Source organism: Corvus moneduloides, chromosome 7, assembly GCF_009650955.1.
Source record: "Corvus moneduloides isolate bCorMon1 chromosome 7, bCorMon1.pri, whole genome shotgun sequence".
In the NCBI taxonomy this organism is placed as follows: Eukaryota; Metazoa; Chordata; class Aves; order Passeriformes; family Corvidae; genus Corvus; species Corvus moneduloides.
Window position 1 is genome coordinate 6904218 of NC_045482.1, and position 67738 is coordinate 6971955.

At 39.3% G+C, this 67738-nt stretch overlaps 1 protein-coding gene across 1 annotated transcript; it reads left to right on the top strand.

Moving 5' to 3' along the window:
* The first annotated feature begins 3638 nt into the window (after nt 1-3638).
* On the top strand, nt 3639-36058 carry FAM171B (family with sequence similarity 171 member B). Its single transcript, XM_032114224.1, has 8 exons — nt 3639-3904; nt 25047-25280; nt 25985-26077; nt 26372-26527; nt 28304-28471; nt 32032-32148; nt 32688-32811; nt 33082-36058. The coding sequence occupies exons 1-8, from the start codon at nt 3727-3729 to the stop codon at nt 34415-34417; spliced, it is 2406 nt and encodes an 801-aa protein (XP_031970115.1). The 5' UTR covers nt 3639-3726; the 3' UTR covers nt 34418-36058.
* The last annotated feature ends 31680 nt before the right edge of the window (nt 36059-67738 follow it).

Consider the following 67738-nt stretch of genomic DNA (forward strand, 5'->3'; position numbering starts at 1 on the left):
AGGAGAGTTCTGAAGGTGGTATAATTTTTTTTTCTTCTTTTAGGTCTGTTAATAAACTTCTTTATATTCTTTCAAGTTTGGTGCCTGCTTTGCATTTCTCCTAATTCTTATCTCACAGCAGATAAACAGTAATGAGTATTTTGGACCAAACCACTACACTAAATTGGTGTTTCTGCCCGGTTACAAACCGAACCCGCGACACCATCTTACGGTATAGCCACCCCAGATAAAATGATGGTCCTTGTCTTAAGGTAATTTGTATTTGCACAACTCCACTGGAGCTATGCTGCTGTACTTTGACTCCTTGCACACCTGAATGATACTTTATTGTGTGCTTTGATCATTAGTTCGTAAATGAATTGCTAATACATTAACACTTTATTACATATTAGTACTTTAATATTTTTAAATTGCCAGTTCAGGCATTCTCAAGAACATGGTGAACAATTGAAAATACTTTTTCAAAGAATTTATATGAACTTCTTGTCAATATATTGTCTGATATTCATAAAGAATTAGGGTTAGTGCTGTCAGCTGCCCATCTTCTCACAACGTATTTCACAATCACTCTGTTCTGCTGCATCTTTCTGATAAACCTTTTGAAAGTTTGGTGCTGAATTATCACCCCTCTTGACAAACATACAGGACATGCTAAGACTGAGTTTACAGGACACAAAAGCACAACACAGACCTCGAAAATGTGAGAAGCAAAAGAATATTGACAGTAAAATACCCCATTCCTAGTGTTGATAATTTCACATGCAGACCAGGCCTGTGTTGTACTGCTTTTGAGAGAGTTTTGCAGAATCCATATAGATTGACATTTCTGTGTCATTTGTGCACACATTTTCAGCCCTGCCACAACAGCAGATGCCATGTTCAGTGGTTAATGACAATGGTTGTAATTTGGTTTTAGTTTGAAGAGTGTGTAGCAACCTTTAGAGACTGCAGGAGGTACTGCTGGACACAATTCCTCAAGGAAGCACTCATGTAGACTCATGTAGTTGAAATTAGTTACTACCAGCTTCTATCTCTTCAAAGAAAATTTGTTTAAGAAGACATAATTCTGACTGTGATTATATTTTTGCTGAAATTAATGTTATTATGTACTCTAATTTTTCTTAGTAATTTCTCTAAATGTAGTACAGACAATTAATTTCCACATGTGTGATTCCCCTTTTGGAGGCATTTTCAAGAGAGCTTTTATCACACATTGAATCTTGGGGATTTTTTTCCCCCAGAACTTTATAAATAAATAATTGTGCATACTCACATCATCAGCATTAATTTAAAATGTTCCATCTGCCGAGTTGGTTCAACTATTCATCTCCAAATAATTTATATCCTGTTAAAAGCTCATGCCTACAAACATTTGGAAATGAATGTGTGATCCACCCTTTCTCAATGCTTTTCTCAAATTTGTCAGTCACCAGACAAATCCATGAACGAAGGAAGCTCACAGCAGTAGCAAGTTTTCTGTAGGCCCCTTTCTTCCACCTGAGACCACACACAGTTGCAGGGAATCCAGAATGAATTCAGCCCTAAGAGCGGCTGTGCAGGAACAGCCGCTTTTCCTTTGCAGTGCCCACATAAAAGGTTGAAATAGGAAGCTGGGTGAGAGGATGTTAATTAAGCAAATAGGCACTGAGCATGTCTGCTGAACTAAAAAGAGAATTTGTTTTCTTTATGAGCTGCTGGAGGAGTTTCACATCAAATAAATGATTGGTTTATTTGTATGGCTCTTGTGTTCCTTTGCTTTCTTTCAAGCAAGGTCCTGTCAAATGAAATCAGGTTTTCATGGCAAAGATTTTTTTGGTGCTGATGAAAAAAGAGATTGACAATAAAGGAAAGCTTTACTGTGGTTCTGTGAAAGGTTGAGAAGTACCTGCTGAGGAGGATGTGCATTTCCCACTGCAGCATTACCCTGCGAGGAGTGACTGTTCCAAAATGGTGCCAATGAACTATCAGCAACTGCAATAAAGGCAAATTGTATTTTCTGTGTCAATCCCAAATCTATTTCAAGTCATTGTTAATGGCAGTGAATTAATTACATTGTACTGTATAGAATGGCACTAAGGCATAAGGAAAAATATATTAGATTTTCTTCAGATTTTATAAGAGATATGTTGAAAATATGCACAGTAACCTCTCAGCTCTTTATTTCAGAATGGGGAAATTTACATCCCACTATAGTTTGTAACTCTATTCCTCTGTTTCTGCTTCAATGAAGAAATATTCTGTGATCTGAAAACTACAGGATTTGGCCTGGTATGTTACAGTGTCTAAAATAAATCTTTTATTTGGTTATCTTTGTTTTATTAAAAGGCAATTCAAGCAATTTTGTACTTTTCAAAGAAGTTTCTATTCACTATTTCAACATACACTGAAAATTTAATATTATCCTGTTCTGTAAGTTCTTACAGTGAATGGGATGTTGGCCTCACTCAAATCACAGCATGGGCACGCTCATGCACCCCAGTGTGAGATCCCTGTGAGGTGATCCCATTGTGTGCTCAGCTCTCAGCCATGCAGGTGGCTGCCTGCTCTGGGTCAGTTTGATTTGTCCAGATGTGCTGCTTTTCCTCAGGTTTTGGGTTTTTTTTCAGCCTTATCTGCTGTGAACAACTGCAGTGGTTTTTCCATTATCTCCGCCTGGGCTGTGTCTGAACATCCAGCTCCCTCAGCCCCTCCTCACCAGGCCTGTGCTCCAGTCACTGTGACAGTCTTCAAAACAGCATTAGTATCTCCTAAAGCTTCGATTCTACACACTGGCATCTCTCTGCCTTATGTACATGTTTACTCCTATTGGCAGTTCCTGATATCAAACAACTGATAAACAATATAGAGAATAAAAATTTTTAGCTGTCCTGAACGTATTTTTTAGACTTAAGGATGCACATAAGTAAAATTGGAATGCATGTACATGTGTGAACGTGAGTCCAGAGAAGGGCAACAGAGCTGGGGAAGGGGCTGGAGCACAAGTGAGGTGAGGAGCAGCTGAGGGACCTGGGCGTGTTTATTCTGGAGAAAAGGAGGCTCAGGGGAGACCTTACCGCTCTCTACAACCCCCTGACAGGAGGGTGCAGCCAGGAGCCCGGAGGGGGGAGGACTCTGCTCCCAAGGAATCGGTGACAGGACGAGAGGACACAGTCTTAAGCTGTGCCAGGGGAGGTTCAGGTTGGATCTTAGGCAAAGTTTCTCTCACAGAAAGGATGATTAGACATTGGAACGGGCTGCTCAGGGAGATCGTGGAGTCACCGTCCCTGCAGGTGTTTCAGGAAAGACGGGACGTGGCACTCAGTGTCATGGTCTAGTTGACAAGGTGGTGTTGGGTCCCAGGTCGGACCCGACGACCTCGGAGGTCTTTTCCAGCCCAATCGATTCTGTGGTTCTGTGAATGTGATTCGGTGATTCCGTGGCTGCCAGCGTCAGAGCGAGGGCGATGTTGGGGTTACGCCGGGCAGTGCGGCCCCGGAACGCGCCCCGGAACGCACTCCGGCACTGCCGGCGACAAGCGCCGGGCGCAACGCCAGCGCTGCCGCCTCGCAGGGACGACGTCCCCCGGCACCTCCGAGAGGTGGCCCCGCCCCGCCCCGCCCCAGCCCCGCCCCGGCACGTCCGTGGGCGGGCGGGCGCTGCCGCCGCAGAGCCGCCGCCGGGGCCGCGGGTGCGCAGCGCTGCGCCGGCCTCCCGCAATATGCCTCCGCTGCCCTCGGGCTGCTCGCCATGCCGGGCACCTGCGAGCGCCTCTCCGCGCTGCTCCCGGGGCTGGCGGCCGCGCTGCTGCCGCTGCTGGTGATGCTGATGCTGATGCTGGGGCGGCCGCCCCCCGCCGCCGCCGCCGCCACCCGCCCGCAGCAGCAGCGAGCGGCGCTGCCCGGGGGCGCCCCCGCCGCGGCACCAGGTACCGACCCCTCCCCTGCACCCACCTCCCCTGCGGGATGGCTCCGCTCTCCCCCGGGCTCTGCTCGCCCGGGGAACCCCGGCGTTTGCGCCGTGCGGGCAGCGGTCCCGGATTCGAAAATGAGCGGCTGTGGTTTGGCTGGAGCGGGATCCATGTTTGGAATCCGCGGGTGTGTGCGCGGCCGCGCCGGGATGTGGCCGGGATGGCCGGGAGCGCCCCGGGGAGCGGGCACTGACCTGCACGGAGGTGCGCCGTCGGGCGCCCGGAGCGCGGCCTTGGGTAGTGGGGCTCCAGGGATTCCTGTTGGCTGGCAGGAATCTCCACAGGGAGATAGCCGAGCGTCCATGGAATATAAATATATATGTCATAGACATGTATTTATTTCTGTGTATATTTGTATCACTTTAAAAATAAACCAGCTGATTTCGTGTGCGAGCATCTTGAGCCTGTCAAATGCGTGATGGGGCTGATGAGCTCGTTAGTTTTTGCATCCCCTCTGCAGAATGGATGATACATTGCTTATCCAAGACCACGAAAATAATGTGCTTATTTCAACTTCAGGCCTTAGTTTTGCAGTCAAATATTTGAGGCTACCTCTTTGCAGAACCAGAGAAAATGATAAGGTGTCTGTACTGTCATCTCGTTTAAAAAAAATATGTGTATAGTCTGAAGTTTAGTGGCTCAAACGACGATAAACCCAGCATCAGTATTTTTCTTGACATACTGCCTTTCACCAAAGAATTTCAAGATGGTTTCAAACATGAATTATTTAAGACCTTTTAACACCAAGGCTCCTTTTTGGCATATCACTGGAGCATATGTTTCATTTTTAGCATATAGGCATGCTTCTGTTTCCAGTTGACTTCAGGAAGGTATAAAATGTGCTTAGTTTTAGGCAGATGGTTAATATTTTCCTGAATTGAAGCCAATTTACAAAGCTGCTGAAGTATATTTGTTAATTAGGAAAGCAAAGATATTAAATTACAGTATTTGCTTGCAACTTCAAGGTATAGAACAAGTAACTAGATTTGGTAGAATACGAACAGAGTCTTAAATTTTTCCTTATACACTCTTAAAATGCCCCAGTTTGCTCTTTAGGTCTTCTTTGTGGGGGGTTGTGTTTGTGTTTTTCATTATTTTCCAAACATTAAAACTGTAGCTAGCGTTTTGAAGAAAGACATTTGATGAACATCTTGGTCCTTGTTTTTCATTTTCACTGATGATTTTTCATTAGTTTGTTTCTTATCATACTTTTAGTAGAATATACCATTAATCACCATCAAACACCACTTAAAAGGCATTGGCAGCATTTCTGACTTAGGCAGTGAACATTTTGCTCATTAAAAATTGAGTGGCAAAAAAAAAAAAGGACAGTTTTTCTAATTCAATGATCCTCTTTGGTTTCAGGTATTGATTTCTTTTCAAGAAGCTCTGTTACCTTATCTCCTTCAGCCCTGGCCAAGGTCTTTGTTGGTATCTAACATTTTGATGCCTGTTCTGTTGGCTCGCTGTTGTTGTTGCAGACTCACGTGCCCAGTTCTTGCTGCTTTCTTTTATTTGCGCATTTGGCATCATGGGTTCTGAGGTATGAGAGTCCGGAAAGTGTCTTCTAGTCCACAGCTTTCGTAATCAGTAGCAATTTCTGAATGTTAAAAATTATCATTTGAGTTGGTTGTCAGCATTTGTTTACGTTATGCTTAAATACAGTTAAAGATTTATTTCACTTGTTGGCTGGATTTCTAAATGATCTTGATTAATTTTTTCGTCTATAAAAACTGAAAAAAACCAATGGTGGACTTTGAAAAAGATAAGCTAATTACTGCTCTGAAACTTTACTTATTCTGAAGAAACTACTAAGCACCTTTGTTTTTCTGCATGGTATTTCAGTAAAGCATGTAAGTAATTTTTGCTTTATTGAAATTTTTGACATTTTTTAAAAGGAGAGTGTGACTCCAGATGTATATTTAATGGATACTAATGTCTTTTTATGTTAAATTATCATTTGATGGTTTACAGCTGACAGGTAGGCAGGATAAATGGCTGCTGCCTTTCCAGCAGAAGACTGGCAGCAGAGCAATCCCCCAGGGCAATGCTCTGGAGAGGCCGCTCCTGCAGCTGCAGGTCCTGCGCTGGGAACTGCCAGGCAAGCAGCGGCTTCTGCAAGTGAGGAGGAGTCTGGCTGAATTTAGGTTTGTGCAGTGTGTTTGTGATCCCAGTGCTACTACAGCAAAGGAGGCTTATCCTCCCTGGCGAGGGAGGGTGCAGAGCTGGGGCTGGAGTTCACAACCTGCTGTCACTTGACGTTTGTTCCTGTATCGATGGCCCTGTTCTGTCGAAGCTCATTATACCGTTTTACAGATCAATTCCCTCCTGGATTAACTGACTTCTGCCAGTGTAATTATTGTGCTGTCTGAGGAGAGATGCTGAAGTCAGCACAGCTGTGTGTAGTGTCTGGGGTGCACACTCTGTGGTGACATGGAAGTGCAGTGGTGAGAAGGTAGTGGCACATCGTGACTGAGAAGGGTTTTTTGTTCATCTCTTTCTTTTCCCCTAGGAACAACAGCAAACTTACCACTGGCAAGAGAAATAAGTGAATTCTTTAACAAGGCAGAGAACACATACAAGAGGCACCCAGTTCATGGAGTTATTCTGACTCATCTCATCTAACATATACAGGCATTCTTTGAAATTAAAAAAGAAAATTAAAAAATTGGAGAGAGAGAGAGACAGCCCTCTCTGGTTAGGGTGGTGATTGCTGGAGTGGAGAACCTGCCTTGGTTCTTCCTTATTCATAGTGATTTTTTGCATTTTCCATGTGGCAGAAATCTGGGCTCTGGTGTGCAGTAGCAATTGAAGAGAAGCCGCTGGGAGCTTCAGATATTCATCATTGAGGTCAGCGGGCTTGAGGCCAGAATTCAGTGAATTATTCAGTCCTGGCTCAGATCCATGCAAATCTGGTTTTCTTTTCCATTTTCCCTTTTCTTTATCTTTATTGAGGTGCGTTCTTTATGGGAGCTGAGGGTTATGTTCTTTAATTCTCATGAGACTTGGGATATCTTGATGTGGGGCATTGTTTTCTCTTTATAATGCAGATATTGTGCTATAAATAGAGCAGAGACCACTAATTGAATAAGTGATAGTTATTTGCATCAGCTCTGTGGCAGATCTGACATGTACTGAATGAACAACATGCTTTGCAGAAAAAGCAGCTGTGTCAGTGGAAGCTGTCACTTTACATGGGGTGACATACAGCATCTTCACGTTCGAGGTTTTTTACCATGTTGAGATGTTAAATTAGACTTGAAACATGTTTTAAAATAGGTGTTTTTTTCAAGTGTGGGTAGTCCCTGTACCTTTTGTAATCCCAGCATGAACAAGAAAAACCTTGCCATGTTTTTTTTGTAGACCATGACCAATCTGCCCCGCAATCCAGAATTCAAGGAAAAAGGAGTTTATTTTGCTTTGGTATATTTCCTTTTTTTAGGCAGATGGCTTTGCATGAGATGGGGAGATTAGCTTGGTTCTGTAGGGTGAAATTCAAAAGCTGTAGCAGCTAACAGTGGTGCTGAACAAAGGAGAGGGGGGAGTTGGAATTGCTGTGTGCATTTATTTGTTAATACACAAACCCCTGTTTGTAGAGACAGATGACATAAATATGTGATTGTTGACAAACCCAGAAGAAAATTAGAGATTACTTTTTTTACCTGCTGGAGACAAGTACACTGCCTGGATGCTGCTTGTGGAATTTGGTTCTGAGGCCATTTCTCAGTACTGTCTGCCTGCATGTGATGATGAGTGGCTGCCTAATGTGAAGCCGTGTTGTAGACAAGTCGTTTCCAGTTCAGACTTTTCTAAACTCTTTTGTATGTTGTCTTATTCTTCCTGACCATTCAAGAAGGAGAAAACTTTCTCATGCTTCCTTTTTATTTGAGGTACTGAAAGAGAAATATTTCTCCAAAACAACGATGTGTGGACTTACTGCTTTTTTAATTGTGGTGTTCCATGTTTTTTGCCGTAGAATATTTTTCCTGATGACTTGTAATTTTGTGCGTAGTTGATACTTAGGTATTTAGACTAGCATTTGGTTATCTCATTATGTTTATCTGGGTTTGAATTTGAGCAACAATACATAATAATGCACTTAAAAAAACCCAAGGTGTAGTGTGACTGGCTTTTTTGTCACTTGATGGAACAATCTTTATGGTTTACTGTCTCCAAAGTCACTGGATTGGGGATTAGTATGGCAGGATTAAATTCGGTTTTGTTTTGGAGCTTTTGTTGCAGTCAGATACCCCAAGAAAATGAGTGAGGAATTAAAAGCTGTGTGGGAGATTCTTTAGCATTCCAGTAAGGAAGGGAATTCAGTCATTTTCATGGCTCAGTGATTATGTAGGATACAGTTCCTGCTCAAGAAGCCAGGGCTGTCTGAGTAGAGACTTCTGATCAGAACTGGCATTATTTATTTTGTACAAGCAGCAGCACAACCCTCTTTTCCTGTAGATGCTGGAATGTAACTGGTGTCAGGGAAAAAGTTTCTTTTCAAGTTAGAAGTGTTACATGCACACCCCAGACAAAAAGTTTAGTGCAAGCAGCTAACTCCACCTATAGAAATAAGCTCAGAAAATGGCTTTTGATTTGCTGTTCATTTTTGCCAGGATTCCCAGCCTTTGGTATTTATAATAATGGCTTCTCAGCTAGGTGAGAAAGAATGCAAGACTTAGACTTGTCCTGATTTATTGGAGATGATGTTCTTAAGAGTCTGAGCTGTTCTAAGACTTAGTAATGCAACAAAATATCAGCAAGGGCATTAGGACACTGAGAGGGGATAAAGCATCTGCAGTTTGAAATGGGAATGAATAAGGAAAAAAGAAATATTCATAGATGCACCTGCTCCAGGATATAGGTCACTCAGTTACTAATACAGGAAAAAGTGGAGTTTGGGGTTTGTCGTGGTAAAGCACACATGAAAAAAATATGTGCTGTGTTTTTTATTTCAGGAAGAGAATCTGCATAAACGTACTGAGGAGTTCTGAAGAGTACGAGATCTCTCCTGAGCTGAAAGCTTGCTTTTATTGAAGCCTGTAATACTTTATACAGCATCATGCTCTATACTTCAGAAAGCTAGATTTCAAGAAACTTGTCTTGATGGTAGCTTTCATTATAAAGAACTGAGAGAGACAATGTGTTTTAGCATCCATGGAATCAGGGCCCATGGTTACATGGTCAGAAGTGGCAGGAAACAAGGGATAAATGATGGCAGGAACTGACACCTATTCCAAGGTGGTAGTTTTTGCAGTTCTTATTTGTTTTGCTAAAGTTTGCTTCTTGTCAGTCTGTTGGCAGAAAGTACACCATCAAAGGCCAATTGCTATGCAAAAACATTCACAGAATTACTATCAGGCTGAGAAAAAGGCAGGTTGAGAATTTGGAATGCAGCTGCTATCTGGGTCACTGGGGATCTGTAGCATGCTTTCTCTGTGAACTAGCTCAGTAGATGAAGTCTTTGAAGACACAGGCAAAGATCTGAGAGGAAAGTTTATTCAAAATAAACTTAATTCTTGGTGTGTCAGACTTAGCAAAACAGCACAGGTTACTTTGTTGTCTTGAAAGTTGCATATTTTTATATCACTGTATCCTTCTGTAATGAATAGGGATTTGAGGCACAATGTGACAGAGTAAATGTGTCCTCTTTATTACTCCTGATGCTGTGTCTCATTCCTAATTCATAGATTTTTGCATCTGGGGTGCTGTAGGAGCACCCAGGTTCTGTGATCAACAATTTCCCTTGAACCATCAGAGCTAGTGTACTCTCAAGTAACTCTTCTGTGCTTAGTAGGTTGAAACCAGCAGGTCTAGTTCCTCCTGCCTAATCCTGGCTTGCCAGGGGTGTCCCAGCACAGCTCCTGCGTACTCCTAGCCTCCACCTTCCACACATGGCCTCAGGAAGTTGTATTCAACAGGCTGCAAAGCAGCTGTTACATTTCTTGCTTTGCTTCTCTGGCACTAGTTGTAGCAGAAAGCACGAGGTTTGAGAACACTTTCCCTGCTAGCACACGTTTGAGGGGAGGATGTGAGTGTTCTCAGCTTCACAATCAGCAGTAGGGAAGTATATTTGCTGAGAGAACCTGTGCTAGGGAATTCGGGGTTAGAAAGTTGAAGAGAATGAATTCGTCTTGCAGAGGTCCTTAAGCCCAGTGTTCAGTAGGGCAGATTTTACTCAAGATATACTCAGTTGGAATAGGCATTCCAGATCCATTCAGGAGCAGAGCTGGGTTCCTGGGAAGGGGCAGTCTTTCCAAACTCTGAGCCTGCAGCACAGAGCACGTGCTGGTGCATCCCCACCACATCTCCCTTTCACAGCTACCACAGACACACGCTGTACGGAGGGCAATCTTTGTGCAGTTTGCTGCCCTGTCATTTTGGGGGGATTTGGGTCAGGAAGGGATGACTCTTAGATCTTCCATATGAGAGAGCACACATGGACTGTAGTGTGAACAGGTTCTTGTGACTAGAGCAGCATCAACAAGGATGGTCCTGTGTGTGGAGGACCCTCCAAAGCACCACGTACCTTAACACAGCTTCTCAGGCAGAATGCAGGGCAAATGTGTGGCACCAGCAGTTCTGTCCAGTAAAAAATCATATGCTGTGAACTTCACAAGCAGCTGTCAGTAGTTTGTAGAGGATGTGGAAAAAGCCTCCTCGTGTCTCAGGTTGAGCAGCTGCCCTAAATTTGGAAATTACTCTGCGTGCCCTCTGACTGTAAGCACATTGTGTGCATTCTTGTAAACACCATAGTGACAGGTCTGCAGCTCATGACACTTGCATGGCATCATCCTGGTGATGTGTGGCGTTGTCTGGTGTAGCTCCTGGAAGCCACCCTGTGTGCCCTGCTGGGGTGGGCAGGCCTGGGAGTGATGTTCTTGCCTGTCTGTGTGTGCATAAGCCCCCGAAGTCTCACCAAGGGCAGACATGAACCCTTATTCTTTCCCCTCAGTTTCTTGTCCTTCTTTATCTTCCCTGATTATGCTTCATCACATGGACTCATAGAGAGTCTCTGCTGTCTGAAAGAAATCAGACTTCAGGGCACAATTGTCACAATGTGGAAATGAGACTATTGAAGGAGATGGGTTACAGGGTCAGTTCCTCCTGCTGGACTTCCCACATGACCCTTTCTCTGGCATTCCACATTTAGTGTTGATAGTGCCAGGTACCTGAGAAACTGCAGTTCTACCGAGGGAAGAGGCAAGAGGTAGCCTCTCATTGAGATCACATGAAATAAATTATGGCTTGTGGTGGGTTAAAGAGCAAAAAAAGATTTTGTCCCTCTACCTTCTGATATTCCCTGTCCCATTTTGAAAAATCTTGTGGTTTTGGTGTGGGTCTTACCTGAACCACTGGCAGCTATAGCAAGTTAAGCTGCATGACAGCTGTGGTGGGGAATGTTGGGGGTTTTTGTGTGTGTTGAACATGATGCAGTGCTTGTAGGTGTGAGTGTGAGGCACATATTGATCTGTGTGCATTAGGAGGTCATGAAGCAGAAGAACAGAGAGAATCTCAGAGCCACTTCAGCATGTCCCCTGCACACTGTGGTTGAAAGCCATTATTGATGTGACCACTGCACCCCAAAAGTGCTCTCAGGTGTGTGGAGTTTCATTCGATTAATGAGGGCTTCAGCCTGTGCCTCTGAGTGTTGGCTTGGATGCTTTTACTAAACACAGTGTGGTTATAGGCAGATTAACTGGAGCACTAACTCATTATGATGCAGCTTATTTTGGAGGAAAGAGCTGAATTTAGGTGGGTTTTGTTTGTTTGGGTGTTTTTGTTCATGTGTTTCAGTGTGGTTCCTAATAGTTCATCTGCTTCTTCTGAAATGTTTTCTTGTATTTCACTTACTTTTATTTTTTTTATTTCTCATGAATCTTTTACCTGTATTCAATGCTTGAACTTTCCCACTGGAGTGTGCATGTAGCTTTCAGGGTTTGTGTTGTAGGTTATTTTAGTTTCAGATCTGAGCAACCCTTTCATTACTCAAACTGATTTTAGTTTCAGAATCATTGGTATTACTGTTTTCATTTACTGCAAGTGTTATTGAGTAAGGCCATGCAAGATGAAGTATACCTTTTCACCCTATTTCCATAATGAAGCATGGAATTTGCATCAGGTTGTGAGCCCTAGATTATCATAGGATGGTGTACTCCTGGCAAAACTTTCAGACAGATTTGCTAAATGTATTAAGATTAGCAGCTGAAATAAACCAATCAAGTGAAGATGATACTTGTTGGTTTTATTTTCTGTGACTTGAGAGTAACTGAGGATCTGGAATCGGGTGGGTGTTCAGGCTGGAGGGGCCATCAGAGGCATTCTTAAAGCAGGGTTGGCTCTGAATTCCGACCCGGGAGCTCTTTCCTGCCAGGCCATGAAAGGCTTCAAGATTGGGGAACGTCTCTGGGCAACCTATTCCAATGATTGTTTATCCTTAGAGAGAAAAGAAAATCCCTCAGGTCCAGTCAGATCCTTCCCTGCAGTTGGTGGCTGTTGCCCTTCATTACCCTGCCCTGCATTTCGACAGAGCACTTGGCCCTTTATCCCTGGTAAACACCTGGGTGTGGGAAGGCTGTTGTGTAGGGCCCCCAAAGCCTTTCCTTTGCAAGGTTAAACAAGGCTCAGGTCTTTCATGTGCTTTCCCCTAATGCATGCAGATTGGAACAAAGTGGAGTTACACCCTCTGCTGCAGATTTGGGGCTGTTTCATAAATATGCATACAGTTGGCTCAGTCTGCTGAGATAGATAGCAGTGTGTAGCATGGTTATGAAACTTGGCAAGACACCAAATCTATTATTATTAATGACTCTCCATGGGCAAGGCTTCCAAAGGAAACCAGTAGGAACATTCTCAGGGAAGTTATTTTCTGTGAGGTAGCAAATCTGGTTGATGATTTGTATGTGCTAATGTGAGCTAAACTGGAGAGAAGGTCAGTGGTCTCAAGATATTTGAAAATATTGGCCATTTTGCTGGGATGAAGAAGGACATGCTTGCCCTCTCCACCTATTATAGAATCTAATGGAATTATAAAAAGTTTTTCATGTAATTGTGGAAAACATTTTTCCTCTGTTTTGAAGCATTTCATTAAGTGACTGAACAGGAGCAATGAGTGGTTTTATGTTGGGTAAATGCAGAATTTCAGTAGATTTTGGAACAATAAAAGCTGTTAATAACATGAATTGTGGCTTGTGATAAATATCACAGGAGCTTATTCCATTGTTTCTGGGAGCAAAGGAGAAAACTTACTCTCACTGGGCTGCAGTAGAGATTTTCTTTGGATTACAGACCACTGATGTTGGGAAAATCCTCTAATTAAATTCAGCAGAATAGAGACCCAGCAAAACATTTGTGAGATCCTGCATAGCTAGGGTGCAGCATTGGGCAAAAGAATCTGTCATGCCTGTTTGCCTCTTAATTAGTTGTCAGGTTCCTTTCCCCCCTTTTGTGTTTTTGTTGGGTGTTTCTTCTTAAGCACAGTAGAGAAAACCTGTCCCTCAACAAGTTTGCTGGATTCTTCAGCGTTCCATGGAGCAGATTGTCCCAGCAATACTTAAGTGCATTTGTTTTCCCCCAGTCCAGCTGGCACAATCTCAGAGGTGCTGAATGAATCTTGAGTATTTGGGGGGAAGAAGAAAGTGTTTACTGCCCCATTTTTAGCCTCGGTGTCAATAAAACCATTTCCATCGTCCTAGAAAGATTTCCATGGTGCTAAGTTGTTTTCCAATTACTCCATACAGGACTTGGGCCAGTTGCTGAGAAGGGAGAACTTGTTTGTGCTGGAGACAACACAGCTGGGGCTTCAGCTGGCTCCTGGAGCACTTCATCCAGTGAGGAGCTGTAGCCAGGCAGTAATGATTCCGAGCAGCAGTGGCTGAATCGTTAATGTGCTCAGCACTGACACTTACCTGGATGGCATCCATGGGTGCAGAGCAGTTACATTATTGTGGTGCAGTCTTGACTCCATTGTTTTGCTTTAGCCTGTGATCTGCTTTGACAGAACTTCCTCTTTTTTGAAACTTTTTTAAACTCTGAGGAATAAGACTTAAAATAAGTAGGAATCTGCAGTAATTTTTCTAGTACCTGATGTTGTATTCATTGTTATTTTGTGATTTTTGATAATTCACTTTATGAAACTCAACTTTAATAAAAATTTCTATATGAAAGAGACTGTAGCTTGTTGGGTACTCTTGTTTTGTTGCTGCAATATGGATTTCCTAATTCTTGTAATAAAAAATTCCCATTCCACATGTACAGAGGTACCCTTAGGAAATGTTGTCCTGCAAACTTTAAATTCGATTTTCTCCATATATGCCTTTATACCGTGGCCTTCCTCCAAGGGATTAGAGAATCTTTTCCTGCAGGTTAAAGATAGATATTTGTAATGTTCCAGCAATGTCTTTCTTGAAGGAGTAGTATGAGATTTTGCAGCTTGAGGGGAAGAAAAGTATTTCCAGACAGGAGTAGTGACCAGTGTGTTATTGAAAAATATCTCTGAATGGAACAGTAGTTGTCCTTTGCAATTAGTGAGTAACATGCCCTGATGTTTGAATTTCTGCTTTGTGGGGTGCATTATGCCATGGAGTCTGTGGATGCGTATCTGTCTTAGGGTTTCACAGCATTAAATGTCATGTTTGAACAGGTGCTGCTTTGTTTTCCTGTGGTTTTATTTCCTCCTTCTGTCAAATTACGGGGTTGTCAAATCAAGGAAATTGCACAGTTTTTTTTCAGCTTATTCCAGTCACAAGCCACCACTAGGAATTTCACAAGACAAATCCTGTACCTGACCCATTAAGATAAAAAAAACGAGATGATTCATGCTGCAAGGATACTGGAATATTCTTTCTGTCCAAGTGTATTGACTGTTAGAGGGCAGGTTTGACAAATCGTTAGATTTGTCTATAAGAAATGGTCTCATTTTGTCAAGATGCTGCTGCTGACTGATTTATTTTTGCTGTTTAAATGATGGAGGTTTAATTGTAAAGTCCCTGAGTGGGAAATGCATGTTTTTGGCTTATCCTCTAATAGGCACTTCCCTGTTTTTCTTGAAGGTGTGTAATATAGTGTGGGGTTTAAGATAGCATATTTAAAATAGAGTATTATGAAGATTTTAATATTTCCCTTCCTACCTTTTTCCTCCAATATTCTGTAACAAAGTGTCAATTTTTAATATTTTCATTCTGTGAACTCTAATGCAAGGTAAAATGATACTGGCAGTGATTTAAAAAAAAATGAAAGAGCAGCATTACAGGCTTAGTATTAGCCAGTAAGTAAACTGAAATGAAAAAAATAGCCTTATAATGGCCTCTTAAATGTCTGGGCAAAGCTGTTTTATTTTGCACGTTTCAAGAGCTCTTGCTAGCATTTAGTTGCTCATTTTAATCTCTTTCACTTGCAAATTTATCTTAATTTGAAAGATTAGTTTTATTTAAGATTTTATTCTTGTAATATTAATAATTTATCTCACTTATCTCAAATTACAGAAGACGATATTTAAAATAAATGACTCCTAAATAATGAAGCTCTGCAGACTGCAGCGTTTCATCTTGTCTGCTGCCTATCTCCCTTGCCCCAGGAAGGTGAATTTCTGCTTCAGTGTTCCATAGTAACCACAGCTCTGAGAACCAGGGTGGCTGATTCAACAAAATAGCAGCAAATCAAAATGCAAAGTTGCTATGGTAATTGTGATTCTCATAGGTTTATTATGTCCTGCGAGTTCTCATGTTCTTTCTAGGGTGATGAAGCAGTCTGATTTTAATTTGTGAAGAAAGCATCTAATGGTGAAAAAAACATCTTGCAGCTCCTTACCAAATGAGCACCCTGCAGCAGTATATGCTATGCACTTAATATTATTCCAGTGAATTTTTTAAATGACATATGTATGCCATGCAGTGTTTAAAGGAATACAGGAAAAAAAATCCCATCTAACCTTCATGGCTGCTTTCCTGTATGAATTTCATGGCTCTCGCTTAGGTAGCCCATAAAAATATAGAACGGGGAATTTTCTTTCTATTTTCTATATCTTCCCAGGAGCACTTCAAAGTGCTTGGGAGTGTGTTCCCACTGGATAGGAGACTGAGTCGTTAGCAGCTTTATGGATTAGACTGATGACATTCTGCTGCAGTTCTTACAAGCAGGATCATTCCAGGAAGGTGTTCATTGATTATGCAGCAGTAATCATTAGGGATACAGCCTATGATCATCTGGTTTATTTTATTGATTTTGCAGGACCTTAATTTCATCAATATTTGGTTCCTATCAACATTTGTGGAATGATTGTCATGCTTATGCAGTTTATGCATCTGGTCTGAGATCTTGGGTGGAAGTGTAACCACTTCTAATGGTAGAACACAGCTGTTGGTTGTAGGAAAGAGTTATTTTTGTTTATTTATTCATTCAAATAACTCATCAGATCCATCCTCTCTTATATACAACAGATCTTCGGTTGAAAAAGCTGATAATTTGCCTATGCAATAGTACAGATTTTGGATACTGTGGCCATCCAGACTATAAAGTAATCCAAACCTATTAAAATAATTGCAAGCATTAAAAATTTGCTTCTTTTTTTTTTTTTTTTTTTTTTTGGAAATGTGGTGGGGTTTTGTCATTTTTTTTTTTTTAAATATGAAGTCAACGTAGTGCTGCAATCAGTACCTGTACAAGTGTGTCATGGAATGAGATGGATGGGAATTTAATGTCTGTTGGGAAGTACCAGGAGTGTCTAAAGTCTTTCTCATGTGTGAAAAATTACCTTATACTGGGCAAATATCACATCAAAATGTGGCAGCTCAAGTTTGCTAGAGTTGCATATTGGCCACATTTAGTCCTGATTAAATTTCATCGTTCCTTTAAGTTGCTTCTGAATTTGGAGGAACTGATTCCAAAAGTTGTGGGGAGAGCAGTTCATTGGTTTACACTGACATAATGCTTATTGACTACTTTGGAAATTCTTTCAGTGCCTACGTACTAATGAGGCATAAATTAATATTTTTCAACAAATATTTGAGGATAGGATTTCTATTAAGAATGTTTTGCAGTTTTCTTTATCTCTCTTCAAAAAACAAACCTCCTTTTCCTCTTGTTTGCTTAAGATTTGTATTTACATATGCACACACATCCATAAAAAATATAAACCTGTGAAGTATGTTTGTTTAAAAGGTAAATAATTATTCTGTTAAAGTGAAAGAAAATAATTATTCTGCTGAAGTGAAATGAAATTGTTGTCAGTAAATAAATGCAACTAATAATCTTTTTTCTGAAAGCATCAGTAAAATGCAGTGTTAATTCTATGTAAAAAGTGGTGCCAAGTCTATGAATACTTTTGCTGGGAAAAAATGGACAAGGTATGACTGAGGTAAGTATTCTATTTCTTTAGTGTGTTGGGGTTTTTTCTTTATTTATTTACTTTTGTTTCCTATCAAAATCCCTTCTAGAAGTTAAAAATGCTTTGTTCTTACTAGTGTAACACGTAACACTTGCTCCAGTGTGTCAGTAGACAGACAGCTTCTCCATACTGTCTGAGACAGTTTTATTATAATATGAAACTACATTTGGGCTCTGTTTTGAACTAAATTAATAGTTAGTCTTTGACCTACTAATTTATTTAGAATCTTGAAGTTTTCTCTGGATCATGCTAATTTCCCAGAGGCAAATCCCTGGCAGTTTTTTAGTCTACTAGATTAGAAGTGTCCCTTTAAAGTGCTCATCCTGATGGGTTCGATTCAATGCATTTAATTTCATGTAATACATTCACCACTCTTTTTAATGTGAGGCTTGCAAAAACCCTCGTCTTTAGAAAAGTATTGGTCTTTTTTCATGATCAGTGCTCTCTCACTGGCTAAAATCTTACAGGGACTCATCATCACAGAGATTACTCCAGGATGGATTGAATTGTGGGATGAAGGAGACTGAGCAGAGCTCTGTGAAGGAAAGAGGACAATATAGAAGGCAAGGGGAAATAGGAAGTGGGAAAGGGAGTTTTCAGAACACGATGAATGTGTAGAAATCAGATGTATTTTTTTTGAGATGACGGCAGATTGTTGGGTTTACATCTCTTCCTGCATTGTTAGTTTGTTCAGCTCTTAGCAGACATATCCAGTTGTTTCAAGAGATGCAGCCCCTCCTTGATGTGGCACTGAGGAGTCAGAGTAGCATGTGAAATGTGTTCTTAGGCTCTATTTTTAATTTTCCCAGTAAGGTGGGAGGAAGTGCCACCTCAATACTGTAGTGTGTGCTGAAATGATGCATATATTGACATGAATGAGCTTCTAGTAAATAATTTCCATTTCCTCTTAACCCATGTACAGATGCTTGACAGTTCTGGCACTGTGGTCTGTGCCTATCACAGCCATGCTGGTGAAATAAGGAAGTGTTTCTCTGTAACTGAAATAAAGCATTATTTGAAGCAAATGTAAAAGAATCTGTTTGAAAAGCTCTCAGTCAGACTATAATTGTTCTTTTTCCAGCAAAAGCTCACTTGAGCTTCTGATGTGTGACAAAGCTTAGGTAACAGTGTGTTAAATTTTTTAAAATTTCTAATCTGTTACAGTTTTTCTTGACTGTGAAGCACCAGCTTGGTGGAGACACCTAGATCTGACTAGATTGGGTTAAACTGCCTCCTGTAAATGACTGTAACAGGCACTGCTTGGTCCCCCCAGGATCTAGCCTTAGCTCCCTCATAATTGAGATTTTGTTGATGACTTCTGTGGAAATTGGTTGACCAGAAATAGGGCAGTGGGAATACTGTGGTGTCCTACTTTCCCAGACCCTGTTTTGCTGCTTTGTCCTTGGAAATTGGTGATGTGTTCTGTGTCCCTGAAGAGATGTTTGCCAAAGCTCTTCTTTTAAATATACATCCTAATGTTTGATTTTGCATTAAAATATTTTGAGGGAGTGCAGAGCTACAGAACTGTGCTGTATAGATTATGTGGATTGGCTGTTCGTATGCAACTGCAGCAAATGCTGATTAGCTCTGTGCTTCGGTTTATTTAATTTTTACAATATCTTTGTATTGTCTAAAAGCAGTTTTCTGTAAGTGTCTGTAGCTGAACTGTGGTGACCAGCACCCCTGACATCGAGCAGTAAAACATCAATATCTTTTCTCCAAAGGGCATTTCAAGGAGCAGCCTGTACTTGCTTTAAATTTAGAGCGATAATGCTGCCGTTTTGCCTAAAGATCAACCCAAATAAGGCAATTTTTAGCAACTGCTGCAGTCTGTGTCTGTCCTTATGTACCCCTGTTCTTTATCATTCATTTTGGGGTTAGTGTTGGGTCCCTGGCTGAAAAGTTGTAACTCCCCGAGGGATTCTGGAGAGGGGTGGTGCAAACTTAACCTCCTGCTAAGTGCGAGAGTGAAACTGTCAGTAGTTGTCAACTTCCAAGTATTTTCTTTTTGCAGCCAAGTGGAATGATTATATTTGTTGCGTGTGTTGTTCTTATCTAAATCTAAGGTTCTCTTTTCCTGAGAAATTGATTTTTACAGCTGGTTAGGTATTTGCTGAATTTTCTCAGACCTTTTGTGAACAGGGTGAGCTTCTTTGCTTCTCAGTTCAGTCATAGGTTGTTGAAAATAAAATACGCAGATTGTACTTACAACTAATTTATAAAGACAAAGTTAAAATTTCACAGGGCAAAACACTTGTGGTGTATTTTTTATTTTAGCAGAAGTCCTGTTCCATTTTAGGGAGGAAAAATAATGTTCTCCTATTTAGTTTCCGCTATTGTTTTAAATCAGAGGAGCAGCATATAAAACATCCTTATAAAGAATCATGTAATTAGTTTCTAAATGAGATATCCTGATACCAATTTGGAATAGATAGAATGATTTGTGTAGAGTTAGAAAGATCTTTATGCATGTATATGCCCATTGGTTCTAGGGTCTATAAATTACTGTGTGGAGTATGACAGGATAAAAGAACACTGATAGATAACAAATGAAGCCCACATTTGGTTGTAGAGGTTATTAATTAGATTTGCAGGTTATTTGATAGCTATGAGAAGCATAATTGAAAACCAGCCGGAGAGCTCACCCCAGTGCCTGACAATAACTCTCACAGTACACCCATAAAACTGTTATAGGAGTTTAGGGGTCACCTATTATGTCATTTTAATGCACTGTGCAAGGCAGAAAATTCAGTCCTGTGTCAGTGCTTTGTATCTTGCTCCAGAACAAAGGTACTCACAGATGGATGGTGAGCTGTGGGGAGGGGGCTTGGTCCAGCACTAAATCACCCCATAGCCCTCTGGTGCTGCCACAACTCCCCTTCATGTATGTGGATTTTTAATGAACTGAAGGTGCAGTAGGCTTTTACTTTTTCAATCGATGCTTTTGTAGTTTGTCACTGCTATTACTGTAGTTCTAAGGAAATTCTGAGAAGTAACGATTGGTGTTTGTGGGCAGGAGGATGGCTTTTATATGACCTTTTTTTACTGAAGCCAGATGTGTGTTGGCTGTCTAGATTATATGTTTCATTGATTTCCACCCCCATGGCAATATCCATTGCAATACTGGATGTGTAGTAAAACCCCATATTTTTATTACACATTTTTTCTTTACACATCAGTGCACCTTTCATATCCCTAATTGTGTTAAGCCAAAAAATACGGTGCTTCATGAATGTAAAAGATGGGTTGTTCAGTCAGCTAAGACGAAGAAAATGGCACAGCCCAGGTTTTCTCTGGCTGGGTAGCAGGGAGCCTGGTGTAGGCAGTTGCCATAAAACTCTTATCAGTGTGTGCCTTTTCTGGCGTGGGTTTAAACATCTCTGGGCAAGGGTGAGAGGAGTCCCCTCGGAAAGACGGAACTAATGAATGATTTAATTGTAGTTACTGTTCATCCCATAAGGTAATTGCTTAACTGGGTAGTTGTCTGTGTGTTTGAGATGAGTAACTGCCTCCTTCCAGGTACAGAACCTCTTTGGCTATAGGAATTTGGTGATAAATAGGGAAAGGAACTTAGGACTGGGTTGCAGAATGTGTAGGAATTCTTCCTGGGCAGTGCCCTGTGTGTGTGTTTTCACCACCATATCAGTTAATGATATGTGTAGTTTGGCATATATTGGTGCCTGTAAGGGCCCGGCCTTGACCATGGTAATTAAATCTCACAATAATGGTAACCAGATGACATGCTTATCTGCAGGTCAGAATAAGAACAAATTACATGGACCATAACTGAGATTTTTTGCACTGGTACATTTGTACCCAGCTTGCAATTCCAAGCCGTTCTTTGGCTTAATTCTGAGATACGATTTCTGAGTTAGGCCAGTGACGTGAAGCCAAATTCTTCTAATTCAGGCATTAGATGTTTCTCAAAGAAATGAGGCGTCATTTTACTGACCAGGACATTTCTGAAGGAGCTAAATATGGTAGAAGGCCTTGTTCCCCTTTGTCTGAATAACTGCTGTGTTTCTATGAAGGTTTATCCGAAACATTTTAATGCTGTGGGAGCTGGCATTTCCAGTGGACCTGCCAAGAGAGGAATCCCTTCCTCCGAGGCAGCACAAATCAAATTAGCAAGGACTGAGTTCTTTCTTCTAATTGTGGGAGTTCTGTCAAATCTGTTTAATACTGAGATACAGCTGACCCACTTGTGTTTGGCACGTGTCATTGACCAGAAAAAAGCACAAGGTTCATCCATTGTTTAAGTTTGCAGCTTTGCTTTTGTTAAAAAGTTAACCAACCATTCATTTTTTTATGTGAATTTTTTTTCAGTATATTTTATTGTGATTAAAATATCCTACTGCAGTTTCGATCATAGTTGAGACTTAAAAGTGTCTTTAAAGACTTGTAAATCAAGATATTTATAAAAAGGAAAAGAAAGACAATATTTTCTTTGCAAATTAGGTGTCTTGGATGTTACTATGACATTGTTAATAACTGAATGCCATTAAATCTGTGATAAATTTGCACAATAAATGGATGTGAGGCTTGTTGGGGGGGTTGGTTTGAGGAGGGAGCTGGTCGTGGGATGTCAAGCTTGGAAAGATATAGATCAGTGCTGTAGGACCAGAACTACAAACTCTGGGCTCCAGGGCCATGGGATTGTTGTGCTCTTAACTGGGCTGCAACAACTGGTCTCCAAAACTATGGTGAACATGGCTGTGTGAGTAAAAAATTGTTGTTACTGTTGGATTCTGGCTTTTTTTCACTTGGATTTTTAACACGTTATTATTTCACAAGCATTTGGATAGAGGCATAATGATGTGTCCTCATGTCTTCTGTTCTGTTACTGTTGAGGAGTGGAAAGGTTAATTTTTTAAAAAAGTCTCTCCAAAACCATTGCACCAGAGTTGCAAGTGACTTGTTGGCAGGGTATATTCTCGTTGATATCACCAAATCCAAGTGCAGGCAGGGCATGACTCCCTGCCGAGCAGGAGACTTCTTCTTGCCAGGAAGACTTGTTTTAGCGCAAAAGAAAGGCCAAAGGCACTGAGAGCCAGGGGTTGAGTCTCCTTTAATCTGTGTCTGGATATTCAGGGCTGTGAGGTGAGCACTCCTCTCTGGAGTAGCTGCTGCCTGTGTGTGACAGTCACATAGGTGGGGACTCTTCCAAAGCTGCCACTGGAGAGCCTTGTCTCAGCAACCCCCCTGGGATTTCAATCCGCATTTCCAGCCTCGCGTCTGCATCTCCTCAACACCCCTTCAGGCAGAGTATCACTTTTGGGAAATGCTGTGGCAATTTCTATACCCATAGGAGAAGGAAGTAATCAAAGTTCAGCATGGCTAAAAACAGCCAATGATATTTGTCAGTTCACCATGAGAGAGTGAAAAAGCACAGTTTTCTACAGTTTTACAGTCTTTTTTTTTTTTTTTGGGAACCCAAAGATTCTAAGAAAGTGGGGTTTAATATGGCTGTGACTGAAGGAGATGAGAGGAAGAAATAGTTTTGCACAGAACAACCTTTGAATTTACCAACAGCTGGAGGAGAGCTGTGGCATTTGCCCTCACTCCTGTATTTTCTTGTTAGGCTTTTTGTCAGCAGGAAATGGAAAATACTCATTGAAAGTATGGAATGATTGAAAGAATGTCTCTTTCTGAGTACATTTTAGGTTTTAATTTTTTATGACTTATTTCAGCTGTTAAAACTCGGCTCTTTTTCTCCTGACTTGATTCCAGCTGTTAAAATACCAGTTTATAACAGGCATTTCTGGTATTGCTTCTTACTGGCATGAGCTTGAATTTTTTACTGCTGAATTTCGTACTTTTAAATACCATTTCATTATATACTCCTGACTTCCAAATGATTTCTGGATAATAATATTGTACACAGCCTGTTTCCTCTCCTCTGTAGCCTTTTAACTAGTCATTGGCCAGGGGCAAATGACCTGTTTTTCAAGTTTTGGCAGCCACTGGAATGATGCTAGTATCTGTGTAACTGGATCAATGCCTGGAGGAGCTGTTTGGAGCCCATAATTTGCTGACATGACATAATTTTTTCCCCCAATCATTATGTGATTTAAAACTCCTCTAGCACAGCAATTTAAAGAAATTTTATTCTCAAAATATCTTACATAAGGAAAAAAAACCCCACCCAGATGACATTGTTCCAAGATTATTGTGCATTTTCTGTTTAATTCTGTTAAATACGTTTGAGTACACTGGGTCTTTTTTTATTTTTCTGAAAATATGTATTAATTTGCTCAAGGAGATGTAGATTTTTGTATAACACTGCAGAGAATCAGTCTGGCACAGCTGGTAAGTTTTTGCTGTGTATGTGGTAAACAGTAATAAATTGAGGCCAGTGTAGCTTTTGTTGTGTGCAGGTCATTTTTTGCATGAATATACGATATGCTCCGTGCATATAATAGATCTAAATAAATACTTATTTCAGAGAGGCCCAACTTGGGCATCTCCACTACACACTGGATTTTTTTGATGGATTGCACTTGGCTCCTCAAGACCTATTCATTTAAATCAAGGTCAGTGGCAGTAATCTCTTGGTGCAATGTCAATCTCAATTATAGTGGGGATAGCATAATGAAATTGAAGTATGATTTTAGGTAGATACATTTCAAATAACTTAACTTGACATTTGACCTAAATAGAAATGCATGTTCGTGATGAATGTATTTGAAAGTATTAGGATACAAAGTAGTGCAGTGGTATTGAACAGTAGTATATCTGTAACCAAAATCCTGGAAAATTTGTTATTTAAAATATTTTTAACAGTGATCCATAGATATTTTAATTTCTAACAATAAATTAATTTTATTCTTGAAATAATGTGGAATTCTGTCCCTTTTCACATACTGTGAAAAGACTCTCTAATAATTTATTTGCCATCAGGGTGGAAGAGAAATTGAATGTGGTTCAGAGCACCTTGAGACTGCTGTTCAAGTGGATTTATTATTTTCAACATACTTTTTAGTCACTGTAATTATGATCTCTGCAAGGCACTGGGTATGGTACAGACTATCAGATCTTCTAATTGGCAGTAGAGAGATACTGTTTAGAAGTTGCAATGTCGGAACTGAAAAGTAGCCCGGTGTAAGTCTGGTGGGAGATAGTAGTTTAAAACAGTGTCTGGATGCATTTGGTTGCTTTATAATAACATTACACATGTAAATATAAATGTGTTGTCCCTCTGTCTGTAGACATCAGGTTCTCTGCTTTTACAAACTCAAGGTGCATCTTGAAATGTGTGTCCCAAGCCAAGGGTTACACTTGGATAACAAGACCATCTGTACTATCAGTGTGATATTGCAGAGCATATTAAATCTCACGTCATCACAGATGCGTTCTTCAAGCTTAAACAAAAAGGGGAAGATTACTTTGTAATTTGGTTTTGACTGGGTTTTGTTTTGGGGTTTTTTGGGGGCTTTTTGGGTTTTTGTTTGGTTTTTTTTTGTTTTGTTTTTGTTTTTTTTTTAACTGGTTAGTTACTATGTTTGTTGAGTTTGATAAACACTTTTTGACACCTTTGTGCCCTGTCTTAAGGTTTTTTGTTTCCCTCTTCTCTGGGGTATATAATTGCATGGTTACCCCTGCCTTTGGCTAGAGATATTCAACAATAACAAAGACCTGAACTCCAGGACTTCTTTACAAGTTTATGGTCCTTAGTTGTGATGTATTATCATGACCTCCTGTTTTTCTTTTTGTCAATAGGATCTGTTTTTACGCTAAAAGTTCAAGTAAATGACATCATCAGTCATCAGTACCTGCGACAAGCGGTGGTGGAGGTGTTTGTGAACTACACCTTGACAAATTCTACTCTTACTGGGAACAATGGAGCAGTGTTAATAAAAGTCCCCTACAAATTAGGATTAAGCTTAACTATTGTCTCATACAAGGATGGCTACCTGCTGACACCTTTGCCTTGGAAGACTACAAGAATGCCAAGTACGTAAGCATCTTACAGTCCTATTATTAAACTGTATCTGGCAGTAATTAAATTTCTCTCCCAAGCTGTCTGGGTAGTTGCTGTCAGCTGAACATGACTCAGTGAAGTCAGTCAAGGGAGGTGATGCCTGTCAATGCAGATCTAAGGGTGAACGGTCTGTTAAACTTGTCAAAATTCTGATTACTCTAAAACACAAAATAGCCCTTTCTAAATCTAAGTAGGTTATGTTGTGACACACAGTGAATTCTTAGAAATTTTTTTGCCTAGATTTAGCAAAGAGCTGTTAATGTGTTCTGACAAAAATCCTGTTGACCTGAGTGATTCCTGGAGTGCCAATGCTTTTTGTCCTCTATGACAGGTATAACCTGTTGTTACAGCTCCCCTTAAGCAGTGTTTCCTCACAGGTTTTCTTGTTTAACTACTGCATACTCTTAAAAAGGTACATGATTTTTTTTAAAAAAAGAGACTTTTAAGAATTCTAGTCACTGTTTATCCATAGAAGGTATAAAACAGTAGCAAACATTCAACAGAGGTCTTTCTGCCTAAACACTAAAATTGCTGCTCTGGATAACAGGAGTAACTTATTTAGTCTTCATGTACTCTCTGGTTTATTAAGTGCTCTGTTCAATATTTCTTTGGATTTGGAGACCTTGGAGGATTTTTTTTGGTTGCACGGTGTAACAGATATTACCATTTTCCACAGTATACTCGTCCGTGACGCTTTCATTATTCCCACAAAGTCAAGCTAATATATGGCTGTTTGAAGATACTGTCTTAATTACTGGAAAACTGTCTGGTAAGTTCTGTGTATGCAGACTGTAATTAAACACTTTGTGATAGCCATCTGTACACACATGGAAAAAAATTAAGCATCATCTTATTCTCATGTAATACCTATCCACTCAAAGCCAGATTTTCTGTTAATTACGTAGCTGTATGAGGGGCTGTGACAAGTGCTAGACTGGAAATACATAAATCATGGAGAAAGCGGGTGAAAACAGGTTGTTATGCTAAGTGGATTTCTGAAGAGTAGTAAAAACACTGTTTGTGTGTTTTACTGTGGCTAAGACAAAATATTACTCTTTTACAGATGCCAAATCTCAACTGAGTGTTCAGTTTCCAAAATCTTTAATAAAGCTTCCAACGAATCATATTGCAAATGTTACAGCCTATCTGACAGTGCCAGAGCAATTTTTGAAAGTGGACAGCTTTCTCTATACAACAGGAATTATTCTAAATAAATCAGGTATGTGAGTATGTTGGTTAAGAATTCCTATAAAAAAAGATTATAATATTAAAATGCATATGAGTGCACAGTGTTTCAGAAAAACATATGCTTAATTTAAGAGGGCTTGAACCTGTTTCCATTATATTAAATCACAAAGCTTTGTTCCATAGGAGTAAGCTATAAACACATCAGGTGAGTAATCAGTGTTACTCTATGTTGGTCCTTGTAGTATGAGAACGTATCTTGGTGCACTGAAATACTCCTTCAGAGTCTGCTTTCACATATATATATATATATGTTCAGGATTTCATGAGACTGGAATTGGTTTAGTAAACACCTTAAAAATGCAATTATAGCCAGACTGTAAACTAGGTGAACCTAAAGAAATCAGTGTAACAGCAGCCATTGACTTCAGCTGTGGGGATTCTGCATTTTCACTGGAGTGATTGGTTCTAGGGCGTTGCACCCAGCACAAAGATTGTGTGGAACCTCTTGCTTGGCTCACAGTCAGTCAGTCTGGGCAAGTTTGGGACCAAGTGGTCCCTGTGTATACGGCGCACAGTTGTAATAATGTTTTTTGTTCATCTGTTTCGCTGGAGAAGCACTAAGTGGTTTCATGAGTCATAACTCTGCTCTTATACCACTGGATTTTTTAGTATTTGTCATTCTATCAGATAGTTTTTTAATTTGCCTAAGTGCAGTAACCTCTGGTAGGTTGTACTGTGTGCAGTTCCATCTTTCTTTTGTTCTTTTCTTTCTATTCCCAGTGGATCTGAAGTCATGAGGCTCTGAAATTCATTGTAGTGCATGAAGAGGGCACTCCATGGCTTGTTTAAACTCGTTATACTCTATTCTTTAATTTTCATTCCATCAAAGGCATCATATATACTGATATTTTGACATAGATATTTTAAAATCTTTTGTTATCAGTATTTCATCTCTTTAAATGGAAGGCAGAAGGGAAGAAGCATAGGAGACTAAGCAGTGTTTATCCTCTTTGAGTTTTCCCTTCAATTTGTCTGGCATGTGTTTTAAATTATTCATATACCCCTAAAGGAATAGGCTTCGTTTTAGGGCAGGTGGAAGCTAATTGATATCTGATGTGCCAGTTCTCTCACAACCAGCTTCTAACAGCCTGCATAGATTTAACATGATTCTGCTGCTTACTAATTCTGTTTCAGCTTCTCTCACCATCTTGTCATATTGGGCATTCTGGAGCATTTGCAAACTGCTGAAAGGGAAACAAAGGAAAGATACTTTCAGGCTGCTTTGTAAATGCAACATTTCCTCTGAGTGCTTTGACAAGCCTCATGATTACCTATTCAGTTAATTCTGGCTGCCAAATTAGGAAATTAATCCTTACAGGAGGAGTTCCATATGCCTTCAGTTTGATTCAATGTTATGTACATTGTGATTATACCAAAATTCTTGTATGATCTGTATTTCACATCAGTTAGGTGTTTTGCAGCCTCATTATCTGAGGGGAAAAACCCTCTTTCCCCCGTCCCAAGAGAAGTTTTGCCTCATCGTTAATTCTACAGTCGGCATAGAACCTGGATGTTGCAAATCTGTTTCTCTTACAGCATTAGTATAGAAATGACTGTGTTTTGTTTTAATCATAGGTTGTTAAAAGTTCAGAAGAAAAGTAATGTTGATTTTTATTTGACCAAATTGATAACAGCTGACTGTGTAGCTGGATGTAGATGAGGACTTGCCTTTAGTAGCTTAATTCTTAATTTGTTTCTTTTAAAATAAACTATGAATGGAGAATTACAAGAGATTTCTTGTTTTCAGGTTTCAAAAGCATGGAATTAACTCCTCTTGCTGCCATATGTGTAAATGTTCTTTTGGCTGGGAAAGAACTGAATGTAAATGGTCCTATTCAGGTTACACTTCCTCTTCCCACAACTACTGTAAAATCAGGAGATGCTGTACCTGCCTGGACATTCGATATGAAAATTGGTAAGTGGGTTAAGTTATTTGTTATTCTGCCTTCCAGCACACGCCTGTAGTTTCGGGCACACGGCACTGCAGGTCATGGAACAGTGATGGCACTATTCTAAGAAGTGATGGTCAATAGATGGTCAATTTTCTTAAGGGACTACCTTGAATTGTTAGTTCAAAAAGCTTTGGTAAAATTCATTAGCATTCCTCTTGCCTGCTTTTTTAATGTGCTGGATTTTTATTTTCGTGGGAGGTTGAGTATTCACAGAACATATATTTTAGATGATGTTAAATTTCAAGCCTAGTAATTTTGTGAATTCCTTCTTATAAGAAAGCAAACCAGAACTGAAGGTTTGGATGCTTTGTTTCCTAGACTGTAGCTCTAAAGCTCATCCTTTGATGCTAGAACTGGAATAGATGTTGCTTCAGTTAACAAAAACAATTCAGAAAGTGAAATGAAGGGGAAATAAGAGTTATTCAAGGGAACAACATCGTTCTTCCAAAATGCAAAGAGGAGGCTGGGGATTAGTCATTCTAAAGCTTTTGTCATCCCTTCATGTCTAATTTTAGTCAGGAGTGAGTAATGAGCTACATCCACATAACCCATTTAGATGACCTGTATTAGGTGTGGGTGCATTAATGTCCTGATTGTCCTACATTGTACCTTATGGTTGCCATCACACTTCAGCTTGAAATATGCAAGTGAGTTAGGAGGGCATGTGCTGCTCCTTATCAAGGCAAAAAGCTTTTGTCCAGCTGTTGGAAGTACAGGAGAGGGACACCAGCTCTAACAAAGTGTTGTTTATGTGTTCAAGAAACTGATCATCTTAATGGAGAACAACTGAAGAACATGGATTTGAATTAAGAACATGCTAATAAAATTTGGCTAGGCTGTCTTGTGGGGAAAAAAGTAAATAGGATAAGTTTTGGCATAGAAGATTAAGTCTGTCTATACACCTAGAATACTTTAGAGGGGTAACTGGTGGGAAGAGATGGCATTTTTCATCAAATAAAGGGTTTTAGTCTGAGGTGGCAAAATATCACCCAGGGTTTAAATTTCTTACTGCCACAGCCACTTTTGCCAGCTCCTGTGCTCATCCTGTGCTGAGCTGCTTTAACTCCCTAAACAAAGCTAAGTCAACACTGTTGTTAAAACAACGAGTTGACAGAACTGGAGCAGCACAGGATCAGGTCAGAATATAAACCAGTGTAAGGTGTTTGTTATGTGGGTGTTGAGGGTCCTTCTCAGCATTCCTACGTAAGCATGTTGGCCTTGGGAGTAAAACAGGAGCCAGGATCATGGCATGCTGATCCAAAACCCAGTAAAACCAGTTGTTTTTTTCCTCTCCAATGGGATGTACTTTGACAGAGATTCCAGAAAGGCAAATTGTTTGTAATGGATACTCTCTGAGGTGTACTGTTCACATGGAGCCTTCACTGCTGCTTGCTGAGGAGAGAGCAAGGAGGATGGCAAAAAAGGACAGAAACTTTTGGGGCATAACTTAACTTGAACTTTTTCTCCCATTTCTTCCTTTCTTACAGTAAAAATTTGCAACTGTATTCACTTTCTGGATGTTTATTCTTAAATATGTTTCTTTTATTTTTTACCTTTGATCCAACACATGAAAAATGACTTTTTCCCAAGGTAACTGAGTAATTGCAAGGCATGCTGTAGTCAAGGTTCTGGTGACTGAGGGCAGCTGAACACCTCATCTCTGCAGCAAGCATTCCAGAGCATCCATAAGGAGCAGCAGGCCCTCATCTGAGCTGAATGCATAGCTCCTGCTGCACTCAGTAATGAGGCTCTGGCATCCAAGATGTTGCATGCGGGATGTCCCCAGCAAGACACTGACACAATTTTTAACTCTAAAGTCCTTGGGTAATGTGTTATGATGGTAATCAGAGCTCCCATGTCAGTATTGGAAGTGGCAAGGGAACAGGTCTGTGTGGGCTGACCCATATGCACCAGGAAAAAGATAGAAACTGCTTTCACAGGTCTGCCTGTGCAGTGTTCCCTGGGGTTACTCCAAGTGTAGTAGTACTGAGACTGTTCCTGGAAAATGAGCTTTGGTAATTGTACTCCAGCTGCTGTAAATGCAGAATTTGTTGATCTGTATTGAGTATGTCTTCCTTCTCACTAAATATTTTGCTGCATTAGTGCTAAAAGTGCTTTGTGGATTTTAATAGAATTACAAAAACCAGAAAGCTTGCATTCAACATTAAATTGAGAATTATATCCTTCTGCTTGAATGGCAGTAAAGCATAGAGAAAATGGGCTTACTCATTAATCACATTTTAATATTTTTTCTTAATACCTAATATTTTCTATGGAGTATATTGGGGGAAGATGTAATTTACAGAAAAGGACAGCAAACAGTGTATAGCTTCTTATGGATTTGTTCAGTTAAGATAGAACTTCTGGACACCTAGAAATTATTTTTGCCTTTTATACAATGCTTGCTGGTATTACTCCTGACTCTGGGCAACGTTTCTCAGGTGGCTGAGAAAGCACTTTCAGAGCTCTAGGTGGTTGCTGCTGCCCTTCCCCTCTGGCAGCCATCACAAGCACCAGGAGAAAGCCGCATGTTTTACTGCTAAGTGATATTTTCTCTGTGTGTGCCTGTGCATGTGAGCATCTGTGGCAGGCATCCATCCTCATCTTTACCTCCTGGCTGGGAGATATTTACTTTTGCTTTGCTGAAAGAAGGGTCCTGGAAGAAAATAGAACTGAAATTCATATAAGCTCCGTCTTACATGAGCTATACTGTTTTCATACTTCGATTACTGGTGTTTAAAAAAAGCTGGTGGTTGTCTCTACCTCTCAGTATTTGCAGGTTGAATATGTAAGGTTGGTTACATGAGGATGTTTTCTGTCCTTAGAATTTCACAGATGGCCCACAATAAATGTGTTTAAGTGAATTAAGTATAATTCTCCCTCTTCTAATGGACGCTTTATTAATTGTAGAAGCGGGCATACCATAATACCTGTCCCATGTGTTGCCAAACAGATGGTGTGTCCTAACAATAGCACTTCCTTGGGCTAAGTGAACTGTTACAGCCTTGGGGCAGGGAGAAGGAGAGAAACATTCAAGACAAACATTGTTTATCCTATTGCAGCTTAATAAGATTAAAATGTTTTCCCACTAAGTTCTGCTAGCTGATGGTAAACTTGTGTTCACATGCATCAGTTAACCTGCTCCCTCATTTTTTAGTCTTGGCCTTCATGCATGCTTAAGGTCATATAATAGGCTTTCTCAAATTATTTGTGTGCATATCTATGTGCATATATGTAAAAGACATTTATTAATAGAAAATAAGTCATATTAATTTTACTTTTGGTAAGTAATGTTGATGCTTTGTTTCAAAGTAAACAGCCACAGAGGGATATTTGCAATGAAATTGTCAGGAGAGGAAGTTTGCCTGTTTAGCTAAAGCTGTGTAATAAACAATGGCTAAGTCAGAAGTTTCAGTTTTCTTATGACCTTGTGTATTTTTGGTAATAGCATAATTGCTGATGGTTTGAGGTATAGAAGAATCTTGCATGGCATGTGCAATGTTTGTCCTTTTTTTCCCTCCAGGTGCTTGGGTAAACCGTGGGCTAGGAATGGTCAAGGAAGTGGATGGTCAGTTAGTATGGACATACACTGCTCAACACTTGGGCTACTGGATAGCAGCTCCACTGCCTGGAACGAGAGGTATGGCAACAACTGGCCAAGCAATTGCTGAATGCCCCACGTAAGGCTGTCAGTTTGATTTATTTATTTAATAGCAGGAAGGGAGAAGTGACATGCAGCTTCTTCACTTGGATAACTTTTGTTTGAGTCCTTACAGTGATTTTCTTGCATGTTTTGTAAATTCATATGAAGGAATCTATCAGAGAAACAGTATGTCTTATTCCAAAACCAGGTAGGACTCTCTGACAGAGTACTAAGTAGAAAATGTAGACCACTTTTCTAAGTTAGTTTGGACAATTAATACAAATATAATTTGTCTGGAATGAGGTAGATGTCATGGTAAGGCTTTAGTACTTGAGATGAACCTGTCAATATATTGTAACCTGTTTGTATATTTTCTAGTTTGCTGAAATAGCAAGGTGAAAAGGGAAGGATGAACATAATGCCATTGGAACACAAAATGACTGGAAAAGTACCGTTCAGTTTATTAGCTCTGCACATCAAGTGGAATCATTTGGTTTTAAGAACTAATGCTTGTCTGGTTTTGTTTGACAATCTAGAATCCATTATTAGTGCTGTTTCCAAGGACATAACAGCCTATCACACAGTGTTCCTTACGGCCATACTGGGAGGAACTCTTGTCATTATCATTGGATTTTTTGCTGTTCTTCTTTGTTACTGCAGGTAAGCAAAAAGAAGTTTCAGTGGGCTCATTATGAGTAGAGTTTGAGGTTGATAAAATAGCCTTTTCAGGTTAAGACTTGTTTCCTTAGCTAAACTATAATGGGTAGCCTAAAATTTTTTAAGAAATTACAGTTACAGAATTTCATTTTAAGTTTGTGATATCTCATTACACTATGACTTCTTAACCAAAGTCTAACCTTCAGCTTTGCTAGTCAACAGTCCAGTATTTTGTAGTATGCTCTGCAGTCACCTTACTTCTCTTTCGCATAGGGATAAATGTCGTCACACACAGAAGAAGGAAAAAAACACAACTAAGCTGGAGGTCATAAAAAAAGATCAGACAACGTCAACAACTCACATAAATCACATCAATGCTGTGAAAGGGTCTTTAAAGTTGGAGGATAAGTCACAGTTATATACACCGAAGATTTCTTCATACAGCCCTCAAAGAAGGCTGTCCATAGACACAGAAGACGGAAAATCACAAGACAATTTTAAAATCTACACAGAGGATGCTTCTTACCAGTCATCCTGTCAGACTGGTCAGGCAAGAAATTCAGCCCATTCAGTGGAGCCTAATGCTGGAGTGAGGTTTTTACAGCAGCCAAAGCACAGTAACAGTGTTATTTCCCAGGCTCCTAGGGACATTCCAGACCAAAACAGATACCTTTCACTGAAAGAGGAGATATATGGGCTTTCCCACATCCCAGAACATCTAATGCATATTTACAATCAGCCTATTGCTATTCTTCAAACCTCAGACCTTTTCCACTCCCCAGAACAACTGCATCCTGCTAAATCAGCAACTTTGCCAAGGAAAGGGCAGCTGGTGTATGGCCCCATGATGGAACCCATGAATCGCGACAATTACATGCAAACACTCCCCAAAATGCCAGTGCACTCTCATCCCCAGCCTTCTGCCTGCAGAGATGAAAACACTACCCTGGGTGGTGAAGAGGGCTTACCTTCCCAAACATCCAACTGGAGCCGGTACACCAACAGCTTACTGGAATCTGTCTCTGTTCCTGGGACATTGAATGAAGCAGTTGTAATGACTCCATTTTCATCTGAACTTCAAGGTATTTCGGAACAAACATTGCTGGAACTCTCTAAAGGAAAACCATCTCCACATCCTCGAGCATGGTTTGTGTCCCTGGATGGAAAACCAATTGCTCAAGTGAGGCATTCCTTCATAGATCTGAAAAAGGGCAAAAAAACAGAGAGTAATGATACTAGTCTGGACTCTGGTGTGGACATGAATGAGCATCATCCTAGCAGGAAACTGGAGAGAGAGAAAACTTTCATTAAAAGTATGCCACATTCTAAGATTCTTTACTTGGAAGATCTGGATCTGAGTAGCAGTGAAAGTGGGACCACTGTTTGCACTCCAGAGGACCAGGCTGTGAGGCACATTATGGAAGGAGGGAATGGGCCAGTCATAGAACAGCATGATGAGGAAGGTCTAAGAAAAAAATCTCTACCAGGAAGTCATGAGTCTGGTATCCCTTCTGCTAAAAAAAGGGATAGACCACCTCTAATGAAAAGAGATAGCAAAACCAATATCTGGAAGAAAAGAGAGGAGAGGCCCCTTATTCCTATAAATTAAAACACAATGTGCTTTGTGCTTTTGCTCTCCCTGCTGGTTGTTGACCTCTTGGCTGCTTCTGTAATTCTGCAGTGTTGGGTTTACAAGGGAAAAGTTGTTTTCTAGTATAAAAAGTTTCCTTTTTTTAACGTACAGATTGAGTTACTAAACTTCAGCTGGGCAATTGATATTCCATGCAAATTGAAAACAGGGAAATGCTACTTGTAAACTTTTCCAGTTCCTGATTTTATTGGCAGTATGGGGAAGGCCCACATTTTAATTAGCCTGTCATTCTTGGACACACCTTTGGGAATGCACAGTGAGAAATGTAGGCACATGTTTTAATATTTTTGTACTTGTTGCTAATGTGATGGTAGCCTAGTTAAAGCCATTCCTCAGCCTTGTTCCTAATCAACGTGACCATTCTGTACAGCATTTTATATGTGAACTTTTCTAGGGATCTGTTACTACTTCTTTGTACAATGTGAAATGTTTCATCCGTTGGTCCCACAACACCAGCAGATGAGCTCTGTTGGATTTATCAGCGGAGCTCTATAGCATTACTGCCCTCCCTGTGTGGCCATCCATGTGCAATTCCATACAACAGTGGGGGAAGGGGGAAGTGTACAAGCTCTGTGGCCACTGCAGTTCACGGTCCACGCTATCTTAAGATGTTGCCCATCTGCTTTGTTTGAATCTGCTTTGTTATGGCCCATGGAAGTTGAAGACTGACATCAGTTGTGAAGTATCTATGTCCAGCAGAAAAGGACTGGTTCTGGTAGCATTTGAAGCTGCAGCTACTCCTGATCCCAGTGTCTTGTTTTGGCTTCTTTGTCAGTGAACATCTTCTCTTCTGCATGCTGTTGGGCCAATTGTGCTCCACAATATAGCCTTGAATTTCTGCATATTTATAAGCGAGAGTTTGGCCCATGATGAAGTGTGTAAGATTAGACAAATTATGCCTTGGAAATAGTTTCTTGAGCAGGAAAGCTCGGCACTGTTGCTTTTTATTTTATGTTTAAAACAACGGGAGATCATTTGAGGTTTATGTGCCTACATTTTGCCAGCCTGAGCTGCTTTTATCTAGGTTTGCAGAGGAGTTAAGCAGGCTTTAAAAGTTGGGGGGAGGGTTACGAGCATGAGACAGAAGATTGCAAAATTTGGTCTATAATGCAATATAAATACTACTTATGACTCATCTTAGAGTTAAATTTACCAAAAGTCATGAATGCATGAATTGTAACTAAGATATGTATAGAGGAAGGAAAGGCCATCAAAATATTCTTTAATTTTAATGTTCATCTTGTCAAAGTGATCATTTCAACTTTGGCTAACAGAAAAATGGATGCATCTCTTAATGTGCTTCATACAGTATACAGAATGTATTTCTGTGGCTTTGAGGCTGTTTCCCCGGTGAAATAAGTTCCAGCATTTTGGCTTTGGCAGTTTGATTATAAATCATCCTAAAAAGGCTTTATAAATATTTCCCTTAGAGCTTGGTTAAGGTTCTGTACCAAGACCCAAACATACAATGCCTATATTTGAATTGTGGTGTGAACAGTGCTTGGTTGTCTGCCCTGTAGTACACTCCAGAGTTGGGAAGTATCCTATGCAGCTGGGCTTCTGGGAATATTTACTCAGGAAATATTACTGTGAAATATGTCTGTTGTGTTGGGATTGTCAGTTGTCTGGTGCTGTTTCTAGAAGAATATGTAAGGTAACCACGATGGTACTAGCAATGCATCAGTCCAAATTCTGGTGAGCAGTTGCTTCATGAATGAAGTGTTCCTATTGAGTTCACAAGTATGAAAGTGCAAATTGAGTTCGAGATAAGCGTGTGTGTGGTGGGTTGACCTTGGCTGGATGCCGGGTGCCCATCAAGCCTCTCTGTCACTCCCCTTTCCCAGCTGGACAGGGGGACAGAAAATAACTCCTAGTTGGAAAACAACTCCTAGATTGGGATAAGGTAGTTTGCTAAAGCAAAAGCAAAAGTTTGCGTGTGCACCAAGAGGAAAAAAAATAGTCTCTCCTTCTCATCAGCGAGCAATGTGTGGCCACTTCCTGGGCTGCTTCAACACGTGTAGTGGTTGCTCCAGATGGCAAACCTTGTAAATAACAAATGCCCCCACTTCCTCCTCCTTTCCTTAGCTTTTATATCTGAGCTGACGTCATATGGTATGGAATATCCCTTTGGTTAATTTGGGTCAGCTGGCCTGGCTATGTCCCCTGCCAGGATCTTGCCCACCCCCAGCCTGCTGATTGGCAGGCAATGTTGAGAGTCAGCACTGATGCTGTGCCAGCCCTGCCCAGCAGTAGCCAAAATACTGGTGTGTTATCAACACCTTTCCAGCTCCCAGTGGAAAGCACAGTGCTGGGAAGGCTGCTATGGGAAATGAACTCCAGCTCAGTCACACCCAATATCCATGGGCATCACCATCACAGATGGGAATCTCGGCTCCGGCACCTGGAGCACCTCCTCCCCCTCCTTCTCCACCGACCTTGGTGTCTTGCAGAGTTGTTCCTCTCACATATTCTCACCCCACTCTTCTCTGGCCACAATTACATCTGCACAGTAACTTTTTTCCTTCTCAAATCTGTTATCACAGAGGTGTTACCATCATTTCTGATTGGCCCAGCCTTGGTCAGCAGCGGCTCTGTCCTGGAGCTGCTAGCATAGGGGAAGCTTCTGGCAGCTTCTCACAGAAGCCACCCATGTAGACCCCCCCACTACCAAAACCTGGCCACTCAAACTTAATACACATGGTGAAGCAGCTGTCCCCCTGCAACCCATGGCGTGCAGATACCCACCTGCAGCCTGTGGAGGATGCATGAAGGAGGCTGTGAACCTACAGGAAATCTGTGCTTCAGTGGGCTCCTGGCAGGACCTGTGGACATGCAGAGAGAGCAGCACACCCTGGAGCAGGTTTCCTGGTAGGACTTGTGGCCCTGTGGGGGACTCGTGCTGGAGGCAGGCCGTGCCTGAAGGACTGCACTCTGTGGAAGAGTGAGCCACGTTGGCGCAGTTTGTGGAGAACTGTTGCCCGTGAGAAGGATTCAAGTTGGAGAAGTTCATGGAGAGCAGCCTCCTGTGGGAGGGACCCTGCACTGGAGCAGGGGAAGGACTTCTGTCCCTGAGCAGCGGCAGAAACCACGGGTGATGAACGGACCCATTCCTGTCTCCCTGTGTCACTGCAGGGAGGAAGTAGAGCTGGGAAAGAGGGAGGGGTGGGGGGAAGGTGTTTCTAAGATTTATTTTACTTCTCATTATCCTGCTCTGATTTTGTCAGTAATAAATTCAGTTAATATCCCCAAGCTGAGTAAGTCTGTTTTGCCTGTGACGGTATTCAGTGAGTGATCTCTCCCAGTCCTTATCTCAATTAATGAACTTTTCATTATATTTTCTCTCCTCTGTCCACTTTGTCCAAGGGATTGGTAGAGTGGCTTTGGTGGGTGCCTGGCATCCAGCCAGGGTCAAACCACTACGGTGTGCAAATAAGTCTGTAATTAAATTGGCCTATAGAACCTAAAAGAGGTTTAATTATGATTCATCTATTTCAGATGTGAAGATGGCTTGTCATATTAGCATACCTTTGGTTCTCTTTTTAGGTAACAGGAATTTTGTTGTCCAACACCAAATACATTTTCACAATACTTTTTTTTTATGTGCAGTTCTACTGGATTTTTTTATATGACTTCTTAGCCCCAGATATTGATAATTGCATCCTTTGCTTTATTATTTACATTAGTAGGAGTCAATTTATGTATGCACATTTCTTCTGAAAGCTGCTCTTAAGGTTCAATATTGCCCTGTTTGCAGAGTTGCATTGGTTCTGATGGCTCCCTTTTCAAAAAGAGATTATTATACATTCTGTTGAACATAATAGAAAATCCCTGACAAGCTAATGGTTTTGAGGAGTTCATATTAAATTCATATGCCTTTACTTGAAATTTTGTTCACCTACAATAATATTTCAGATTTTTTAATGCATTTTTCATTGTATGTACCAAAAAGACCTAATTTCTCAAACTTACTTGTATCATTAAAAAATACAGCCTACTGTAAATGGCTTTATTTACCTTGTTTCAAAGGAACCAAGTTTGGCACTCCATTGTTCTCGTTCTCTGACAGAGTATGTATCTGGTTGTCAAAGAAAAAGGATTAGAAATCCAACTCTAAAATGATTATGATTTATATTCACACAGAATATTTCAGAATATATTATCTCAGTCTTCACATTCTAGCTGTATGTTGGAATTTATGCACTGGAAAAACCTGTATTGCCTACTAGTGATTAGAATTCTTTTTGGTTTTAGATCATTAAAAAAAGGAGTTTGACTATGCTGAGCTCTAAGAATTTTAATTCCACAAAAAATTCTACATGATGTTTAACATGTGGAGAAGACAGAATGTCACAGTGAAATTTGTTTTGGTAGTCAAACTAATGGTTTTCTGTATTTCTCTGTATGATTTCAACATATGAATTTATAGGAATCACTGAATTTCTTTTTTAAGATTTCTGTTGACTCTTTGTGGCATTAACAGACTGTTAAAATGCTGGTGCCAGAATTGGGCCTATACAATAATTACCATGGATTTGTGGCATATAGCTCTTGGAAAGGCTGGGGAAACCTTCAGAGGTTTTGGCTTCTTTGAATCTGGAGGTTGCTTACCTTGAGAATAAGAAGTGGGCCATGTCTGTGAGCCCCTTCTAAGGAGAGGGGAATGAGTAGGGAAAATTGGAAAGGATACAGCTTCTTTCTGATGCTAATTTGCAAACTGGTATGTATTTGTGCTTTGGTGGAATCAATTCTTTTTGAAGAATACAAATGTTTGCAAGACTTATGTCTCAGTTTTTCACAAGGCACTTCTTGAGCTGTCAGCTTTTGCAAGAAAATCCTTTATTTATGTACATATAGTTTTAAGTGCAAGCTCATTGACAGTAATTTTTAGATTGTTACCAAATGCTAGATATTTTAGAATTAAAAAAAAAGGTGGGGGAATCACTTAAAAATCACATCTGATTAAAAGAAAAAAATCTTTATAGTATGGTCAGAAAATAGAAGAACTCTGGTATTAGAAACCTGAAAGTAAAAATTATTATGTTGATTAGGGACATTATTTGCCAACATAAAGCTAGAGATGATGCGCCAAAAATAATCCAGGATGTAGGAATGTTTAGTTGTCTCCTTTGTTTTTATGCAGTAATTTGTACCAAAGAGGATGAAATGAATGGGCACCAGTATAAATTTTTCTTGTTAGTTAAAAAAATGACACAGTTTCACAACGCTACTGATCTAACACTGTGTAAATGAAAAGGCAGTGCACTACGTCTGTTGTCTATTACTTTACATTAGGAAAATCTGGAGATAAATTAGCCTGCTGAAGTGCCTTTCTCTTTAATCAGACTTATTTTATCAGTGGGACACCTGACTATCTGAAAAGCACATTATGGTTTTTTTCTGTTAGCCAAAAAACCCCTGAATTCATACAATTATGTAGCTTTTATAATCTTTTAAAAGGCAGATCTAGTGTTCTTTATGTTGGAATACTGACTCCTGCATGCTGCTGATGATGGTAATTGTTGTAAACCCTGTTTTTTGTATTTTATGTTTGAAAAGAAATTAAAAGAAAATGTCTTTAGCAATCTGAACAGTAGTGTCTTTTTAAAATGCACATACGGGATCTGATTCAACTTCGTACATCAAGTGCAAGCATCTTGAAGTCACTGGACAAATATGAAACTGACTGGGATATTAACTACAAAAATGAAATAATATATGTTTATATATAAACACTATTATAATGATAAAACTCCTTTTTTCAGCTGCTAACTTTGCTTGCCAGTAGCAGCAGAAGGTGTATGGAGATGAGTACATAATTCTTATTTTCTAGAACTAATTATCATCTCAATTTGGAGCATAACCTGCATTGTTTTTAATTGTTTTTTAATTTTTTTTTTTAATTCAGCGGTATAATGAAAACACAGTACTATGCCTACGGAGTTAAATGAGCATTCTTTTATAGTAGTTTGTACTAATGTGTGCCACACTTCTAACAGTAGGCAGCTACATTCGCATTAAAGAATTTATATGAAAGGTGGTTTAAATGACTTGAATCTGAGCTTAATTTTCTTTTTAAAAGCAGTATGCATTGTATTCTGAAAAAAAAAAAGCTTCAGGTTTTTTTAAGACTGGCAGGGCAAAACCGTCATTTCTTTTTGTTCTAGCATTCTCAGCCTGAAAACTGTTTTACCAAATGAAATTTTTTGTCGGTTTTAGGACTTACTGAACATTCCTATATTCCCCCTCCCCAAAACATCCTGGTACTTTATTCCCCAGGTAATTAATTTAGTTCCTTTGAAGCACTTGCTGCACTTCAGTCCATGTTAGAACAGTAATATTTTTACATGTCATTGTGTAGAAATGCAGTTTTTAGTGCTCATTGGAGCATGTTGTTCATACAAAGCTTGGCTCTGGATGTTGCAAGGCAGGTGAACTCATGGCACTGACTGTGTTCACCACCTTGAATTATGGAGCTTTATATTCAACAAATGCTTCATGACTTTGGCAACCATTTGCAAAAACTCTCTAGTATGGATATTGTTTATGTAAAACATTCTTGATATTTGGCATCCTGGTTTGAAGTATTTCTACCTTTTTGTATTTTGTCAGAGGTGTCTTTTCATCTCTGTATTTACTACAGTATCAGTGTATCTGTTGCTGAAAATGTAACTAAGATTTGTAAAATGTTGCAGCTTATGCATTATAATAAAAATTCGAAAAAGTTACCAATGCCTGAACTTTTATTTGAGCTTCTTTGAAGCCATATGTTGTTTAGGGACATCTCACAACACTTTTTTTCTAAATATCATTAAATGTATTTCTGTCATCACCATAATTCTCATGAAAAAAGGATGTTATCCTCCTTCAGGTTGCCAGTTCTAATACAGTCACATTCTCTGTTCTGTTTCTTGTGAAGAAAAACTTCTGGTCTTCAGCCGGACCTTGGAGACAATCTCCTCGTTTGTGAGACAACTCAAATTTGAAATGCTGCTCTTTCTGGAAATCTAGAGACAACATGGCAACAAAATTAACTTCCAAGACATAAGTATATGCATTTGTGATTGTTACAGTTATCTAAACTCATGGATGGTATGAAAGAGCCAGCTATCTGTAGAACCACACATACTCATTTTCACAGAGCCTTAATTTTGCAGTTGCTGTGCTCTAGTTCAAGGCCGGGACTCTCTGTGAATTTGTTCATGCTGACAGAATTCCCCAGGCTGTAATAGTCCCAGGTACACCTCGTACAGAAGGTGACCGGTACCCTGGATAATAACAGTGAGAAGTTAATAAGGTCCAGTCAGGTTTAACTGGGGAAGATCCTGGCACTGATGGTTTATGCCCTGTACGAGCAGAGTCCAAAGAACCTCCATAATCTCCTCAGCTCATGTTGGTTCCTATGGCCCTTTATTTTGGACCACATTGTCAGCTGCAAGGACTTATCTACATAAAGATATGGGAAAGGTAGGGTAAGGTAGGATGTATTTGCATCTGCTGTCCTTGTAAGGGTGCCATGATGCAATGTACACAGGCAAAGGATGATGAAGCTTTCTTATTTTATAGTGCTATTTTTGCTTTTCTCAGTATCTTTCTGTAAGTACTTAGCTTTTAGCTGAATAAATCAAATCCAGTGTGATTTGTAAAAGGGAAATTAAAATTATTAAACAGATCTGAGTAGGATACAAAAAAAATGTTTCATACCTGTCTAAAAATAAAAACTGTGGAGAACAGCAAAAGCCAGTGAAGGAGTCATGCCATAGGTGATATTCAGCATATTGGGTACACCTCAGAAAAAAACCAAAAGCACATCAACAGAATAAGGAGCTAGGTTAATAAGCTTTTAACCCTTTATGATAAAGTAGTAGCTAAATTATTTATTTGGAGAAGGACAACCCAAATGCATACTACAGAATCATTTGGAGATGTACTGCACTAAAAGCAAGTTTAAAAACATTTGCTTTGTTTGCCATGGATCAAACCTTGTCAAACAAACTTTGACAAACTTTGTTTGTCATGGATCAAAGCATATGTTGTCTACTCTCTAGGTGAAGCTGATGCCAAAAAGATTTTTGCTTTGTATACATTTTTCATGTATTGGTAGCTCTCTAGACTAATATTATATAGTTATATAGCTCCTTAACTAACTAATACTTTTCTTACCCTTTCTCTTAGATCTTAGAACAGCAAGCTAACCTTCCTGGAATCTTACCTAGTCTTACCTCTGTAATGAACCAAGGACATTTTATTTTTTTCCAGATATTCTAGACATAATAAATGTGGGGTTAGAAGCTGGGGGAGGGGGGGGGAGTGGCTTCAGTGGGGGGCTGAACCAAAAGGGTGGTTACTTAATTGTTTCTCCAATTGGATAATTTCTGTTAATTATGCTAATTTGTTAAACTTATAAAATTGTTGGAGTCCTGTATTTTGTGCTTTTTGCCATACTTGCAGCTGAAGGACCTTCATTGAAGGTAACCACTTTTTATCATTTTAATATTGTTTGGCTTGTGGTTTTAGGCATCATAATCAGTTACAATAAGGCAGAGAAATAAGTGACAAGCTATAAGATATACTGAAAGACTCTCAAAATACTGGTTTAAAAATATTTATTGTAGTGCTTTGCTATGCTGGAAATGCTCTGCAGTTATTACAAGGGTTTCTAAGGTGCCTGTTCAGTCTTGTTTTCTCTGTTGCATTCACAAGTTGTTTAGTTTCTAAATTCTATTAGAATGAGAATAAGAGGTGCACGTTTTTCTCTGTAAAGTGGACACTTCACTGCAGAGCCATTCTCCAGTTCATCTTGGTGGTCTGCCCAAAGATTACGTTTTTAATGGGAACATTACCACAAAGGTATCTACAGAAAATGAATTCCAATTTCTATTATCTCTCCAGAAGCAAATAAGAAAAATCACATCTCAATACTAAATAGTCTTCCTTTTCTTTTCCTCCTTCCTCTCCATCCACATTTTAACTCCTCAGATTGTCCAATTTCCCAGATTGCAAAAGGGCTGTAACAACTGCTGGGTGTTTTTCCTTGTGTATTGGAGTAGCTATGTTATGAGGTCTTGTAGAATTTATTCTATGATTAGAAGTGCAGGAAGACAGATAACAAATTTTATGCCTAACCTGCACTAAGGGATGGAGAGCATTTTCCTTAATAATGCCTCCTGACATATGGGAAAAACATAATCAAGTTCTCCCTGATCAATGCATCTGACATTCTCTTCCTTATAGGAGTCTTAAACTGTTCTACAGAGAAAGTATTGTGTGATGAGAGAAGCTGAGTAATCTTACTGTAGCAAATTCTGTTTAATAAATTTAAATCCGTTTTTAAAAATAAATTTAAATCAAGAGCTTAGTCCCACCCCCAGCTTATATTCCTGTCACTGATTTCTTCAGTGACCTGATCCTGCTCTCCAGACTGCCAAAAGAACTAACCTAGCCAAACCCACTAATTTGCTGTTGATGTGGTGGGTTTTAATTCATCCTGTTGAATTTTGAGGTAAGTAATATATCCCCAACAGTGAGGAGAGAACGGGACAACTGCAGTGGCAGTAGGAGACAATGTAATTGATTTCTGCTGCGTGTCCCTGCAGGGGTTCGTGTCTCCATTCTGGGTGCACCCGGGGCTCAGGTAGGAACCACGAGGGTTTCTTGTGAAGCGTGAGGTGGGTCTTGCATGGCTGTCTTTGACACCAGGGTTGTCTTTTCTCTGACTTAAACACACCTGCTCACTGTGTTTATGTATCTGATATATAAACATTTGCATATCTGATCTATAAACATCTCGAGTCCAGAGAAGGGCCACAAAGCTGGTACAGGGGCTGGAGCACAAGTGTGAAGAGGAGCCAGAGCTGAGGGAGTTAGGGCTGTTCATCCAGAGACTTTATCGCTCTCTACAACTCCTTGACGGGACGTCACACTCTTCTCCCAGTTAACAAGTGACAGGACGAGAGGACACAGTCTTAAGCTGTGTTAGGGGAGGTTTAGGTTGGACATTAGGAAGAATTTCTTCACAGAAAGGGTGATTAGACATTGGGACGGGCTGCCCAGGGAGGTGGCAGCGTCATGGCCCCGAAGGCGTTTAAGGGAAGAGGACGCCCCATTAGTGTTGGGGCGCTGGGGTTAGGCACAGGTTGGACCCCATGACCTCGCAGGTGTTTTGCAGCCCAGTGGATGCCTTGATTCAGTGACGGGCGCACACAGCCACCATTCCCGGTGGGAACACGCGGGATCCCACGGGCATGGGCGGCCCCTCAGCGGGCGGTCGTCACGGCAACCGCCATGCCGCGGCCCGGCCTCAGTTCTTCCCGGGCAGAGAAGGGGAACCGCCTCACCCCGTTGTGCCCTCTTCCCTCGCCGCTCCTCGGCGAGGAACGTTCTTGAAATAGCCGTGTTTTATTACGTGCTTTTAAAAGGCCGAACAGCCCTGAAAACCTTCACCAGCGGGGTTTCTGTTCTGTGCGGTGGTCGCTAGGGGGAACTGTTGCACTCCCTCTAGCCTGCAAAAATGCGTTTATTTACCCTCTCTGTTAAATACTTGTAACAATTCTTCAAACAGTTGATAGTTACGAGTCTTTTAGGAAGAGAAGAGTAATTGATGTAGTGTTTACTGGATATAGTGTGTGTGTATATATGTATATATATACACACTTTATATTATAATATGTTACAGTACATATATAGTATGTGTAATATATTATTATATCTATAATAATATGGAAATTATATATTAAATATATTATAGCATGAAAAAGTTCTTCCCTGTGAGGGTGGTGAGGCCCTGGCACAGGCTTCCCAGAGAAGCTGTGGCTGCCCTATTTCTGGAAGTGTCCAAGGCCAGGTTGGATGGGGCTTGGAGCAACCTGGGGTAGTGGAAGGTGTCCCTGCCCGTGGCAGGCGGTTGGAACTGGATGGGCTTTAAGGTCCTTTCCGACCCAAACCATTCTATGATAATGTGGTAATGGAGCTTTAAATCACATGTATGTTTTTTTAAGGTGTAAGAAATTCTTCTTGTCCTGTGCTCAGCTTCTCTGAAGTGCCTTTTTGTTTCAGAAGTGGCTGAGTCCAGCTGGAACGTGACAGAGATGGAGCAGAGCTCCCAGAAAGGCAGGAAGGGCCAGCAGAGGGGCTTGGGGTTGCCAGAGGAGGTGGGATGAGGTTCTGGGAGCTGGCACTGTGCCACACCAAAATGAATAAACCCTCCCTGTGTCAGATGGTGAAGGAAAAGTGTTGGTGAAGAAAAGCTGATCAAGCTGCAGAATCCAGATCAGTGCAGAGGTGAGAACAAGGTTAGACATAGAGGTTTTTGAATGCTTGGCTCATGAAAGAAACAGGGGCCTGAGTAAGAGAGAACTGTCATGTGAAAGGCACCAATTGCACAGGGATTTGATACAGCCACAACATGGAACAACTCAGGTGAGCTGGTCACAGCTGTGACTTGAGTCAACTCGAGTGGACACATCAAACTGGAACAATTGAAGGGGCTGTTTCTAAATAAGTTGTGTGTCAAATAGCCCTCAGAGTTAATTCTTTCAAATAATTTTAAATAATCTTTAAACTAATCCTGCCAGCAGAATGAAGATAAAGGGAAGGGAGCTGGAAGAGGATCAGTAGAAAACATTCCTAGGTGCTTAACGTTCTTAAGCAAAGTCCTCAAGATGTCATTTTTAGCTAGGTATCACAGAGTTCTTGCAAAATCTCCCAGATGAGCTTGTTCATGTTCTCTTCCTTGTCTTCACCATGGTGTCATCTCTTCTGAATCATGTTTTAATAAATAAAAAGTTATTTTTCACTTTTCTTTCCCTGCTAGGCATAAAATGTTATAGAGTTAACGGCCATGCAGAAATTTTGTGCGGGAAGAGGAATCCTAAGAGTGGATAAGATCAATCCATGATCTTGTGATTTATACAATTCTTAATCCTAGGTTTGAGAATGGTACCTGACAATGCTTGTACCTTGCTAAACTTTTGAAGCATGGAATCACAAATACTTTAAAAGGATTAAGTTACAGATTATTTTGAACTTCTTCAGAGAAAGAGCTTCAGAAAATAACCTATTGCAGTAAATGTTACAGATTAACAGCTGCATTGAGCATATTTTGGACATATTTTTCCCAGGTCATGGTATAGGGAGCCCTTTCAGTGATAACACAGGAAATTTTGTTCTATTTGTTTATTATATGTAAACAGTTCCCTTTTGCAGTTACAAAATTCCATGACATGACACAAGATGTATCCATTTGCTCTTATGAACTGTTTGCCTCTTGAACTATTCTTGTTCTAGATCCAGTCTGGTATTTATTCACTTTTTGTTCTGTCTGGCTTTACTGGCCTCAGAGTACAAGTGTTCTTAACCCCAGTCCCTTATAACATTACAGAATTTGAAATTACTCTGGTTTATTTCCCATTAGAACAGATCAGCCTGTACTGATTTTTGCCAGCAGAGGCTTGAATAGCATATTCCCGGTGTGGGCACTCACATGCTGTGTCTCAGGATCCATTTGGACTAATGGTCTTTGGAAATAACTGTGTGTAAAAGTAATAACTGTTGTAGGTTTTTTCCTAATGTTTTTTAGATGACATGTGCCTCTTAATTTGTTTTATTGCGTTTTAAGGCAATGATAGCTTAATCTTTAGTGTCACTGCACAAAAGCATCTTGAACCCCTAAGGTTTGTTGGCTGTGTAAAAGGTACAGCTGGGTGGCATCAGCTATCTGTGTTCATCTCTCTAAATTGTTACCATGAAGTGTCCAGGTAACAGTGGAATATTTTGCCCTCTGAATACTGTGGGATCCCAGTTCTGAATTTCATTTTGAAATAGACAGTAGAAACAAAATTCAGTTCCCACCTCTGTGGAAGGTCAAATCTCTATTTTCTGTATGCTTGGGAAGTCTCTGATTTGCAGAATTTAAGCTATGTGCAATAATACAGAAAAGGGAACTTTGCCCCTCTCTTGTAATCTTGTCAAGATTTATTGGGTCAGAGAGCAGAAAGATGACTTTTTTACCTTGCTACTTTATATATTGGTCTGTGAACACTTGGGGTTTTTTTGAGAAGGTCTCTATAGTAAACAAAATGAAATAAAATATGAGCAAGTAAAAAACATATATGTAATCTCAATATTTCTGAAATCTCCTGCAAATAATGAAAATAGAAGATATAACTCCTGTCAGAGATAGTAACTTAGTGGTGAAAAAACCTAAGTATTGTGAGACTTAAGAAGTAAGACCAAAAAAAAAACCTGGTAGACCAGGACTAAGGAGAAGCTCATCATCCTGGTTCTTTTATAGGCATCCTGAGTGACCTTGGTCAAAATAGTTCAGTGCCTCAGTTTTTTCTTAGGAGTGTTTCCTTTCTCTTCTTCCCTGCCTTGTCTGATCAACCTATCCCCCTTTCAAGGAGGGGGATTTCAGGGCTTTTTGTATATATTGGCAGTGACACAGTAGACTTCTGATCAGCTACTTTGTGCTTTTCTAACAACCACTAAGCCATGGTCCTAAGTTTGGGATTTGGATTTGTCCAATAGAAGACTGACTTCAGTGAGCTGTGAGCTCCTGAAACTGGATGGTAGTTTCTCAGTAAAGCCACATGGGTACAGGTTCCTCCTGGCAGACATCAGCCAGCTGCATTCGTTCCACATTATTTCAAAAGCTATAAATATAAGAAAAAAACCCAATGAACACCCGATATCAGAAAAACTGACTTCTCCTTTTCCTCTCTACCGGATATATGAAGCTTGCATTGTGACAGAGACCTGGAACAGAGCACAGCATTGATAAATTGGGGCAGATTTGCAATGGAACGTTGTGTGCTCAGTCCTGCCAATAAACGTGCCTGGATGTTATTTTAAAACAGATTTTTAAATAATACAGAGAACAATATTTACTCTTGCTTACTTTCTTATATTGACACCATCAGAATGATCTCCAGTGTTATTTCATGACTTCTAAATGATTTAACCATTGTTTAAGGGCGTGAGTTTTCTGAGTGTGAAACACAAGGTTTTATTATATACTGTGTAATAATGCTGCTATAGGGGCAATAAAAACCCACAGCAAATTAAATGAAAAGATTGTGAAGCACTTCTGTTGCTGATGCTTCACCTGACATCTGCAGATTTGGTTGTTTTTTTCTTTCAGTTACCTAAATTGAGGAATAGAGATTATACTTCTTTTTTTTTCCCTCTTATATTCCTCTCCAGTTGTAATAACTAGAAATGTTCCCCAGTATGTCAGTGAAGATACTGAAAAATTGCTTTTTAACTGGTGTTGCCATAACCACAAAGTGAGCACATCAAAAGGAAGAATTGAGTTTCCCAAATCTCTGCTCATAATCTTTTCAACCTTGCATTTGTTATTAGTATTTTGTTTGTATTTTTTTCAACTATCATATTAAAAAAAAAGTCCAAGTGATTTTTTCGCTTTTACAACTTTTGTGTTTGTGCTATTTAACTGTTTTTGTGATTGTATAGTACAGGGTAAATCAAATAGGTGTTTTTATCAATATAAAACTGCATGATTCTTATTAAAAGTTTTATATGCTAATACTGTCTACAGTATCTGGCAGGGCAATAAGGACATTACCCTAACACTAGTCTGAAAATATATTTTTTATTATGTGCAGGGTTTTTGTGGGGGTCATTCCATGATCTTTCTTTGCTGCAGTTCGTCGAGAAGGCTTTGCAGATAAACAAAACCCCCAAATGAACTGTTTAGTAGGAAAAGTTGTGCATAATGTTTTATATGGTACAAGACCTTTAAATCTCAACTTCAGAAAAGGACCAGAGAAATAATCACTAAGAGTTGTTTATTTTGGCACTGTAAAATGTAGGGGAAGACTACTGTGTGATATGTACTTAAGTTTAATGTGTGGCGTACAGTTCTTCCTCTCCACTTCTACTTCAGTTCACTTTGTACAAATGACATTGTCTAGCAGGGACTCGGATTTGCAAAAGTATGGTTTTAATGACATTTCGAAAAGATTAGTACTGGCAGGTTTTTATATATATTTCCTATGTGGGGCAAACTCTTCCAGCCCATTTCCTTCAGTGCTATCTGGAGAGGATCTGATAAGCTTTATACTGCTTTTCATGGTTCAAAGGGCATTGTCTTCCCCTTCACTCCAGCTGACAACAACAAAGTCAGACATATGTTATCACCATCACACAGGAAGCTGTGAGCCTGCTTGTGTTCAGCAAAGTACAAACGCAGGAAGAGTGTCAGGTTGGTTAAAAGCTGAGGGAGCTCTGCTAAGGTAGTATAGAGCCAATAGTACTATAACCCAGCAATCCTATTCTGTATGCTGGGTATGTTTCAGTTCAAGGAAGGGTGGTTGTCTATTGCTGATTGGTTTTATATTATTATAACCTAACTACAGGTATCCATTTCAAACCTTTTACAGGTGGGATCATCTCCAGTGGCAGGGCTGCATTGTGTTAGAAGAATAATTGCTTGGTTAGTAAAGAGCAAAGCTGCAATGGGATTAAGTGGTAAAGAATCGAACATAAAGTTCATCTGGTCAGACACAATCTCACACTCAATTAGCAAACAGGATGGAAGGTGCCTTACATTCATTCTGGATTTCCTCATTTTAACATATAGTGTGTTGTGTATCAAGAATAAAATGATGCACAATATATTAGCAAGCTCATCTAATGAAGTGCTGTGGGTGTAGTGTTGGGAAAAGTGCGTTTCCCACCTCTCTATAATTTTGGAATGTGAAAGGTGATTTAATAGAACCTTTATGTTTCAGCACTTATTTTGGAACCACAGTCATTAGTGCTAAATTTGGATCTATTTGCAGCTTCTCTTCTGCTTCCGGTACATTGTTTACTGCTTCAGGAAAGTCTTCCCAGTACATTATATTAGTTCCTATCCTCTGGCTTTTGCTCAGGACAGAACAAATCAGGTCAGCACACTGAGTTCCAGCTTCTGTCTCTAAGGACCACTTCAAGCTCTGCTATGATGTACTGCCTCTACCTGGAATTTCTAGGCCACACCATAAATAACATACACAGATATCTGTGGGAATAGAGTACTGCAGAAGTAGAGTTATGTTGACTGCTTGTCCATGCCTTCAGGGGAGTCAGGAATGGGGTCTTTGGTCTGATGACTTGGTCTGCCAGTGAGTGCAGCACTGCCTTACTGCAGTTTGTCCCATCTCTCTACTTGTTGTATCTTTGTTTTCACACAACCAGTGGCTATGCCAAGAGCTTAATATACTTTCAGAAGGGCCTTAAAATGGTTTGCCTCCTCTATTGAGATCACTAGATTACTTTAAATGAGAAACCAGAAGTATAGATCCCGCATCCAGTGCCTGTGTCCTGCCACTTTGGAGTGCTGTGTGGATAGAAACAGCAAGCAGCTGTGAAAGTCTGGTGAGGAGGTGTTGATAGATGAGTAAATAGGATCATGTTACGACTCAAACACAAATTTCTACATTCCTGAGCTGCCTGTATATCTAGCACGGGGCACCAAGAGCAAGAAATGGTGTATTCACAGCAACAGAAACTCAGAGACTGCTGGTAAAGCTTTTCATCTCACACAAGGGATGCAGCAGCTGGGCTCGGAGGTTGTCCCTAAAGACTGCTGGCATTAAGCACTACTTTCAGTCACTGCTCTGAGGTGGAGAATAAGGGTAACAATAGTACTTGAGCTTTCAATCCCAAAATAGACCATCATGGCAAGTAACTCTTGCTGCTCTACTATAGAGTTGCTGCTGTGAATATAGACTGGCTGAATATAAACTCACATCCTGCTATAATCCTGTCTCTTCTGTTTTACTTTAAAGTGAAAGTGCTTGAATGATTTCATATTATTTTATAATAAGGTCTGTATGAGTACTGCAGGCTTTGTGTATGTATAAATGTCTGGGTTTACACACATCAGAAAGGTTTGTCAGGATTTTGCTGGGGGAAAAGAAGTGGGAGAGGAAGTGGCTTATTAATAGATAAAATATCTGCCAGCTGGAAAAGAGATGTGTGACCACATGACATTACAGAGCTCAAGGCTGTGTAGGCATAATGAGTAGGTATGTACCTGTGCTAGTGACAAGCATGGCTATAGGCAGAAGCAAGGGCAGGCTACAGAACTGAAGAAAGGGTATTGAATGAAAAATTAAATGGCACTTAGAGTTTTAGCTGAGAGTATGCCATGTCATTACACATCTGCTTTAAACTTGGCTTAAAACAATACATTTTTAGATGATTTCAAACTGAGTTATCCATCACTGCAGCAATTTGTAAGTTGTACTTGGCATCCTTTCATGTTAGCTAAAATCCAAGTGCTGAAAAACCTGTGCTTGCTGATAGAGTAAAAAATAAAAGGTGTCACTGAGGAAATGACCAGAATTAAACAGATGGTGAAACTAGAGAAACAAGAGATGAGGCTGAGGGAAACATTTTAGTGAATTGGCATTTAAACTGCCTATTCAGAGCAGATGGCTCACTCACAGAAGAGGTACTTGGAGGATTATGCTTGTGGTTCTACAAGAAATATGATTGATATTATTTTTCTTCTGCCATCTTTGAATTTTTCTATTTGCTCCATCTTTGAGCAAAGCCACTCAATGGACTAATTTGAGTTGAACTATTGAGATCTGGTACTTCAGTTTTGATAAGGTCTGAGGTGAGTAGGTAGCCTGTTTGTATGTACAACTGATCATCTTGATTAATCTGAAGCTTTTGATCCTTGTCTATCTGAAGGAAATAGAAATGACATTAAACAATTCCAGTTCTGATATTCTAGAAGACTGATTCTTAGCAATTTTCTTCAAAGCTTTGTGCTGCTTAATACAGATCTCTGTAGCCTCCAGTGAAACTGCACTGTATGTACATGCAAGCTGGAGCTACTGAGAGGCTCTGAACTGAAAAAGGTTTTCAAACACATCTGATGACTGCACTTTCCTGACTATACATTTTGGAAGTAACTAAGAGGGCTTTTCTGTCTTAATGGATGTGTCTTTATTATGAAGGGTTATATTGATAATTTTGGAATACCATCAATGTTTGAGGGGGTGGTTCAGACCATTTGTATTTGGAAAATTGTTAGAAAGTGGTTAGCACTTTGAGTGTTGCTATGCATGTTGGATGCAATGGACTCTCCCAGTTATGCTCAGTAGAAGGTTTAGCTTGGACCAGTATGTCCATACAGAGTTGTCAGCTTATCACAGCTCTGAACACTGGTCATGTTCAGGACCCCAAAAGTTTCTTCAAGTCTGCATAGCAGGGACAAACCTCTTCTACATGTGCAGAACATCTACAATGTATTTTCCCTACCTGTGGGTAAAATCCTGGATTAGAAATGATATACCGGAAGGTTCATCCTAATCCTTTTGAACCATGATAATTTACCCTGTGTTTGGGATCCTGCCTGAGTCCTGAAAGTTATTAGCTTTTTCATACCCTAAATAGGTCTCTGACAAATTTCCTTTAACAGCAGTGAAAATGGCTTCTCTGGTTTCCCAATACACCAGTGCTGAATTGCTCCATTTGTAGAGCCAGTCAGTGTAGTGCAGGCTGGTATTCTCTTCACTGTTGAACTGTAATTTCTGAGATACAAAGTCTACGAGTAATTTTATGAACATGTATCTAGACAGATGCATATACAGAGATATGTCAGACCAGGTCAAAAATTATTGGGCATTTTGCCACATGTTATGCCTTTCTTAGTCCTTTGAACTTTTGCAAATCATATTCATGAAGAATTTATACTAAAAGTGCTCTGATTAAAGGGCATATGCTAATGTTATGGTGATCCTGAAAGCTGTGTTCATTATGCACCAATGGAACAAGATGTTACGCCAAAACTACGTTTTTATATCCAGTAGTCTTAACAGCCCTTACATGACAGAGGCGGAAGGAATTCATGCTGATTGGTAAAAAAAGTCTTCTTGTTCTTACTTGATGCAATTTTATCTGAATGTTACTTTTTTACCTAAATTAAGACAGAGAGGATTGTGACTACAGGAAGCCAAGTTATTTCCTTCCAGCCTCACCATCTTTCGAAAGGAATTTTTTTTGGGATGGAAACAGCTTCAAACTGTGCATTATCACTCTATGAATCTGTGTTTGTCATCTGATCGTTTGTCACAAGAGGGGGCTGGAGTTCTTTGCAATGTCTAAATCTGATCTGTTTTAACTAAGCGTGTTCTGGTTGGTTGGTTGATCTTATTTTTTGTGACGATAAAGGAAGTCCTTTTTATATGGGATTTGTTGGACTGTACTGTTTGTCAAGAGTAGACTCAAAAATTATTGAAAAGCTTAAATAAAAAAAGGCACTGGTAAGAAATCAATTGTTCTATTCTGGTTTTTGTTTTGTACCTTGATCACAAATACATGCAAAAATAATGATGTAAAAAGGATTCTTGGGAATGGTCATATTGTCTGGCAGTGAAACTCATAGAATAGGAGCTGTGAAAAAATCTCTGTGAGAAACTTTATTTCTTTAGGGAACCATCATGAGGTAAATCTAAGCCATGATCTATCCAAGATAAAGGAAATGAAATAACAATGCTTTGTCCACTTGAGACAATATCCCTGGTTTTACTGGTATTTTTAGGATGCCAGCATCCTTTTTAAAGGCTCTGTCCTTGCTTTGTAATGGAGTGACAAATATCACTGCCCTATTTTGGAATGCTAACTGTGAGCAGGTTTTGGAAAAAGTAGTAGTAGAACTCTAGATCCAGTTTTATTTAGTGGATAATCTCTGAAGAATCTGAAAGATTAGTGGATTCTATAAATCCTTGGCTCATTCATTCACCTTTTAGCATGCAGACCCGGAAGGAGGAGTGTATCTCATAACACACAGACAGTGCTAGGAGAATGGCTGAGTCCCCACTTTTCATAATGGAATAGGATGATGGGACTGAGGAGGCGGTGTCTTTCACATCTAATGAATAAAAGGTTTGGAAGGGTCTATTCTCCAGCTTTAGAGGAGAAAAAAACCTGTCTAAAGTGGTAAATGATTGCAAACTCTTTGTTTTGATCAGTAGTGAATTATTATGATTCAAGAAAGGTAATGTAGAAGTCCTGTTTCTGCCTGTGAGGAAAACTGAATTTTCTTGTTTTTCTAATTCTAGGAAGAACGTAGTAATTTCTCTTTGAAATACATGTTTATATGCCCTGAATTCTTAGAAAAACTTTCTTACTCATATCTACATTAGCCACATTCTAAGTTTGTATTGTGTTGTGTTAAATGCCTGTAAACATCATGAGGGCTGGACCTTTCTCTAGAAAATCTCACCCTGCAGCAATAAATTGATTTCACACCTGGCAGCAATTCAAGTGTTTTAAAACACCAACAATGCTCCTGGAAGGTCTCTGTACACAGCTGACAGGCTTTGCAGGGCGGGGCCTATGGGTTTTTAATTTGATGCCTTAATGTTTTCAGTGTTTGAGAATGTTTATTGTGTGAGTTTTCTTAGAACTAAAATAATAGAATACAAAAAATGCACTATTTTTAGGAGAGAAATGGTTTCCAAGGTAGCAGCATATGTACTTTGAGAAACACTAATGAATGCAAAATGAGGAAGAATAATTTTTAAACACTGTTAACACATTAAAAAGCATATAGGCAGAAGACTGTATGCATCTCTTGTGAGGAACAGCATAATGGAGGCCCATTTTTTGTTCCTGAAAAAGAACACAACTTTTCTTTTTCAGCTTTGTTTAGTTCATTTTGATATTCTGTTGAAAATAGCAACCAAAGAAGGAAAAAAAGAGAAAGAAAAAAAAAAAAGAAGAAAGAAAAAAAAAAAAGAGAGAGAAAAAAAAGAATAACAGAAAAAAATCTCTTGGGCATTGCACTGGTAAATAAAATAGCTCACACTTAAGTGGGTTTTGTCTTAGAGTTACTGAAGAATTGAAGAGGGATTATATCCTCACTCTTTTCTGCTGTTGTTATTGAGTACAGCGGAGTTCACAAATCAAATGTAGGGCACCATAAAAAGTTGCCACAATGCAAGCTACAGTTTGCTTTGTATTTACTCTTGGGAACTTTGAACAGAGGTCAGCACTGGTTTCATCACCCCTCCCATCTGTATTTTCCCACACTTTTCTTTTTCCCACAACTGAAGGAATCTATCTAGTGCTTGCTTATGTCCATTGTGTTGTTTCATATTTGAAATGTGACACATAATATTAATAACAGGAGTTTTATGAGATACTGTCATTAATTCTGCCATGCTTCTGTCAGAAAAATGAGGACTCTTTCCTCCTTTTCAACTCATAAATGCTCTTTCTTTAATTTGCCATCAATTCTCCATGGTAGAATTTTCTAATTTTTTTTTTCTTTTTCCAAGAGTGTTTTTTATTTAAACAGAGTCTGGACATGAAGATTTTTCTTCAGCACTACTTCATTGTGACCAAGAATTCAAAATGTAAGGGTAGGCACTGGCTGTCCACCGTGAATTGGAGACCACACCCCATTTACCTCCTCCTAGCTTGTTGTTTGTGCTGACTTTGGTCCCTAGCTGAAAGATGTCAAGAAGGCTAAAAAACCTGGGGTTTTTTGGTGGGGCTTATTGATGATAAGAATAAGATCCACGGGGACAAAAAGAAAAATATATTTTTGAAACTTTTGTTCATACTTTCTCTTTGAAGCATCAGGTAGAGACTTTGTATCTTTCACTTCACTAAGTAAGAAATTCCTAGTTCTTTGTTATATGTGATAGAGTTTCAAATTGATACAGGTTTTAAAAACAGCTGGCAATAGAGAGGATTCTTGTAGGTCATGGTCTTCCCAGCATAAACTCTTTGCACTGCTCTTCAGCTGTTCAAATAAACATACCTCTGCTTCTTGCCTTCCTGCTGAGAAATTAGTACATGAGCCCAAAGAAACAGGTGTCACACTACACTACCAAACAGAATAGAATTTTGTTTGGAAGACCTTTCTGCTGATGCGGTTAGTTCATTTATTGTCATCAATAATAAAGATACCAAGTTTTAAAGAACCTCAAAGGGTAAAAGTTAACAGGGAAACCTACAAGGTTTGTGTATCTTTTAAGACAAATGTATATTTTGCTGACACAGTTATTTCTGTTGCCCTTGCTTTGGGTGGGAGATTGGCCTAAAAAACAGCCATAAATTCCTTCCAGCCTGAATGACTTTTTTATTCTATACTGGTGACAGTTACTCCATGATATGAGTAATCATTTATCCTAGAGAGGGAAACCTGACAAAACACCAAATGAGCCTATCAACTGTTGCTCCTGTTGTGCAGTTATTGTTTTCATGTTGCCTTTTTGTGGTCTGCAGAGAGGAAGAGCTCTTGCATTGTGAAATCCTGTTTTTCTCAGGTGAAATCCATCTACAGTCTGAGCAATGAACCAAATAGAGTGACAATGGCACAAGTGTTCAGCTCTGGAACACCAGAATCCATGAATTTGCATTGACACCAAAGCAATTTTACCCTGTGATCTTGAATGTCCTGTGGGAAGAACAATCTAAGCTGCTCTGGAATACAATATGAATGGCACTTAAAATATGAATTGCACAGTCAAGAATGTGTATTTGAGAAAGCCCATTCAAAGAGTGCACAGAAAAAGGCTAAGCTTTCTGAGATGTGCAGAGTTAGCTGCTAACTTAGTTTATAGCTGAACTCATTGTTGACTCTTGGTCAGTAATGGATATTGTCTCATATGCAAGACATCAGACAAAACAAAGCAAGTTTTATTGTATCCTGTTCTGCTAAATAAACTTTTTTGCTCATTCTCAGCAGAGCTGAGATGCCATTATAATAGCTCCAATATTTTTCTAAGTAAAAATCCATTCAGAAGGAAGGGTAAAAATAATCTCTGAAATACATTTTAGTTCTAAAATGAAAAAAGAAAAATCGCAAGCAAAGCTCTCTATTATTAACCTGAAGATTTTTAGATCACTATTCTTCTGACAGCCAAAATAATGAAAAAAGAAAGGTTTAATCTTCTCTGTGAAAAATGTCACAGAAATTGGACACTTCAAGCTTGGGGATTTTTTGGGGGGAAAGAAAAATCAATCAAATCTTCTCTGCCAAAACCCTCAATGTTAATGATAATAAAAATTAGTATTTTCTGAAGAACAGCACTTAATAAAAATTTCCTGACCAGCTTTAGTTCCAGTTACTTTATTTGATAATGATTGTATTACTGCAAAAGGATTCTCTAGGAAAAGAACAGGACATTCACAACTGATTTGTCTGCTGGAATTTATTAGCTGTGGGAAAGTCACCTTTTGGCAATTATACTTTGAAAATGTAATTCCAGTAGCATAAAGATTGTAAGCACTGAGGTTTCTATAATTAAGGTTACCTTTGCTTGCTCTTTATTGAATTAGTTATATTTTTCTATTATAAGGATGGTATTTCCAGTATTCTGTTCCCATGGGAAATTTTATTTATCAAGCCTCATCAGATGCCTTGTTATGAAAATGTATACCCAACTCTTTGCTAAGTTAGCTGATTAGTTTGTATCAAATATCACCATCTGTTCTTATTATCTGACAGAAATACAGATGACCAGGCTAGAGGTGCCTTAGTGCCGGTGTGAGTTTAAAGTTCAGATGTTAGATACACTGGCATAAACTGTATCTTCCTTCCTACCATAGAATTTGAGTGAGAAAAGGATTAGAGGTGCTGCTTCTGTGGTTTGTTCCTGTTTCTTTGGGAAGGCACACCCTCAGAATGTGGGAAACCAGTGTCTTCTGAGTGCCAACTTGAGTGCTGTGATTATCTTTATTTCATCTATAAGCCGGTTTGCTTGCTGCAAACATGTGCGGCGTGGACACTGCGGGCCAGAGTGAGAATGGAGTTAAAATCTGGGAGAGGAGCCTCTGCTGCTGCTCGGATTCCCTTCTGCTTGGCAGCTGAGCTTTGTATGGTGCTATAAATCAGGTAGCCATAAAAAGAAAAATCATCACAGAAGGAAGTGGAATATGATAAACTTCTGTTTACAGCCCAAGTGACTTCCTTTCGAGCTCTCCTCTTCTTTTAGGAAACGGAAATATCACCCTAAGCTATTTGGTGAATTAATGTGTGTTGAATATATTCAATACTTATTCATTCCTGTTGTGAGGGAGAATAGACACTTTAATTGGAAACTTGAGCTCTTTGTGCTGGGCACTGTCCAAATGCATATTGAAAAGACTGAGCTGGCTCTAAAGGCTTTACATTTTAATATGCCGACAGAGAAAGGAAAGGGCTCTCTTTTTCCTCCCTCCTCTTCCGACTGTAGGATATTTGATGCATGTTTGTAATTCTGGCTAGATGCTTTTCTTGATGGAGAACTACGTAATTACAGTATGGGTATTCTGGCTGTGAATGAATTTTCAGTAAAAATTGTATGTAGTTGCTGTGCTTCATTAAAATACTAGAACCCAACACTGCTTTTAAGTCAAGGCACAAAGTATTACATCGAAAGTGGGCTGTAATCTGCAGTTTGACCTTGTTCTGTCATTCATTCTAAGCTACATTGATACAGTGTGTTCATCAGGGAGATACAGCTCAACTGATGACTGTCAGTGGTATTTCATGGTGTTATTGCAGTGTTTAGGAACTTGGCTCTTGGGCCCTGCATGCATTGTGCCATACAGGGGAGCATAAACTTCACATCATTGGTCCTGTGTTAATAAGTTTAATCTACAGGTAAGAGAAAAAATAACAGACACTGACAGATAAGGAATTAAATAAATGGTCAAGATGACAGATGAAAAATATCCTGTAAAAGTACCTTTGCTCCTGAACCCTAGAGTGCCTTTTATCCCATTTTCCCAGAAACAGAAAACTGGTAAACTTCAGCATTTCAGTGAAACAAATTACTTACAATCACTGAATCAGGGATTTAAAATCCAATCATTGGAACAGTTTCTCATGGCCAGCCAACAGTAAGTTTGATGATTCCATATGATTTCTTACAGGGTTAGGGCTCTCTGTTTGACTACAGTATCAGGGGAATACGAAGGAATGAGTGGAGTTTTTATTGAGTTTGCTGCTTAGTTTTCAAATTATAGTCAGACCCCTGCCTAATGCTATGAAAGGATGTGAGAAATGTTCAACATTTTTATCATGTTCTGTCTACAGAGAATATAGTTTTTTTTGGTCCTCCTGGGCTACTGTGTCTGCCCCTGTGAATTACGTGATTCTGACTAATATAAACACATCACGTTTTCCTTAATTCATAGTTCCCAGTGTTAGATGTGATAATAAAATATACATCTTCATTTGTAGCTTGGATTTTGGAAATCCACATAGACCAGTTGAGGTAGTATAAAGAGACCAACCCGAAATGTCCTGGCAGAATTTCCAAAAAAAAGCAAAGCAGCAAGAAATAGAAATAAAAATGATGTCTTTAATTTTCTATGCCCTAAATTCTTAGAACACAACTACTGTTTTACCTCTCTGGCAAAATAACAATGTTATGATTTTGATATTTTGCAGCTACTGTAGACTGAAAATATTTGAGCCTGTAGTTAATGACTCTCTCTGTTCCTGCCTTATCGGCCACTGTCCTCCAGCTCTTTGAGTGCCTACATTGAGCTCACCCGGACAGCAGGTCTGAAAAGTGAGAAATGAAATATGTGCATCAAGCTGGAGTCTGCTTACTTTCCTTCCCGGTTCTGTGGAGGACTGTGATCTGTGTGGACTGGTTTGTATAGGGCTTGGTGGTTTTCTCTCTGCTGCAACCCTAACTTTTGCTCTTGCCTGTTCATGGCCTGCTTTGACTTCAAATCAGTTTTGTAATATAGGCCCAACTTAGAACAAGACACTGTTCCAAAAGTTAAGTTTCAAGAGATAATATAAGATGAAAAAGTATTCCCAAGGGATTGTGCAGAAAGCATGCTAATAAATTTTGGGAATGTGTTCCTTAATTCTTATCTTGTCTTTTTGAATAAATCTTCTACAGTATGAGACTTCAGAGGCATTGGAGTATAATCTCACAGATCATGGTAACTTGCGATATCCATAATAATAAAATTAATATATCCTGTAGTTGCTTTCTCTACTGGCCAGAGTTAATTTGTCTTTATTGTGAGAAGGTGGGTCTATCTTGGGAGTTTACTATGTCACTACTGTAATTCTGTGGTCCTAGTGATTTTTTTTTTTCTGATTATTAAAAAAAAAAAAATTTAAGGATTAAAGATCTGATGTCAAAACTTCCCATGATAATCAAACCTCCTTAATGCTACACCTGTTAAAATAAGTGATTGTGTTGCATTTAGCGGGACTAGACATGCTGACAGCTTGTTGTGCACTGAAGTGGTTTGCAGGAGACCAGCCAATGCATTCTATAGGTCACCTAATGCATCTTTATTGTAATGCTGTTGATGGTGAACATATAGATAAAGGAAAAGGAATTATAGATTGCTGTAATGAGTATTTAGAAGATTACCCTTACCAAAATAATTCATCAACAACACATTTCTTGGCAAAGATTAATCCTTATACTTTACTAATTATACAAAGCTGTAGGTTTATAACACATTATCCCGAGGATACAATACTACAGAGATGATGCTATATAGTTGGGACTATTGATTAAATCCTTTGTGGTTCTTAGTATCTGAGACCAAGGTGATCATTTCTTCCTTCTCTGATTTTCCTTGACTGTGTGTGATGTTTTTATGCTAATGCCCTCTCCCTTCCCAAAGGGTTGTCACAGTACTTCTAGGTTTTGGCTTTGCTGGTCATCCTTCATGTGTAGTAAGGAGATTGTTCTGCTTATCTTGTCTGACAGCTTTGGTGATATGAATGCCTGCTTCATGTACTCACCCTCCTGTCCTTTCCTGTTTGGTGGACACATTGATCACATATTTATATAAAATGTTTTTACATTATATAACAGATGAGAGCCATATGAATAAATTGTTATTAGATTCAGTTTAATCTCTCTCCTGGAGACATGGAATAAAGAGTAGTACATAATATTCTTTTACTTTTTTTTTATGCCTGGTGTAATAAAGGATACAAAACTGAAGTCTGGGTAACATTCATGAGAGATGCTTCAGAAGTTCTTTTCAGACTAAACATTTCTATGACCAAGCTCTGCAACCATTTACATGAATGTGCTTGAATCTCACAGAGTGAAAAGCAGATCTAAATGTTGCTCCATCTCCATGGGACACATTTTCCTTCCTTCCACACATTTTTCTGGAGGACTTTGCAGCTCCTTCTTTCACTGGTTGTTTTCTTGCCCCATCAACTACAGCTGGCAGCAACTGTGTTAGGCTACAGCAGACACAAGAGAAGGCTTTTGAATTTGAAAGAGCTTTCACTGCTCAAGCAGCTGTTCCTGATGTTCCATTAGAAGTCTGGATGGAAGTCAGTTGGACCGCATGGACTTAGGTGTCTTTCTTGTGAAGTTATTGCATCATACTTTCTAAGAGGGTCAAGGAACATTTAAAGGTGATTTAAGAACAGGTTATTGATTACATATAGTAATTTCTAAACTGCAATTTTTTTCATCGATTCTATATATACATCTTTTTTTTTAACTAATTTTTATTCACGACTGCAAAACATTGATCTAAACAGATTTTTTTATTAAGCCTTTTCTTCATAATACCACATTTCAATTATATTACTAGATATAGAATTCTGTTATATGCTCATTGCTAGCAGCTCTTCATTTTAATGTTTTTTTTCCATTAGACCTCTAGCAGAAAGAATAGCCCACAAAGACAATGCAAGTGGCATAAAAATGCATCAATATCTCATAGTAAGGAAAAAAACCAAGCAAAATTCCATTCTCTATTCTTGTTCATAAGCTACTACAGCAGCTTAAAAGCAGCCACATAGTCAGCCAAGCAATGCTTCAGCTTATTGATTTGTGATGTACATGATGGAATTCTTTTCCACTGGCTTGTATGAATTTTCCTCAAGTGTAGATAATTCTAAAAGACAGGTAAATAATTTCAGATTTTTAAAAATGATGTAAATAATATAGTTCCATAAATTCAGACTGTTGTATATAATGATTATTGGATCTCACACACAATTAGGTTTTGGAGCCAGCATGTTATCACCAGTGGGTACGAGAAAATTGAGTATCCCTGACACCACACTTGCCTGCTCTTGTGTTCTCCACACGCTGGTGCTTTTTCTCTATTGATCTTCAGCATATTGAAGTAGAAATGTTGAAGATGGCTGAAGAGGTAATAGAAGGGTTTTCAATGCACATCATCCATAGTCTCAAACAACTTTCTCTTTAAAATAATGAGTAGTTTATCTTGGTGATACAAAATGATTGCAAAAACCACCAAAAAGCCCTACCTAACTTATTAAAGTCTGGTTTTGCATTAAAAGAATGAGTAAGGCAGAGGAAACAACAGTGTCAGAAGATCAACTTGTGTTGAGTTGTGTTATGAGTTTTGGTATGAATGATGCTTATTGTGCCTGGGCTTGTGCAGTGATCTGTACACACGCCAAGCTGCCTCTCTGACCCCTTCCCCCTACACTTGTTTACTGTTGCTGGCTAAGAACTGTACTCATGGTTTATTTTGAAGGCTGTCCAGAATCTTGAGCCAGCTGTTCATGCCTTCTGTGGGACTGTGGGAGTCCCTTGGAGTATAAATGCTCTGGACTGCTCACCAGGAGCCAGTAATGATCTGAGAGAGTGCTGGCTTCTGAGAAGAATTCTTTTGCTTTAGAAAGGTGCAGAAAGTATTTATCCTGTGTTTAAAATGTTATATTTATCAGTGGCAGCAGAGTCCACCTGCTCCTGAGTCACATACAGTGCAATGTGTGTTGGGTGGATGTAGCTCAAAGTCATTGCTTCTGGTAGATTGTTTTCCTTGACAATTTAGCTGCTGATATTTCAAGTTCTTTGCTTAATGTACCATGCACAGTTATATCATCTATGCGTAATAAGTTTCTCTACCAATGTAAAGCTCAAACATTAATATCACTAGGTGCTCAAAAGTGTCCTTTTAATTCCCTAAAGTGCCTGATGAAATTAATCTCTCTAATAATACCTTAAAGGAGAGCATATATGCAGCCGTTCATTCACTTCAGATGGTATCTACTTTCTCTGCAGTCTCCTTAGTACCTTCTCTGAAACTAGAGAGAAAGAATAACTTTGTGACATTTCCAAGAAGCCGTTAACTGTTTATGTTAAAATAATACTTAGCATGTAGAGTGGACAGTAAGTAATAACTATAGTTTCTCTAAACCAATAGATAGGGAATAATTTCTTCCTGTATTCTAGTTTATGAGTTTGATAAGCTTTATGAATAAAATAAAAATGTTGTTCTCATTAGCTGTTGGTGGCTTTTACAAGTATCCACTAAAGCCTTTGGCTTATTTTTCTAAGGAATCTGAAAATACACCCCCTGGAGATTCAAGTTTGGTTAACTAGATTTTGATATAATCCAGACACATACACTGTTTTCTTAAGGTTCATTTTTTTTGGAATATTTCAGGATCAAAAAAAGGGCATAGATTTTGTTTGCCCCTCTTTTCTACCCTGCAGGCATATGCACATCTGGAGCATTTGAAAAAATCTGTTACAATTTAAAGTTAAGAGATTGTGTCTAACATTAATACTGGAAGTGTTTGTAGTGGTGCTTGACCTGCAGTTTGTAAAGCAACTTTATGATGTTTGTACCAAGTGCAAAATCATTGCTCTGGATCATCACACTACCTTTAGGTTCTCTTTCCTGTTTTTTTTTCTAAATTAGAGATTAAAAGTGTCACTAGTGGTCTTCCATGGTTTGAACTGGCTATTCAGAAAAATGCAATTTGCAAAGTAAGTTAGAAACCACAATAAAAGGATTTTTTGTGTCTCTTCCTTAAGAGAATTCTGAGAGGAGTGGTGCGTTCAGAGGGCAGTTCTGCAAACTGAGACTGCCACTCTTTGAAGAGTTTGAGGCTTCAAAATCCCTCAGTAGCCTCTGGGTACATATCATGTTCTATAGTTCCAAGAATTTGGTGTGCATGGCTGACTGGAACAGAGTGCAGCTCTTTGTCAGTCTCTTCTCCTGACACCTCTCTTTGGCTGTGTATCCAGAATGCTCATTCCTGGGATACGTGGAATGAGGCAGGGCTGCCATTGTGCTGCTGTTTTCACCGAGGCATTAACAGGGAGCCACAGAGAAGATGTGACTTTCTGTTGTGACTGATGTGAGAATACAGGCATGTGCTCTGCACTCTCCTGAATGACAGAAAAATAGAATGAGCACTTCTGAAATGAGTGAGGGGCAGAGACAGGAGTACACTGAGAACTGACTCACAGCTGATCCAAAGAAAATACCTGCAGCTGTATGTGAAATAGTTACAGATAGAAAAGGTTATAGTCTTGTTCAGGTACTGCTCTTTGCTTGCTCTATGGCCGCTACTACTTCCATGTATTTGTGTTGTCATTGACATGGTTTGTTCTGTTAGCACTAAGTGACAGGTAGTTTCCCCACATCCTTCCACAGCTTTTTTGAGGCCCATTTGTGTTTTAAAATCAAAGATACACATGCAAAGCCATCACCAAGGATATCAGGATTACATATATTTATCTCACACAGCCAATTTTAAATGTCACTTGTAGAAAACTATGTAATATTTTTTTAGCTATGTAGGTTTATACTGCTTGTGGAAACCAGTCAATGAAGAATTATCTTTGACCAAAATGACAGCCATCTACATTTTGCTTTTCCACCAGTAAGTTCTCCACTGCCTTCTCTTTTTATTGCACTGAAGTGAATGCCTAGCAGTTAACGGAATCAGAATATTTTAAAGGTTTTTCTCTAATTTTTCTAATTATCTTTGTTTCTCTAATAGCATCATGCTTTTCAAATGTTGCTGTCAGTGTATTTTGTTGTGTAAAATATTAGATGTCATTATATGTAATTATTTGAAATGTTAAATCCTGTGCCAATTCCTTACACGGCAGATCAGCATTTTCAATAAAGGACGAGAATACAGATTTTTTTAAGACAGGCTTTGTCCTGAGGACCTGTATTGTGAAATTAGCATATATGATAATTAAAGACGTGCAATTAGATTGCTCAGCAAAGCCTCAGCATTTTCAAGCCACTTATATCTTATAACACAAAAAATGGGCTGTACTCATACAACTAGATATTAAGCCATACAATCTCTTTCTGATTAAATTTCCTAATTAAATAATGCAGCTTTGCAAAATACTTGTGACCACAACCAAAGCTGGCTAGTTCTGCTTTGGTTTGGGTTGTGATTTTTTTTTTTATAAGGACACAAAATTCAAAAGCAGAATCCTTGGAATATGAGAAGCCTTTTGAGTAATCATTGAGTAATTAATGATTCTGAATCAAACTCCAGCAGTAAGAAACTTTTAATTATGGTAACATACTAGTATTTTGAATTTGACCAACTATTCAGAGACTCTTTAGTAAAGTCATCAAAAAAATCAGTCTTGCTGTGCATATTAAATTTCTGTTTGACACGTTTCTCTGGCTAAGCCAGCTGTCTTTCAAATTAGTCAGTTAAATTCAGCAAAGTCTAAACTAGTGAATTAATAGAATCTACCTTCCAACTGATATTCTGTTATTTAAAAGGAAATCTGTTAATTATGTACGGGAAAAAGAGAGTTATGAAATTGTGGAATGCAGATTTAAGCACAAATATTAAAGGCAAAGATTGAGGAAGCACTTAAAAAGACATCTCTATTATCTATAGGTGTAGGAACCCAGAGTGCCGAGAATATTTCTCTGCCTGTTTTGAAGGGTTCTTACCCCCCTGAACAACACTGTTTTAACCTCCAACCTTGGAAAAAATTAGCAACTATCAGACAAGAACTAGAAAATACAGTGGTGTGAATTAGGTGATAGACTACTATATAAGATTGTCACAGGGTGAAAAATTTAGAGGTTTTGGGCTTCTCTTTGTAGTAAATAGATAAGAGTAAAAAATATCAAAATGGAGGATTGTTGTTGTTCTCTAAACCTTCTTCTCCTTCTTCTACTACTCCATGTTCTGCAGTAAAAGTAGTTTGGGATGATTGGATAGAAAACTCCACAGTTCCTGCCCGTGTTACTGAGTAATTGGTAGGAAAGTGAAAATAATGTACGTTTTTAGTAACTATTGGTTAAATTATCTTTAAAAGGCCGTGTAAATCTTGATAATTAGACTTCTCTCCTGATTTCTGTGCTCTGTGCTGTACCTGGGTCACGCTGGTGGCTCTGTTCCTCTGATAAGACTTAATAAACAACTATCCGGCAGCATTGAAACTCCAGGAAAAGTCTCGGTTTATCTTTGAAACTCCTTGCAAGCACTTTTAGAAAATTCTCTCCCATCAGGAGGGATTTGATTTATGGCATGGTTCAGTGTCATATAGGGGAGTTCTTAGATTTACAGTTCCAGTTTTTATGTTTATCTAAATACAGATTTTTAAGTGTAAGCTATGGGTTCCTCCTGTCAAAGTATATGACTTACAGTAGATGTTTATATGAGTATCAGCAAAATAAAACTTTCACAATTTGGTAGCTTTAGTAATTGCATGCCTACACAAGCTGCAATAGCGTGAAATGCATTCCTTTTACGTGCCATAGTGCTGTTCTGAAGGAGAAATGCTCTTTAAAATCAGCCATATCTGATCAAACCCCACCCAGTCTAGCCCTTGTGAAGATGCTGCAGAGCTATCTCCTAAAAGGATATCTTTAATTAAAGAGATGCCCAGCTCTGCAAAATGATCTCCTAACTCTGCAGGGCCAGAACAATGAGTGACAGGAAAGAAGCAACTCTATTTTGATATGGGGGACTCCTATGCAGAGGAAGGAAAAGTCTCATCAGGAGAGCTTCCATCTGCTTCAGGATGTACTGAAATTGAAAGGATTGCATGTGCCAAGGACACACTTTACATACTTTTGGCTGTGCTGTGTGAAGGGATTTCTTTGTGTTACTAGGCTTTACAGTAGATTTCTATAAATCTGATGGTCTAAGAGATTACTAGAAATTCTGTTTATGATCAGTTTCTGATTTAATATCCTAACCATATCCTGTACTGAATTCTGGTCTAAGCTTCCTACACTTTCTTTGCTGCTGCTGTTCCATGTTGTACAGCATCAGTAACTAATCACTAAGTGTGAATGACAATGACTTAGGATTACCATGGTAGCACAAATGCTCCTTTGGAAATAGGTCACTGTGGCCTACTCCTTCACTTACCGGTGTAATTTTTGAGATTAGCATTGCTTATGATTGATTCCAAACTAAGTTGTTCTTAAGGAGTTTTTTTAACTACTTTTAACATATGTTGTTCTAAAAGCATGAAAATTTTTCTCTTAATCTGTGCATATATTTTATTCAACCCCTGGGTAAGATGTTCAATACACAATGGATAGGTTTAT

Excerpts from the sequence above, each read along its gene's own strand:
- FAM171B (XM_032114224.1), top strand. The coding sequence starts at position 3,727 with ATGCCGGGCACCTGCGAGCGCCTCTCCGCGCTGCTCCCGGGGCTGGCG. Across the intron at positions 26,528-28,303 it reads AATTATTCTAAATAAATCAG|GTTTCAAAAGCATGGAATTA; the intron begins GTATGTGAGTAT and ends TCTTGTTTTCAG. Across the intron at positions 32,812-33,081 it reads GTTCTTCTTTGTTACTGCAG|GGATAAATGTCGTCACACAC; the intron begins GTAAGCAAAAAG and ends TCTTTCGCATAG.